At 41.2% G+C, this 72,089-nt stretch overlaps 1 protein-coding gene across 1 annotated transcript; it reads left to right on the forward strand.

The window, feature by feature from the left end:
- The first annotated feature begins 21,886 nt into the window (after positions 1-21,886).
- LOC138875695 (uncharacterized) lies at positions 21,887-46,419 on the forward strand. Its single transcript, XM_070154557.1, has 2 exons — positions 21,887-21,988; positions 45,847-46,419. Exons 1-2 carry the CDS (start codon positions 21,887-21,889, stop codon positions 46,417-46,419), a joined length of 675 nt encoding a protein of 224 aa, XP_070010658.1.
- The last annotated feature ends 25,670 nt before the right edge of the window (positions 46,420-72,089 follow it).

The following is a 72,089-nucleotide window of genomic DNA, read 5'->3' on the forward strand; positions in this document are numbered from 1 at the left end:
ACTGACTTCTCTCAAATCATGCCATCACATATGCAGCTCTAACAGGATTTCCTCGCGGACGGTGAAACGTTCATTTTCAATTGTGCATATCCTGCACATTTATTTAAGGTGATTGATTAAAGACTGTGATTTACATTGGCTCAAGAGAAAAAACACCCTTTTCACAAAATTTAAAATAAAACATTCTTGCAAAATATAGCCCTCCAACACCTCAAAATAATAATAAAAAACAATTTTTATGGCTGTTTTTGTTAATCAACCAAGATTTTGAAAAAGGACCCTAAGTGGCTATTCTTGCAAAAACAGCCTTCCGGCGCCTTTTTGGGGCATTTTTGGCTATTTTGGACAAAAATGACGCCACCTAATTTATTTATGACAAAACAGCGACACTTCACATTTTTTGGGTTATTTTTGCAAAAGTAGTTGGACCCGATAAGGGTTGCCTAAGTATCCCATATCCGGTGGGAATCAAACTTGCGTAGTTCGGCCAATTTTGACGCAACAACCTTTTTTTTCAGAAAATTTCGGCAGAGTTTCGAGGTATTTTGGACATCAGGTTTTTCCACAGGCGGGTAATTTCCTCTCTCTCACCTCAATTTGCTGTTCCTCAATTTTTCCTTTATTCTAGAAGCCTGTCAACATGCATTCCGAAACAAATAAATGCGCAAGTTGCAAGCAAAATGCATCAGGATGGTATTTTGATTTCAGGTGCACCTGTCCTAGATGGACCCAACCCCTGTGTTGAGTCCCCAAAGTCAAAATGCACGTGATGCAAACAAGCGCTCCTACTAGGGATCCGACATGATACTATGTTATACTAGGTTTAAAACCTGTGTTTAATTATTCTAGACCTGGCTTACCCGAGCGGACAACTTGAGCCAGGAGGGGGGGGGTGGCAGTGCCGGGAATACAGAAGCTTCACCGGCTTTGCAACTTGTCCGAACCTCGTTCTAAAATTGGAATGACACTAATAGAAAAGAATTCAGATGAAGTGCACACTTCCTAGATGATTTAGAAGACTCAGAGAGAGGAGGGTTTTGTAACAATTTATATACAGTTCAACAATATCAAAGCGGTAAAAAGCAACATTTAGCATATTAGGCTCATACACGCAAAAAGCAGATAATAAGTAAAGCCAACTATAACAATTATTCTAAGCTCGAATTCTTGAACCCTGAACCAGAGGTTCTGGGTTCTTTTCCCCAACAAAGTTGCCAGAGCTGTCACACCTCCTTTTTCCTACACCCGAAGAGGGTGTAAGGGAGTTTTTTCCTATTAAAGTGACAATCGAAACGGGATTATTATTTATTTTTCAGAGTAGCCACTTGGGATAATTTATGGCGTCCCAAGTCACCGATTTAAATCCCGAATCGAGGAAAGATTGACCGTGTTTTATAGTATGCGAACACAGAAATTCGGGTAAGGAATTCTGTTAACCCGGGAGAAGGTGTTAGGCATTCCCGGATTCTGTGGTTTTAGCACGGTCGCTCAACTGTTATTATTGGCCTATTATCTGATTTTAATACATGTTTTAGCCTATGGTATATTTTAATTATTAAGCCGCTTTTAATTATTCTTAGGAAGATTCAACGTTATTTAAAATATGTCTTGAACCACGCCACATGAAATGCACCCACGGTCCATGACACATTTTATCTAACATTGTTGAGATTTGGATTTGGGTCACATGAAATGCACATCTTAGTTTAAGGAAGTTAAATTAAATTACACGCCTAAAGCAACTACGCACTTTCAAGTTTGCGAGGGCTATGGAAAATTCAATTAATGGCACACCTCGATTATAATTTCAAAGGATGTTTGAACTACTCTTTCGAGGGCCATAAAATGTACGTTTGGCTAATATGGCACACCTCAACTAATTAATGAGTATAATTACTTGATTAAAAGACATAAGGGAATTTCTACTTATTTTAAGCCAATGTTTAAGCTAAACTTTAATAACCAATGAGCTAGTAATACACAAAACCAATGTTTGATTGTTTAAAGGCCTAGGCTGGCCATAAGCCCAACGACTGGCTCCCCATTGTTGCCTGCCCAGCACGGGAAACAACTGGGCTCAACATGAAGCCCAGATTGCTAATCTAATTGTTAAAGGGGAAATTGATGACAACTGGGCCAACGATGGCAGCCCAATTTCAATATTTAAAATTAATACTTGAAGTAAACTACATTGTTATGAAGATTTAGAGTTTGAACAAACACCAACGACCTTGAGCAAATGCAAAGCACATTCTTGATGCTAACATACATGATGAAATGAAGTTACAATTCTTGATTATTAACAGCTCATATGCAGGTTGTTTCATCATTTAAAGTCACCAATTCGAATTTCCAGCAAGAAAAAAACAATCTAAAGTTTCAGAAAGACTTCATTTATTAACAATGGACTTGGAACTGCCTAACTCTAGACCTTGAAAAGAAAGCAAACACAGGCTGATTTCACCTAAACATAATAAGACATTTTCCTGTATTGCAACATAGCACACTTTATGCTCAAAGAACAACCAATCTTCTGCATCTTAAAGTCAGAACTACTACTAATCAACATTGAAACTAAAACACTTAGTGGCTTCATAGAGTATTACAACCATTCGAATCGGCTATCAAAATACAATAACATGCACTTAATTTGTTGAAACGCCTAAACCAACATCTAGAAGAGGTAAATAACCACAAGTTAATTAACAAGTCTCACATGTCTAACTTTTGAACACAATCTCACATTAAAACCAACAGTACTAAAAGCATGGTTAAATATATCTAACAACACTCTTATTAGCCAATAACTCAAACCATACTAGACCAAATTACTCATCCACTTTACAAATGCTTTAATAATAACAACTTAATGAATACATATCCAGTTAACAAGACTACATGAATACAAAACCAAATAATCAAAAATAGACTGCCATAAAACATGGTATCATCAACATTCTCATTCCCATTTCAACATGTCATTTGAGGTCGAATGAGTACCTAGTTAAAGCAAAGATAAACAAAGAGCTTTTAGAATCAGCTTAAAGCAACACCAAGCTAACAAGTATAGCAACAGAGATCAGTAGTAAAACCAAATCAAATAGCGTACAAAAATCCAGCAATTTCAGCTCTTTAAACCATTTTTACCTAGATAAAACAAGAGTTCTTTGAAGCTTTTTAAATTCCAGTTAAAACTCAAGATTAGGGAGCAGATTCAGATCCAATTCCCACCCCAAAAGATGAAGAAATTTCAATGTATTTTCAGAATAACTTCTCTCAACCATTTTTGCTTTTTAGTATTTTTTGGAGTGTTCAAAGCTGCTTGGAAATAAAGGGAAAGCGATCATACATAGGCATGCCTAAGGCAGCCCTAGTATAGCTAACCAATTCCCTCTCTACCCCTCTTTCTTGGTTGTTTTTACCTTTTTAACCTTTTAAAAAAATATCTGAAACCATCAGCTCTCATCTTATCCTCTAGAACCTTCTACGCTAACAGAAAATGATTCCCTCAAACCTCAAATCCCTAAATTGACCCTTGACACCCCTGTATTTACCCTCAGGCAACCAAAATTGGGTCAAGTTATCCTAAGACCCAGCCCAAACCCATGGGTCTGTATATTACAGGCCAAACTTAAAACTTCAGATCATCAATCAAAGAGCATTGAAGCTCAAATGACCCGGGTTGTTCAGGTCAAGCGAAAGAAAAATGCAGGGAGGGAAAAGAAACGAGTCTAGCGAACTCAAATGATTAAACCAAAAAGAAAAAAAAAATTTAATCAATTTGGCAATATTTCGAACCTTATAAATCAAACCCGGGTAAAACCAAACAAATGAATCAAGCAAAATAAGTAGCTAACAAACGACTTAAGAGTATTTAACCACAATTATATTCTCAATGAACCATTTTAACGAGAATTCAACTGAAATTAGAAAAAGAAATGACATAAAGAAGGAGAACATATACTGAAGCTAATAGAGATAAGCATCGTTTGGTCTTGCATGAGGCCGATGGGCTTCGAAACGAATCGAAGTCCATGCTAGTCACTTGTTCTCGAGGAGAAAAGTCGACTGGCATAAACTTCGAACCATTATCGGCCCAGAAATGCATAAACTCTTACAAGGGGAGCAAGATTAAGGTTCATGGAACTTTGGTCTTTGATTTGAGATTCGATGAGCTAGGCTATGATTCGAAGGTAACAGGCTAGAGATTTGGGATAAGGGGACGAATAGGGTTCCGGGGTGTTATTTTTGGGTGGATTAGAGTGGTGTAAGGCGGCGGCGCCGGTGGAGGGTCTTAGGGCGGCGTCTCTAGGATTCTTGGGGTGAGAAACGAGAGGGATTGAGGAGTGTTTGATTGCAGGTTGTTTTGGACAGTATTATACGGGTTTAATGAAGCCTTCCTAGCCGTTGGATGATGGAAGATGAAGGGCCAAGATCAATTTGACATAGCTGAACTCAAAACGACGTAGTATCACCCCCATACTATGTCGTTTCAAAGGTCTTTAATGACTAATAACTTGGACCAGGTATGGGGGTAATTGGGCATGGAGCTAAACGGATCTTGGGGACTGGGTTGACATATTGGCCCAAAATCAAAGCAGCCTTTTTTATTTTAATTTCCTTTCTTTTTTCAATTTTCAATTGTTTTCTTTTCTTTATTTTTTCTCAAATTAATTTAAATTCTAAATTAACTCTTAAACTAAATTAAGTTATCAAATTAAGCTAATTACTCAACATAGTATTTTTGATAATTAATTAAATCCTAAATTACAAGAAAAACTATAAGATTCAAAATTAAAAGTTAAATTTGCAAAATGAGTTATTTTTTGTGATTTTTCTCTATTTTTTATCAAACAAATTAATTTACTAATTAATCTAAAATGTAGAATTATGTCCTAAATGCAAATGCAATGTATTTTGTATATTCATGGATTAAGCAAAATTAAACATGCACAAACAAATGCAAACAATTAACAAAATGCTACAAAAATCTACGAAATTGCAAATAATGGGAAAATTTCTTTTTCTTGAATTTATGGGAGTAATTCACATAGGGCAAAAATCGCGTGCTCACACCTGCAATATGGCCCTATTGATTTTAGGCAAGCTCGGGGGCTTTCATGCTCCTCGTTGATGTGACCTTTAATGTAAACTGGCGTTAGAGCTCTTATGCTTTGTTCAACTATTTTGGGTTTAGTCTCCGAGTCGGATTTCCACTCGATCCTATTCGACCCTCGAGCTTTCGCGTTTGTATAGGCGGGCGACAATGGCTCTTACGCCTTGCCCTTGGGCATTTGCATTTTAACTATTTTGGGTTCAGTCTCCGAGTCGGGCTCCGACTCGAGCTCAATCGACCCTCAAGTTTGACGTCTGTTGACAATGGCTCTTATGTCTTGGGTCGAAGCGACCTTTTATGTGTGTGGCCCTGAGGCTTGTGGACCTGGAAATGATGGCTCTTACGCTGTGCCCTTAAGCATGTATAGTTAACTATTTTAGATCCAGTCTCCGAATTGGGTTACGACTCGAGCTTACTTTAATCCTCAAGTTTTCAATTTTTAAGCTGGCGACAATGACTTTTACGCTTTTTGTCATTGCAACCTTTTAGTGTGTGGCCCTGAGGCTCGTTTGGCTGGCGACAATGGCTCTTACGCTTTTTCCCGTGGGCATATGTAGGCTTTGTTTTTCCCTCATTAAGGTCTTTTCTGAAATAATTTTGCCTGACCCGTCGTTGGTTCGGGAAGAACCTCGATTTCAAGTCATTAGCAGCGATGTTCGAGTACCTCGAAAGGTTTGGCTCGTAGGTTGAGTAGATCGAAGCCTTGTGATTTGGAGCTGACATGGTCGAAGCTCGTTGCCTGTTGAGGGTAGCCTATTTTAACCGGTTCTTTTTGAAGTAGATTCGAAGTAATGGCCTGTGATTTTGTTAGTGACAGTCAGGCGTCCCCTAGTCGTGTTAATTTGGCTGGTGCAGCCGTTTTGACCGTAGTCATATATGTTTGGCCGGAGCCATTTTTTATACCGAGTGTGATAGTTTAGGCGTTTACACTGAGGGTATGCCCTTTCGGGAGTCTTACAAATGCAACACATAACCTAAACTTCGGGATTGGGTTTTACGCCTATAGTAAGGTCTTACAAAATTTGCATGCCTGCTGAGGTCTTACAGTTTTTTCATGCCTGTTGAGGTTTTACAATTTTTCACGCCTGTTGAGGTCTTACAGTTGTTTCATGTCTGTTGAGGTCTTACAGTTTTTTGTCGTTATGTAAAATAGATCTGGCTAGACCGAGTTTTCCCGCTCGGGGTCTTGCGGCCTCGGGTTTTCTAATGAATGGCGATTGACGACAGTCTCCCAGTAATCGAGTTTGCTTAGGCTCGAAGGCCATTACTCGTGAGCTCGGAGTTGCCTCGTTGGGGCCTCATGAGCACGGAGTTTCGACCTTGAGGTCGTGTGGGTTCCAAATTGCCGATGCTTAGTCTCCGAGTATTTTGGGAAGTACTCGGTGGAGGGATCCTTGCCATGAGCATGCTGAATTTTCTTTTGGAGTACGAGATTCTTTTGTCGAAATGTATTCTTTGATTGCTTGGCGTAAATACATGTCGTTGTGTTGCCATAAGCCCGGCTTATGCGGATATGGTTCGTTCGACCGTTTGGCCCGGTACATCATTTCCTATTGGAACCCCGTTAGTTGTTTCTGTTGGTACCCAATTTTTCCCCTATATATTTTTTCAATATGTAAAATTACTTCAAAATGGCATATATATGCATATGTGAGCATATCCACGTGTTTTATTATCTTTCCATAATTTTTAAAGGTTTTTAAATCAATTTATTTCCCTCTTTTATCCAAAATTATTATTTTGGTAATTCATTTTTTGGAATTTTATATTTATGCTAGAATATAGATAAGGTAATTTTTGCATATTTTTATAAATTTATTCAGTATTTTTTAAGCTAAATTGCACGCAATTGCAATATTAGCCTCTTTTAAGATTTAATCGCGTTTATATTCATAAAATCAAGTCCTATTTTTTTTTAAAATTGTTAATTATATATTATAAATCATTTGAGTGCTTTTAATTTGTTTTCAGAAATTAATTTACTATTTTTTATAAAATGAATAGGAAAAAATGGCTATTTAAAATCTAGCTAGATTGGCTTACAATTTCAGCCTAAATTGAGCCCCAAATCAGACCCAATTTCCTATCCCAATTGCAACTCAAACCCGACCCTAACCCAATTTAAACGATCCAACCCGAATTCCCCCATCTAACCCCTTTAATCTTAGTCGTTGATCATTTAGATCAACGACCACTATCCGCCCTTCCATAATTAAACCCAAAAGACCCTTTACCCTACTTCGTTCTTCACCAAACACCGCCCTTGAATCCTTATTCTCTCTCAACTCTCTCTAAAACCTCTCATGAACCCTAGCCGCCACCATCTAACCCGACCCTGCCTAATTCATGGCCTCCCATGGTCATTCGAGACATGTATCAGCCTCCTATGGCTTCTGGGTGTTTGTTTCTGTGGTTTCATGGCCAGGCCTCGAAGGGATCAGGTCCAGTCCTTGCTCGGATTCAGTTCAGGGCCTTTCTCTGTACATCCATGACCTTTCTCCGGCCATTCATGGCCTTTCAAGGCAGATCCTTGACTTTCCTAGTTAGATCGGAAACTTTCAAAGTCTTTCTCATCTTTTCTGGGTTTTTCCAAACCCTAATCTTTAAGATCTTTCAACTTTCTTTCAGATCTACTTTAGATCTTTACTTCATATGAGTTTCTTAAGTGTTTTCTCGAACGTTCTTCAACTTTTCTTTAAAAATGACTCTTCATTTTCTCCGATTAGGGTTTCTCTTAACCTCTCTTTTAAAAATCTCTTCTCTAATTCTTGATGTTTTTTATAATTTTACTATGTTAAAACTACTTGTTATGCTTTCTTTCTACTTGAGTCAGCATGTTAAAACCCTAGTTCCCTTTTTGTCTCATCCGAGTTCTGAAAGTGCATGTTTAAATAGGTACTTGTTCGATTAAGTTCTTCGTTCTTACTTGACTTATTTGATTCTGATTTTTACCATCTTTTAAACTCAATTATTGTGGAAAACCCTAAGTCTTTTGGTTTGAGACTGCTTGTTTGAATGTATACTTAACTCGATTAAAGGTTCCTTGTTTCAGACTCTCTTTTCTTTTTTGTGACTTATCTAATTCTGAGTTTCACTATCTTTTTAACTCGACTATTGTTGAAACCCTAACTTCTCAAAAGGTTTCCTCACTTGTTACTGTGAGACCTTTACTTGTTTTGACTCTCTTCTTCACTTCGGCTATACGTGTGAGCCCTGACTATCTAACTTTGTTCACTACTGAATCCTATGCTTATTTCTGCTACTATTGTACGTTGTTTGTTTTGCCAATGTGCTTGGCCTCGCATGTCTGATGCTTCTGTTCACTCTATTTATATACTAAAGTGCAGAATCATGTTTCTTCCTTGATTGATCTTGGTCTTGTGACTGATTGCAAAAGCTTTTCTTTTATGACCCTTAATTTCACTCGCCTGTTTAAAATTAATTGATTCCTTTCCCTTTACTATGATATTTACCTTGCTGAATCCTTTCCCAAAATAAGCATATTTTTATACTTAGACTTGATTGTTTACTGCATGCTTTTACTACCACTTTTATGGCAATAATTAATCTGTTTCCAAACTGATTTTCCTTCTTTAATTAGACCTGCTGCTACCCATTAAACAGTGATTCCTTAATTAAAGGGAGTCACTTGTTGTAATTGATTCTGACTTGTGATTGTTTCCATGTTTGTGTTAAGACTTTACTTATTACCTTATTCTTCACCTGTTTTCAAAACTATAAATACCCACCCTCTTTTCTTTCAAAGACACGAACAATTTGAGTTCAATAACACACACTTCACTCAAAACTCTCTCTTTTCTCTATTGCTACTTGTGCTACTGCATTGTCTAGCCGGCTAAAAGTCAAGGCTAGGCTGTGGAAATTTTCTTATTTTTTCTTCCTTCACTTTGCCTCTTTATTGGTATGTCCTAGTTAATTTTCAAGCATCAACAACAACATGTTTCTATAATTGTTCCAACTTCTCTCATGTTTGTCTACTTCTACTTATGTTTTTGCAATCAAGTTACATTACTAGCATGTGAAATATGTTCCCTGCCCCCTTTTTAAATTAATTCTCTCCTATGTGTATGAAGCCCAAACCCCACATCTCTTCTATGTGTTTGTGTTCTCTGGCTGGTTTGTGGGCATGCCAGCATCATCTATTGCTATGCATGACCAAACCTCACTCTTTATGGGGATTATATGCTTAATGCAATGTATTCCCAAAACCCCTGATCCCTTTGTGTAACTGCTGATTCTGTGTAGTTTGAGTTTTACTACAACTGTGTTCAAATCCCCTTTACCATTTACTATTTTTAAATTGATCTCTTTCAACACTGTTCTGCACTTCCTCTATATTCTTAGAACATAGTTTTTGTCTCTCTTGTGTGAGCCTTGCCTTGGGACCCTTGAGCTCCCCCTGAACTTGGACACATAAGGGCTGGCCCTTCCACACTGCACTGATCTCTGTCTGGTTATGCAACCTAGGTGTAAGCACTGCCCGGGGTCCCTTGAGACCCTTAGGAAACTTTGACACACCTAGATCTGAGAAAGGCTGTGAACATCCTTGGCATTTGAGGTGGTTTATTCCATAACTCAGAGAGGAAGTCAGAATCAGACTTCCTATGGTTGTAACTTCTTATTTTATCACTTTTTCTGATGTAATTCAGTCATTTTATTCTGATATAATTTGTAACAAATATTGGGGTTGGTTAGTGAAAAGGTATGGATAACTATGCATGTTTAGCTATTAGAAGGGTAGAGAACATGCCTATAGGATCTATTCTATTTTAATTCAAGTTTTGCATGCTTTACTTTCATGCACTTAGATAACATGCATATAGGATCTATTTTAATAAATTCTGCACGTTTTAATTCCACACTTAGACACTATGCCTATAGGATCTAAATGGCTATAATCAGACGTCATGTCTACAAGGTTAAAATTAGCTTTGAAATTAGATGTCATGTCTATAAGATTAAAATCAATATTTTTATAGAAATCATGCCTATAGGAATTTCGCTTTAATCAAATAAATCTTGCTTACTTCACTACATGCTCAATTAGATACCACCATGCCTATAAGACCAAAATCATCTTTTAATACGTAGATACCATGTCTATAGGAATTAAAATCAGGAATAATAGAGATCATGTCTATAGGATCTGAGACCATTTTAGTTTAATTAAAATCAGTTCGACTCGTACTGAGTCAATTTAAACAAACTAGTTCTTTTATTAATACGGTTTAGAAAGCATTCATATAGGGTCCAAATCGCCTGTTTGAAATTAACCACTATTTTACTGCATTCCTAATTAGTAATAGACATCATGCTCATAAGGCCTCATCAATACACACTTAGGTAAGCCCTAGGTGATAACGATAAAATTGAATTTGCCTTTGCTTAATTAGCAACTGCTACAACCAGCAGGTAGTCCTGATTCGGACTTCTTATCTGAGTTATGTAATAAATTGGTCTGCTTCAACAATTAAAACCCTTTGCCTTATTACCTTTCAATTCTGACCCTAGATGTGCTTAAGTCATGTTATTTATGTGCTTTATTTGAGCAGGTATATATGAGTCTCTTAATTGTTTATATGCTTCCCCTAATATGCAGTCCTACGTGTTTTGTATGTTGCCTTAGCTTTTTTTTAACTTTAAAACCCAAGAGTCAACCTAAAATCCTTCCCTCTTATAGGAATAATGGTCCAAAATTCCTCCTGGACTGATAGGAATGGGATGGGGAATAGCATGCAATAGGGGTCGAGACCAATCCACGCTTTAATACCTTAACGGGGTGGGAAGGGTAGATATGGATATGATGACCGGTGCGCTAATACCACGTGTATTCCCTCTTCTGAGGAGTTTCATACTGGGTATCGCATTGATGTGATCCATATTATGAATAAACCTAGGACCCCCTCCCTTTTATACTCTCAAGTATTTGTAGAATTGTAACTCCTTTTCAAATTCGCCTTTTAATAATTGCTTTCAAGCTCTTATATGCTAATTGTACAATAATTCACAAAACTATCTGGCCGGGCACACTAGTGGATCCTGAGGGGTGCCTAACACCTTCCCCTTAGGATAACTTCAAGCCCTTACCCTATCTCTGGTTATCAAACAAACATAGAAATGAACATGTGTGCGGTGAAATCTGGGGGACCGATTTCCCCTTGACATAATGCTTCGAAAAGTGACCCCGGAAACACAGGATCTCGGGTCAGTCGCTTCCCTCAAAATGTGTCGATGCCCTGACAAGAATAACATCGGCTGAAGCCCCGACGAACGCAGGAATGCCCCCAAGGAATGCACCTGGGGTCGATCAAATCTACTCAAGCGGCTCGACATCAGCCCACATGCTATGTAATGCTAACATGGTGTCACATCTCATTCTCTTTTGTCATACTACACATCTTGTACTTAGTTTGTGCGTCCCCTTCCTATAAAAGGGGGGTCACCAACATCTTGTAGAGTAGCTCCAATCATCCTACTCAAGGGCAATAATATCTTCTCTCTTCCTCTCTTCTCTAATTTGCTTATTCCCCTTGGCTCAAAGACATTTATCTTTGGTCATTCATCTTGTTTATCACTTGGTACTAGCTCGAGGCCATCTCCGTATTCATCGCCTCTTAACTTGTTTTCATTGCATAACTTAATATCGGCAGAAAGAGCCTTGTCTAATTATATCTTTAACTGTTATCCCATCCCCGCCTATCCCCGATAGTTCGAGATCGATACTAACGCCTACCCCGAGGTCCCATCGACCATCTCTGCATCCGGGCAGTAGCCCCCTCCTTCGGTTTGGTTACTACCTCTTTTTACCCCGTATTTCATCGTTAAACTTAGCATTCTTAGACTTAACTGCTCTAACAACTAGCTCGAGAATAGATCACGTATTTTTAGAATCCCATTTACAAATTTAATTGTTGTTACCATTTTCACGGTAAACAGAACCCTATAGGTGTCCTAATGCACCTTAAATCATTAGGTGGCAGCTCTTCAAATGCAAAACCCAGTTCCCAAAAGGAATGAGTTGTCATATACCCAAAATGTCATAAACCCAATTTTCCAATGCAAAGAGGGAAAAAGGGAGCTCAACAGCATGGCGACTCTGCTGGGGATATTAGGCTTTTACCACTTCAGATTGTTCTTGTGAATTTGTACCCTCCCTTATGTGCAATTACTTGTTTAACTCCTTTAAGCATTTACTTTTTTTCAAAAAGCAAAACTGACATATCTTCTTCATTTCTTTCCTTTATTTCCGCTTTAAATTACGAAATTGTTGTATTTTTATCGCTTCCTTAACATGCAAATAAATTCCAATGTGCTTTTAATTATTGCATCATCATTCTCAACATCATACTGCACTCGCTCCAAACAAATACCATAGCAACTCTTATAATGAGTGGTTGCGCTCTTCCTATATCACTACCCCTAAATTCGAAAAGGCATATTTGCGGTAAAATCAGTCGATCAGCGGTGCAGTCGAAAGTTCCGTGCCTTCCCCCTTGAGTTGTCCGCTCAAGGGTACCAATCTAAAGCCCCATAGAAACCTTACTCTGTTCATATTGTGCATGCATCATGGTCAAACCTAGCCGGGTCAGTTATGTTGTCCACATAATGATCCTTTAAGATAGCCTTGTCCAAATGGGCATCACCACGTTCTGTGCATTTATTTGTAGAACTAAATGCTTCATGGTAACTGTTCGTATTAAATAGTCGAGTCTGGTGGGGGTAAGGGCCTAACCTTATTTGTCTTGCAGAAATATGAGGCATGAAGTCCCTAGATTCAGCATGGTCACAAACATCCACCCAAGACTGCTAATCCGGTGGAACGATCTTCACTCTAGTGATCAAACTCTCGTCAGAAAGTATCTGGAAAACCTACCTTCCCTCCTGGAGATCCAACCTAACAACGAGATCACATAAGCTACCACGCTGTTTTGGGATTGTGAAAGGGCTATGTTCCACTTTGGGGATATTGAAATGACACCCTTGCTAGAGGCGATAGGAGGATTGGCCCGTCTAGTGTGGGAAACTCTGGGTCTGCCGATGCCTAAGAACCGCAAAGGCAGGGGTTTCCTCAAAATGATGGGTTTGAAGAAAAATCCAGAATTGACATGTCTGGAGGAATCCTATATCCCTTTTGACTACTTGTATGAAAGGTACAGTCACAACAAATCATATCATACCTACCCTGATAAATTTGCCATCACATCCATCGTAGGGTTTTCGTCTTCATGTTTTGTTTCCTGGGCCTGATTGTATTCCTAATGAAGAAAGCAAGAATCCATGCCATACTGGCTATGGTAACTAAGACCCTAATGGAGGGGATTGGTGGGCAACCATTCAGCATCGTGCCCATGATCATTGCAGATATATATCGAGCCTTAGAGAAGTGTCAACGAGGAGAAAAACACTTTGAAAGTTGCAATTTATTACTTGAACTCTGGCTCGTGGAGCATCCCCAAAAGGGAGAATATCGATAAGAGATTCAGCGAAGGATTGGGATGATAACGTTGCTTTCCATCATCCAAAGCGAATGAATTACATCCCCAATATGTTCGCTCAGCCGGAGGATGTCATAGGATGGGTTGAGATATTTGATAATCTAACTGAGGAACGGGTCCAATGGATGTTCGAGTGGTTTCCGACCGAGAATTCATCGCCCAATCCAGAGATGCACCTTTCCTTATACTAATCGGTCTGAGAGGAGCATACCCTTACATCCCTCTCCAAGTTATGAGACAAGCAGGTAGGAAGCATGTTATACCAAGTGTCGACAAGATGAGTCATTTTCGGGCTGACTTCCAGAATGATGATAGTCCTTACAAGGTCCAAGCTCAGCATATGTGGCACTGCAAGATCATAATGGGGAGAGATACTATCGAGCCATCCAGGTATCATGCTGGTTGCACTCCTTTTTACTCAGGTTGTTTTGAAGACAATCATGATGGTCTGGGCCAGCCAGGGTTTGCTCAAGGTCACAGGATTATAGATGGAAGGGACGAGGCACAAGTCAAATACAACCAACTGCGCAAAAGGATTCGAGAATGCGAAAGCGAGCACCACGAGATACAAGAGTACAACCAGAAGCTGATTGAGGAATGGAAGGACATGGCTGTCAGTGCTAACAAACGACTAGGATACTTGGAGAGAGGCATAGTGGAATTGGAGAGAAAGTTTCTCAAAAGGGACGAAGACTATTAAAATGTTGAAGGAAGCGAAGGCGGACACCTAGCCAAGCATACCTGTTGTTGTGACTTCGCGAGTTGGGGAAGCTATTCGACGGAGCCAAGGATACCAAATCTAGGGAAGGTCATTTAGGGACCAAGTAGATAGGAGTTTATGTTTTCGCTTTATAAATTGTAATAAGGCCAACTACCATTAGTGACTTTTTATTTCCTGTTTATTTAGTGTCAATTTGGGATTCGTCTACTTTTTATCAATGAAATGAGGCATTTAGCATTCTATGTTCTCCAAAACAATTTGTCGCTAGGCCTACCTCGGGCACAAAGAGGTCCCCAAATTAGGACACGATTTACATTCCCGCACTATGTGTTTAATTATTGCAATACCTTTTTATGATCCTCACTAACTTGGTTACCATTTTATTTTATTCTTTGTTTTTGTTTTTATTATTCCCCTCCCCAAAGGCTAGTTCGTGCACTCTGGCAACATCATCCTATTCCACGATATCCAGGGGACCTCCACCCACTCCTCCTCTTAGTCCTGTCAAAAACAAGAAGAAACAAAAGATGGAAAATTTGAACAACGTCAGAAAGGACAATTCAACTGAATGGGTAGAGGCCACCAATGGACATGGTACTTAGGAAAATGTATCCCAACTTGAACTGAAACTGCTAAAATTCCAAGAAGAGCTCGATCAGGTTCGGAATCAAGCAAGCCTGTCATTTTCCCTCAGCACCCCAAATATATATTTCCCCAATACTCAAAACCCTACACCCCCTCAAAACATCATAAAGCAACAGAATCATCCTGCTCCTTACCATCACACTGTTCTACCAAAGACCCAATGCGACAGCTACCATACCCCAAACAACACTCTACTACTCATCCTAAAACCCCAAAACTCCACAAACAACAACTTTCACACCCACCATAACACCCCTATCTATGTGGAGACCATGCCACACTCCACCCAACCTATTTCGAGCACACTTGAGTCTGATGAAAAGGATCTGCTTATCAGAAACCTGGCTGAAGAGCTTAAGAAATTAACTAGCTGGATCCAGGGCATTGAGGGAAGCAAAGGAATCGAAGGGCTGAACTATGAAGATCTTTGCATACAGCCCGATGTCGAACTGCCCGAGGGGTACAAACCTCCGAAGTTTGAAATGTTTGATGGTATAGGTGATCCAAGGGTCCATTTGAGGACATACTATGACAAGTTGGTTGGAGTAGGGAAAGACAAGAGAATCCGCATGAAACTGTTCATGAGGAGTTTTAAAGGAGATGCATTGTCCTGGTACATCAGCCAAGATCCAAGGAAGTGGTCAAGTAGGGTAAGCATGGCGTCCGACCTTATGGATAGGTTCAGGTTTAACACATAGAATGTGTCGGATGTGTTCTATATTTAGAATCTAAAGAAAAAGCCTATAGAAATGTTTCGTAAGTATGCTACACGCTGGAGGTCTGAAGCTGCTAAGGTCAAACCTGCCTTAGAGGAGGAACAAATGAACAAATTCTTTGTCCGAGCCTAAGACCCACAATACTATGAATGACTAATGATGATTGAAAGCCACAAATTATCCGACATTATCAAACTGTGTGGAAGAATTGAAAAGGCTATCAAAAGTGATATGGTTACAAACATCGAGGCCTTGCAAGCTACAAATAAGGCCTTACAGTTCGGTTGTATGTCCAAAAAAGGGGCATGGGGGCCATAGTGATTGCACAAAGGACCAAATCCCCTATTAAATACCAAACTTACCCAACACCTCCACTCACATATCATCCCGCCCCGAACTACCAAGCCCCCTCACCCTCCTATCAAGCTCCACCACCCACTTATCAATCACCTCCACTTCCCACATATTAATTTACTTCTCCTAGATATTCCCAACCCGCTCATGTCTACCAAACCTACAACGTTCAACCATCCCACTATCAATCACCTCTTGCATGCCAAAACATCCCTACACCATGACCTAATTTTGATCGCAGACCTCCAAAACAATATACGGCCATTGCTGAACCCATTGAGCAATTGTATGAGAGACTCAAAGCTACTGGTTATGTCACCCCCATCCCTGCTGCAACCCCTGAGAACCCTTCTCAATGGATTAACCCAAACAAATCCTACACATACCACTCCGGCATGAAAGGGCACACCATCGATGAATGTCGTTCCTTGAAAGACAAGATCAAGACTTTAATTGATAACAAGATTATTGTGGCAATGAAACCCGCTCCAAATGTCCGTAACAACCCCCTGCCAGACAATAAGGGTGGAGGTATCCACATGATTGAAATAGTGGATGATTGGGATCCCGAAGGATCAATTGGGTTGATCGCAGAAGGTGATGACCCAAAGAAGCCAATAGTTACTCTCAATCCAATCATAGTCCAGACTCAACCATCTGAGGATGCTGAGGTGAACTTGTTTGTATCACTTGAATTTGAACCAACATCGTCCGCTAAGACACCAGCACCAATTTAGGTCGAATTCGTGTCTCCGGCAAATACACCCACACTGTTTGATGTTGCAGTTTCACCACCCAAGGCACATGCTCCGTTCGGAGTAAGGATAGCCACGCCGATCCCAGTGGCAATGTCGACCATGACACCATTCCATACAAAGGTTGTACCCTAGGATTATACAGCTGAGGCGAGGAGGAAAGGCAAGGTCAGGTTCGAAGAGACTGTTGCAGAACAGGGTATGACAAGAACTGGTAGAGTCTATACCCCTGAACATCTAGCTGAGTCAAGCAAGCAGACCTCCAACCGGCCACCCATCATTGAAACAGGTCCAGACAACCTTTGGAGAAAGATACAGGCCAAGGAATACTCGGTCATCGACCAGTTGAACAAAACACCAGCGCAAATATCCATTCTTGCTTTGCTACAAAATTCTGAGGCACACAAGAATGCTCTGCTAAAGGTGCTGAGTGAAGCATACGTACCAAGCAACATCACTGGCGGGGAAATAGCTAACATGGTAGGACAAGTGCTGGAGAGCCACAAGATCACCTTTCATGAGGACGAGCTACCACCTGAAGGTTTGGGGCACAACAAGACTCTGCACATCACCGTGCAATGCGAGGACTATTTTATCACCACAATCCTAATCGATGAAGGTTCCAATCTAAACATTTGTCCATAGGTAACACTCAAGAAGTTGGGTAAATGACTGCATGAGATAAAGGATGGGGCAATCAATGTGAAAGCCTTTGATGGTTCTCAGAGGGCCACCATTGGCAAGTTTGTTCTATGCTTGCAAATGGGACCGACATTGTTCGATGTCGATTTCTAGGTGATAGACGTGCCAGCATCTGACAACCTCCTATTGGGACGGCCATGGATTTATGCTACTAGGGCTGTTGCATCAACACTACATCAGGCAGTAAAATTCGAATGGAATCACCAAGAGGTGATCATTCACGACGACGGTAGCAACCCTATATACAGTCGCCAGACCATTCCGGTAATCAAAAGAAGAAGGAAGCTAGGTGGAGAGACTTAACCATCACATCGAACGGGTAAATGTTGTTAACAAAGACAAATTGTGGGATAACAAGATTGAGAGTATACTAAATTGGAGTGGGTACGAACCTGGCAAGGGGCTCGGCAAGAACTTCCAAGGAATCTCTAAGCCCATAAAACTCAAGAAGCATGGCACTACTTTCGGTCTGGATTATGATTATACCTGGGAGGAGTTCAACAATTGGTCACCACCATGGCACGGTCCTTACTATCCACTGGAGTTGCCAATACCGCGTTTGGAGCAGACTTTCCAACAGGCCGACATTGTTTATAGGTCAGATGAAGAAGAAGCACTAGCAGCGATGAAGAACTTTTTCCTAGAAGATAATGACATGGACTGTTGTGTTGTTCTCGAGGAGGAGGGGAGGAAGGCCCTTCCATACAGGCTGTGAGCAGAGGGGCACGCCTCAATGACTAGACTATCAGGACAACCAGAGCCCGACGAGCCTCGGGGTAGCAAGGCTAAAATAAGCATCATGCACCGTTTTATTTACTAAATGATTTTCTTTTCGCATTTTTCAATTCCTGCAATAAGATCTCCAATGTTCAAAACAGATATGTAATTTATCAAAGCATTTTGACTTTTCTTATGAATAAACACTCATTGTTATTTTTCTCTCATTACTTTACTTATACATCATTACTATTACTTATCTTGATGAACCGATGACTGTGACATGCAATGAGACAACGCAACAAACGGACATTGATTCAGAGAAAGATGACATAGCAGATGAGATTGTCAAAGAAGTTGAGAACTTTGAGAACATACCTATGTCCAACCTGGACGAGACAAAAATTGTTAACTTGGAAGACGCGGAAAATGTCAAGGAAACACGAATCAACATTCACTTATCGCCATCACAAAATAAGGAATACACAGAATTTCTAAAGGAATATGAGGACATATTTGCTTGGTCGTATGATGACATGACTGGTCTAAGTACGTCTATTGTGGCTCATAAACTGCCAACCGATCCAACGTGCCCACCGGTAAAGCAAAAGCTTAGAAAGTTCAAGCTTGATATGAGTTTGAAAATCAAGGAAGAAGTCACCAAGCAGGTCAAAACTAAGGTTCTCAGGGTAGTAGAAACCCGACATGGTTAGCCAACATTGTGCCAGTGCCAAAGAAGGATGGGAAGGTCAGAGTCTGCATCGACTACCGGGATCTCAACCGGGCCAGTCCGAAAGACAACTTCCCTTTGCCGAACATACACATCCTAATTGACAATTGCGCCAAGTATGAGCTGCAATCATTTGTAAATTGTTTCGCTGGTTATCATCAAATCTGGATGGATGAAGAAGATGCTGAGAAATGGATTTCATTACGTCGTGGGGAATGTACTGTTATGAGATGATGTCGTTCGGCCTGAAGAATGCAGGGGCCACCTACATGAGGGCCATGACTACCATTTTCCATGATATGATACATAAGGAGATTGAGGTATATGTATATGATTTCATCATCAAGTTCAAGAAGGCCACTGATCACATGCAAGATTTGAGGAAGTTCATCAATAGATTGCAAAGGTACAACCTAAAACTGAATCCCGTGAAATGCGCATTTGGGGTACCTACTGGAAAATTGCTTGTATTTATTGTGTGTCTCTGAGGAATAGAACTAGATCCATCAAAATTCAAAGCTATTCAAGAATTTCCACCGCCAAAGAACAAGAAGGATATGATGAGTTTCTTGGGAAGACTTAACTACATCAGCTGGTTCATAGCACAGTCTACAGTTATCTGTGAGCCAATCTTTAAGATATTGAAGAATGACGCCACCACCAAATGGACCGATGAATGCCAAAAGGCCTTCGATAGAATCAAGGAGTACCTGTCAACACCACCAGTCTTGGTCCCACCCGAGCCAATCAAACCCTTATTACTCTACCTTGTAGTATTGGATGGAGCTTTTGGTTGCGTTCTAGGGAAGCATGACGAAATAGGGAGGAAACAGCAGGCCATCTATTACCTCAATAAGAAGTTCACCCCATACGAGGCCCGGTATTCTCTGTTGGAATGCACCTGTTGTGCTTTGACCTGGGTAAGTCAGAAGCTGAGGCATTACTTCTGTACCTATACTACATATATGTTGGCCCAAGAACGGGTGAAGTTTTGAAGAATGATAAATGAACTCAGTCATGGACTAGGTCCATCATGTGAAGCACAGTCATGATCAACCTATGAATATGAGATGCACGTGAAGGAGATAAGTCCCGCTGATCAAGCAACAATATCTGCTGATCTGATCGAAAAGGTTGCATATTGGATAAGCGGAGAAAGTCTCCTTATATGAAGAAAACACAATCCGGATAAAGAGAGTGTTAGAGTTTGATATTGTCAAGGACTCAACTACGATAGAAGATGAGAAATTGACTCCTAATCAAACTCTGATTACTAACCTATTAAATGACAGTGATTGATCTCTTTTACAGGGATTGCACAAACGTAGAAGTTAAACTAAATTGAAAGCAAAAGAGCAAGGCGATTTTGGAAGCAATTTATGTGAGATTTTAGTGTGCACTCCTAAAGTTACTTGAACGAGCTAGAAGAACCAGTTATATTATGTTTTTTCTTATTCTAGTTGAATTGTAGTAGGTGGTTTAAAGTTGTACCTTTCGAGCTTTCATAGAAGCAATTGTATTAGGTATTTTGAGAGTTCAAGATATAGGCTAACTTGAAGTTGTCGCAATAGTTAGAGGCTGGGTGCAACAACGACATTACAGGTAATCCTTAGGTTTACAAAGAGTTTTGTAAATGTTGCTTTGGCTCAGTGATTTAGTGAAGTGTTGGGAAAAATCCTACTGAGTAGTTTTTCAGCTTTTGAGCTGGGTGTTTTTCACATAAAAATCTCTGTGCTCTTTATTTTATGTACTTTTAATTCCGCAAACAGTATTAGTTAGAACACCTAGAAGAATCTGGTCCTTCTAGATCGAAAATTTGGCACCACACAAATCACCCCCCCCTCTTGTGTGGTATTGACGCTTAAAACATCAATTGGTATCAGAGCAGGTTATCCTTGAAGAGGCTAACGCCTTAGGAAAAGATCAACATGAGTGCACCACTTGGGAACTAGGAAGGACAATCCACTGCTAGGCCTCCATTTTTCAGTGGTCAGTACTATTCTTAATGGAAGAACAGGATGAGGGATCACATCATAGTAGAAGACTATGAGCTCTGGGACATAGTCACTGATGGTCCTCTAGCAACTACAAAGAAGAATTCTAAAGGAGTGGATGTGCCTAAGACAAAGGCTGACTGCACTACTGACGACCTGAAGAAGTGGGAGAAAAATGCCATGGCCAAGAAATGGCTTGTGTGTGGACTAGGTCCAGATGAGTATAGTAGAATTCAAAGCTGTACTACTGCTAAGGAAATCTGGGACACTCTGCAAGTGGCTCATGAAGGAACATCTCAAGTGAAGAGGTCCAGAGGAACACTGTTGTACTCCCAGTATGAGAACTTCACCATGAAGGAAGGAGAAACCATCCAAGAGATGTATACAAGGTTCACCACACTGACAAATGAACTTAAATCTCTTGGAAGGATTATTCTCGAAGAGACAAAGTTGAGAAGATTTTGACCAATGTTCTGCCAGTCTCTTGGAAAAGCAAAATCACTGCTATTCAGGAATCAAAGAACATTGCTACCCTCAAGCTGGATGAACTAATAGGAAACCTTACTGCCTATGAACTCAGAAGGCAGACCATGAAAATGGATGCACCCAAGAAGGAAAAAAGTATGGCTCTCAGAATTGTTGAAGGTTCAGATCTGGAAGATGATGAAATGGCTATGATCACTAGAAATTTCAAAAATTACTTGATGAGAGGAAAGGATTCTTCAAGAGGTACAACCTTCAACAAACCAAGAGCTCTTGAAAAATAGACCAATGAGGGCTGCTACAAGTGTCGCAAGACTGATCACATGATCAAGAACTGCCCTCAATGGGAAATTGAGTGGAAGAAGGAAAGGGCTGAATGAAGGAGCAGGAAGAAGGAACAGGTTCAACCAAAAAGGAACAAAGGATCAACAAAGGCTATGGTTGCTGCCTGGGGAGAAACATCAGATGAGGAATCGGAAGATGAAGCCGAAGATGAACAAGTTCTTATGGCCATAGGAGAATTAGATGATGAACAAGAGGTAAGTATTCTTCATCTCAAAGACAAGATTAAATTCCTGTCTAAAGAAAGGTTGTCTGAGTTATTGCAGGATTTCATTGATGAGTTTGAGATAATTAACAATGAAAAGGAAGAGCTGTCTAGGGAATGTATGATCCTAAAAGCCAAATGCAAAAAATCTAGAGTTTAGGGCTAGTGAGAGTGAGAGTGAAAATACTTAGTTGAACAACTAGGTTCTTGAACTTGACACTAGTGTCCTAGAACTTAGGTCTGATAACATAAAACTGAAACTAGGAACAGGAAAGAAGATAGCTGATCACACTTGTCACGCCTCCTTTTCACCTACACCCGTAAGGGCGTAAATGAGTTTTTCCATTTAAAGAACAATCAGAACGAGATTCAATTATTAATTATTCAGAGTCGCCACTTGGGAGATTAATGGTGTCCCAAGTCACCGGTTGAATCCCAAACCGAGGATATTTATGACTCTGTTAACAGTCCGTGAACCAGAAATCCGAGTAAGGAATTCTATTAACCCGGGAGAAGGTGTTAGGCAATCCCGGGCTCCGTGGTTCTAGCACGGTCCCTTAACTGTTGTATTTGATTTTTATCTCATTTTAATACCTGTTAGCTTATGTGCCTTTTATTTAATTTTGAACCTCTTTTTATCATTATTTATTTTTTTAAAAGAATTGCAACGTCGTGAAAATACGTTTCGAACCACGTCGCAATCAATGCACTCGTGGTTGTCAACACATTTCGACTTCGTCGAGATTTGGATTTGGGTCGCATCAATGCGCACCCGAGTTTAAGAAGGTACTTTAATTAAAATCGCGCCTAAAGATTCTAGCGTAATATTATTTTGGGAAAGACCGCGAAGTTCGCTAAAAGGCCATCCCCAAATTCTAATCATTTTTAATAACTAATTATTGAAGGCCTACAATTATTTTGATTCGGTGAGGCTCGTCTCAACATTTATTTAAGGTCAATCCTAAGATGACTATGGTTTTCCTTTTTGTTTCATCTCTAAACGATAAAAATCCTACTTATTTAATATTGTGGAGATCGGGCTTCAAATTCAAGTTTGGGCCCAAACAAAAGGGAGTACCCTTTAGCTTGGACCCACTACCTAACTCAAAGCCCACAGCTACCCCTTTAATTATAACGAATCAACTGCCATTTCACCTTTGGGCCTGAATGCCTTTAATTGCCCAACATTGGCCCAGTCCTTTAGTTCCAATTTACGTGAATCAAAATCAAATCAATGTTAACAAAGCAACGAAAATAGAGAATCTGATGATTATTTTGAACTTGAATGACGGTATACTTTAAACAGTTGTGCAATTTGATAAACGATTTACTACTCAACACTGGTTGCGAACCTAATTTCGTAATCATTCCCACATTAGCCAAAAATCCACCCTATTCTAGTTACCTACTGATTTCGATATTATTTACATGAAACTAAACATGCTTCATGAAATGACTAGGATCATTTTTGACTTAAAAAAAATCCAACACTACAGGTTAAAATGCAAACAATCACTAATTACCAATTCCTGTTAATTACAGATCTGTGAAGGTTCCATCACAAGAAATCAAATCCAATTTACATGGATTATCCTATCACCGTGACAGGAAGCTACATTCACTCAGTACTTTACAGATAAAACTTCACATGAAGAAAATTTATAGTCCATAAAGTACAGTTAATATCATATAACACAGTCCAATTCCAATCACGCTTAACTATACTAAACAATTAACTAAATCATATTAAATCATACACAGAAATACTTAAACATAACAGAAGAAGATTTATAACAGAAACTGCAGCTTCATTTCCCATCAGGAGAATTACATTGAGACAGACTTGAGGTATGTACCTGGATAAGGAAAATATGAGAAGAAAAGAAATCAGCTACTTTGAACAGCAACAGCAACACAACTCAGCAGTATAGCATCACAGAACAGGCTAGGAAATGATTTTGAAAAACCAGAAATACAAGCAGACTCAACAGATCAATTCAACACACACTTGAAATTCACTCCTAGCCCTCACAGCTGAACCTAGACGCCTCTGCAATCCTGCTGGACCTAAAACCCAACTGAAATCCAAAACTAGTAATGAAACAGTAAAACTGTTTTTGATTTCTTCATTTTTTGATGTTTTATTTTTTTGAGTACTGGAATTGAAATGCTAACTGAAATTGAAAGCAGGGAGGAGAGCTTTTGGGCTGAAAGTTCAAGTCCCCTTCCTCAAGGCACTTGATGCCCTTTTATAGGTGATACAAGAAGGTTAATCAGATTTTGGGTTTTCTTTTTAGTCCCTCCCCTATTGTTAGTTTAGTCCTCTTATTTCTAACTTGTTACTCAAGTAAGCACCCCTATTGTGCTGAAATGTGCACTAAAATCCTATTCTAGAAGGCCCTAGGGTATTTTTCTACCCATGCAATACCTATACTGCCCTTTCATTACTTTGAAATTACTATTCCTATCAGAATTACTCTTTTCCATGCCCAAACTAACCTTGAAAGCTTCTCAAAGTTATTGATTCTACCCACATTCTCGACAGCTATAACCAATCCCCTAAATTACTCCAAAACTAACTAAGACTGATTAAATAGAACTCAGAAATTAACTAATCGAACTAACCAATCCCAATTGCTCAATCACACCAACTCAATCAAACTAGTAAAAACCAGAGACCAGGATCAATCAAAGCAGAGCTTAAGCTACTGATCAACATTAAATGAAATTAACTAACTCTTAACTAATAAGCTCACAATCGACCATTCAAACAACAAATTCAGAACTGAAAGAAATTGATAGAACTATACTAATACACAAAAAATAAATCGTAAAATTAACGGAACACTTATTGAAATCAAGATTGTAACTAAAACTTCAACCATGCAAGTAAAAAGAAGCAGGAAAACTCACTGAAGCACGAGAAACTCCGGCCAGTCATTGACGTCCGAATCCTTTCCGATTTTTGACACGCAACATCCCTAACCATGTGTTCTTACAAGAGAACACATGGTTAAGGATATTACGGTTCGAAATCATAAAGATTTTGGTTAGGGAAGACCAGGGATTGTGTGGTGTGATTTTGGGCTGGTTTGGATAAACTTGCGATCTGACCGGAAACTTCAATCGAAGATTCGACGAGCTCTGGCAACATTCGAGGGAAACAAATAATGGGAGTGGAAAGAGGAGTTCATGGGGGATCTATGGTGTTAATCTGGGTTTGAACGGTGTAAGTGGCGTTCACCGCCGGCGAGGGATTTTGGGGCGGCGCGGATTAGGGTTCATGAAGATGAGAGGTAGGGTGAGGAAGGTGAGAGACCGGGGTGGGGTGGGGGGGGGTAATGTTCGGACATATATGTATTAAGGTGTGAGGCTTCCTGGCCGTTGGATCATGGGACCTCGACGGCTTGGATTAATCGAAGCCAAACGACGTCGTTTTGAATCTAACGCCTTGGACCGGAGGGTTCTGGGCTGCTTGGGCGTGATTGGGCTGGGATCCGTTTGGGATGGGGGAGTTAAGAACGAAATTGGCCCAGATTTTTGGGTCTTTTTAAGACCACATATTCCACTCTTATTTTCTTTTCTCTTTTATTTCCTTTTTCTCATTTTAAATTTTTTTTATAATTTTTATAAAGATGTAAAACTAACATGAAATCCTGATTGTTTCAAAACAAAGACTAATTAATTCCCTAAAATTGTTTAAAAACTATTTCATGACAAATTCCCAATAAAAATCATTAAAATGCAAAAGTGAACTAATTTTGTGATTTTCATGTTTTGTTCTAAACAAATTAAACCTTAATTGATACTAAAAATATAAAACTAAAACCTAAATGCAAAAATGCATATTTTTGTATTTTATAAAAATTAACATGCGCAAATAGAATGCAACAATTATCAGAAAATGACGCCGAAATGCACAAAAATTGTAGAAATAAAGAAAACTTATTTTGTTTGGGATCTTGGGAATAATCATATATGGGGGCAAAAATCACGTACTCACAGCTGCCCCTCTTTGCTCGGAAACACGAAAGGTTTTCGGGCAAAGATAAGTGAGCAAATACGAGCGATTTTTTGCCCGTTCAAATATTCCGTTATGAAGCGTTTTGAAAAGTTTGACCGCATCCTGCTTCAGATGTTGCCTATATATCCTGGGCTAAACAGGAATCAGGTCAATGTAGTTCCGGAATGTCTGGTAGCTGGGACTACCAGGAACTGTGATTTCACTGCGCTTGCTGCTGTTACTGCTTGCTGACCTCCCTTATTACACCACGTCAAAGATAAAAGAAGCTAAACTAACTATGCTCTATGAATTACAAAAATCCTATCTAAATTCTTCAAACTTGCTCTTGTACTTCCTTGCTGCCTTGTTGTCTTGTGTTTCCTTGTTGCCTCATTGTCTTGTGCTTTATCGATAAAATTACCTGTTGCTATTCCCCTGGTGAATTGAGATGTTATTCCCTCTCTCCAAACTGCTGAACTTAAATAAACTCGAACTTGAATGTATTCCTCTGTTATCCAGGCGGGCTCCTGACTGCTGAACTTAAAATTGAAACTACTCCTCTATTATCCAGGCGGGCTCCTGACTTCGACTGCTTAAAATATTTAACACCTCCATTCTCCAGGCGGGCTCCTGACTTCGAATACACCAAGAAATTGAATGAAAACTAAAATCTGAATTGTGTGACCTCTGTTCTTCAGGTGGGCTCCTGATTGCTAAAATTAAATCGTATATCTCTATTCTCCAAGCGGACTCCTGAGTGCTAAAATTAAATTGTATGTCTCTATTCTCCAGGCGGACTCCTGATTTCTGAATTTTGAATTCTGTACCTCTGTTCTTCAGGCGGGTTCCTGACTTCGAAATAAACAAAGAGATTGATGGGAAGCTAAAAACTTGAATTGTATCACCTTCGTTCTTCAGGCGAGCTCCTGATTGCTAAAATTAAATCGTATGTCTCTATTCTCCAAGCGGACTCCTGATTGCTAAAATTAAATTGTATGTCTCTATTCTCCAGGCGGACTCCTGCTTGCTAAAATTAAATTGTATGTCTCTATTCTCCAGGCGGACTCCTGATTTCTGAATTTTGAATTTTGTACCTCTGTTCTTCAGGCGAGTTCCTGACTTCAAAATAAACAAAGAGATTGATGGGAAGTTAAAATCTTGAATTGTATCAGCTCCGTTCTTTAGGCGGGACCCTGATTGCTTAAAATTTGCATGGTATGTCTCTATTCTCCAGGCGGACTCCTGATTTCTGAATTTGAATGTATTCCCCTGTTATCCAGGCGGGCTCCTGACTGCTCCAAACAATTATGAACCTAAGGTGTTACTTCTTACTGTACCAAGGTATCTTACCCGGGTATATGAATTACATCCTATTTTCCAGGAAGGTCCTGACAACTTGCATTTATTCTAATCATGCAAACTTTGCAACCAAATTATATTCCCCTATGCTATTCAGGATTATCTTGTATTTAATCAAACCGCACTTTGCGATCAAACCTGATTACTACTTGTTTTTCCTTCTTGGAGAATTCCTCCTCAACGGCTAACTTTCTTCCCCTGTTTCAATCAAAGAAAATTTTGTCAGTTTAAAACGGTGGTTAATTGATGGCATTCTTGCTGAAAAGTCCTTCCACTGCCTTGCTTTGTGTTGACTGCCTTCCATGCATTGACCCTGAACCGCTTGACTTTCTGGCCAACTTTTAAATTTCCCAACATCTGGCGACCTAAACGTTTTACACCCATGCTGTTATTCACTTTCTGACCTTTTGTTTGAGATTTTGCCTTTCCCACGACATTCCCCAATCATTTCACCGATGAAACTTTCGTTAATTCCCTATATTCCACTTGACATCAAGTTGTTTTTGACATGTTCTGACCACGTTGTGCTTTACAATTCTGGAAGCTGGTAGTGAGCTTTGAAGTCCTTTCTGCTTGTGTTGACCAAAACTAGTACTGAAACATCTCGGCTAGATAAAACCCTCAAAAGAAAATGAAATGTGATGATTATTGAGTTAAGGATAAGAAGAATCCAAAACCAGATGGCTGTTTTAAAAAGAGAAGGCAAAGAAACTTATCTGAGCGAGACAGCTGGTAGCAATGGTTATGACATGCATTTTGGATTAATCGGCCCAATCTGTCCAAATAACCAGCTCTCAATTGCCATACTTTGTTGCCCAGAACATCCATCAATTGTTTGAATTACCCAGACCTTACCCTTGCTTTCTTGCGGTACCTCGAAACATTTTTCCACCCACAGACCTCTTGCCATTTAACCATCTTTCAACTCACTTTCGCCTCAAGGTGCCCGCGAGGGTTTTCACCAATAAGACTCTCTCATTTATTTTCTCTCAGCTCCCATTGCCTTACGGTGCCCGTGAGGGTTTTCACCCATAATACTCTCTCATTTTTATCTTTTGTTCTTCTTGCTTTAACCAGAGTGTTGCCACTGCCACGAATTACCGTTACCCGCTTGACTTGGCATTTCCTAATAATTGATCAGAAGGTCTTTCTTTGGACCATAATATAGGCTTTTGGATTGGGTTAGAAATAAATGTATGAAAGGCTCAAAACAATTCAAATGGGTTCAAATTACAACTTTCGGAATCCAACTTTCACAACAATCACAACTTCTACCCCAGTTTCTTGCTTGGGGATTTTTGGATTTCTATTTTGGTATGACTGAACCTCGGAGTAAGGCTGCCTACGTACACTTTCGGGATCAAGTCAAACGTAGTTCACTGTATCATAATTAACTTTCGTTGTTGTATTTTTCTTTCTTTCCTTTTCTTTCTCTTTCTTTTCTTTCCTTTTCTTTCTTTTCCTTTTCCTTTGTTTTTCTCTTCTTTCTCTTCTTTTGCTTTTCTTTCTTTTCCTTTTCCTTTGTTTTTCTCTTCTTTATTTTATGTTCGGCACCTGTGTTCCTTGATAGTGCCCTTGATTCCGAAAGAGGGGTATGAAAAATAAGTAAGGCTCAAAGGGGATAACAAGGGATAAGAGTGTTTGGATAGCAGGACAAAACGCCTTCATCATTTCAATCTTTAAGATATGCCAAATACAAACAGATACATTCAGAAATAAAGAAATCATACATAATATCTCTTGACCGCATCTGAATTGATGGCCATTTCTATACATTTTCCTTCCACATCTGTCAAATACAATGCTCCGTTAGACAACACTCTGGTTACTACAAATGATCCCTGCCAGTTTGGAGCAAACTTTCCTTTTGCTTCAGCCCAATGAGGCAAAATCCGCCTCAGCACTAACTGTCCTACTTCGAATTTCCTTGGAAGCACTTTCTTGTTGTATGCTCTTGCCATTCTTCGTTGGTATAGTTGGCCACGACACACTGATACCAATCTCTTCTCGTCAATCAAACTCAACTGCTCAAGACAGCTTTTCACCCATTCATCATCATCGATCTTAGCCTCCGCAATGATTCGCAGAGACGGGATTTCCACCTCTGCGGGTATTACTGCCTCGGTGCCATATACCAATGAATAAGGAGTCGCCCCCATCGAAGTACGAACGGTGGTGCGATATCCTAACAATGCAAAAGGTAATTTCTCATGCCACTGTCTAGATCCTTCAACCATCTTCCGGAGTATTTTCTTTATATTCTTATTGGCTGCTTCAACCGCACCATTTGCCTTGGGACGGTATGGAGTGGAATGCCTATGGGTAATCTTAAACTGCTCACATGTCTCATTCATTAAATGACTATTAAGATTAGCCCCATTATCCGTGATGATTACCTTTGGAATCCCAAACCGACAGATGATATTTGAAGGCACGAAGTCGACTACAGCTTTCTTAGTCACAGACTTGAACGTCTTAGCTTCCACCTATTTGGTAAAATAGTCTATAGCTACCAAAATAAACCTGTGCCCATTTGACGCTACTGGATCAATTGGCCCAATAACATCAATGCCCCACGCCAAAAAAGGCCATGGCGCGGACATCGTATGTAGTTCTGATGGTGGAGAGTGAATCAAATCTCCATGAACTTGGCACTGATGGCACTTACGCACAAAACTGATACAATCCCGCTCCATTGTGAGCCAATAATAACCTGCTCGGAGAATCTTTTTTGCTAGAACGTACCCGCTCATATGCGATCCACAAACTCCGGAATGTACCTCAGTCATGATAGATGTGGCCTGTCTTGCATCCATGCATCTCAACAACCCGAAGTCTGGAGTTCTTTTGTACAACACCCCTCCACTAAAGAAAAACCCGCTTGCCAATCGCCGAATTGTTCTTTTCTGATCATCGGTGGCCTGTATCAGATATACTCCCGCCCTAATGTACTCTTTGATATCATGGAACCACGGCTCGCCGTCAATTTCCTCTTCTATCACATTACAGTAAGTATGCTGATCACGGACCTGAATCTGCAATTGATCAACATAAGCCTTATTTGGATGATGCAACATCGACGCCAAAGTAGCCAAAGCATCGGGAACGTCATTATGAATCCTTGGAATGTGCCTGAATTCTATGGCCTAAAAACGTTGACAAAGCTCATGCAGACACTTCCGATACGGTATAAGCTTCAAGTCCCGTGTTTCCCATTCTCCTTGAATCTGGTATACCAGTAGGTCCGAGTCACCCATGACCAAGACTTCCCCTACACCCATATCCACAACTAATCTCAATCCCAATATACACGCCTCATATTCTGCCACGTTGTTCGTATAGTAGAAACGAAGACGAGCTGTAACAGGGTAATGCTGACCTGTTTCAGAAATAAGTACCGCTCCTATTCCCACGCCTTTCATATTTGAGGCCCCATCAAAGAAAAGTTTCCATCCTGGCTTCTCATCTTGTTCCAATTCAACAATGTGCATCAACTCTTCATCAGGGAAATAAGTTTTCAAAGGTTCATAATCTTCATCGACGGGGTTCTCAGCCAAAGGATCGGCTAGTGCCTGTGCTTTCATTGCAGTCCGTGTTACATAGATAATGTCGAACTCTATAAGCAGGATCTGCCACTTTGCAAGCCTCCCTGTGGGCATGGGTTTTTGAAAAATATACTTCAACGGGTCCAAGCGAGATTTAAGGTAAGTAGTGTAAGATGACAAATAATGTTTCAACTTCTGTGTCACCCAAGTTAGGACGCAACATGTCCTTTCCAGATGAGTATACTTAACCTCGTAAGATGTGAACTTCTTACGGAGATAGTAGATAGCCTGCTCCTTTCAGCCCGTAACATCGTGCTGCCCCAGTACCCACCCGAATGAACTATCCAAAACTGTCAGATATAGAATCAAAGGCCTCAATGGTTCTGGCGGGACTAACATGGGTGGGTTCGACAAATACCCCTTTATCTTATCAAAAGACTCCTGACATTCATCAGTCCATTTGACCGCGACGTCTTTCTTCAACAATTTGAAAATTGGCTCACAAGTTGCCGTGAGCTGAGCAATGAACCTGCTGATATAGTTCAATCTTCCCAACAAACTCATCACCTCGGTTTTGTTTCTCGGAGGTGGCAATTCCTGAATAGCTTTGATCTTCGACGGGTCTAATTCAATACCCTACCGGTTGACTATAAACCCCAACGACTTCCCAGATGGCACCACAAAAGCACACTTTGTAGGATTGAGCTTAAGATTGTACCTGCGAAGCCTTTGAAAGAACTTTCTCAAATCTCTGACATGGTCGGATTGCTGTCTAGATTTCACGATCACATCATCCACGTATACCTCGATTTCCTTATGTATCATATCATGGAATATGGTCGTCATGGCCCTCATATAAGTTTCCCCAGCATTTTTCAAACCAAACGGCATGACCCGAAAACAATACATTCCCCACGGCGTGATGAATGCCATCTTTTCTGCATCTTTCTCGTCCATTAGAATCTGATGATAACCCGCGTGACAATCCACAAAAGAGCCAATATCATGTTTGGCATAATTGTCGATCAGTATATGGATGTTGGGCAGTGGGAAATTATCTTTCGGACTTGCCTTGTTAAGATCTCGATAATCGACACATACCCTGGTTTTGCCATCTTTTTTCGGCACATGCACGACATTAGCTAACCAAGTGGGGTATCGTGTAACTTGAATGACCTTTACCTCAAACTGCTTGGTAATCTCTTCTTTGATTTTCACACTTATGTCCGTTTTGAAATTTCTCAGCTTCTGCTTGACAGGGAGGAGTGCCGGATCAGTGGGTAATTTATGAACCACCAAAATTGGTGCTTAGACCTGGCATATCATCATATGACTATGCAAAAACATCTTTGTACTCATGCAACACTTTAATTATCTCCTCCTAGAGTTGCGGCTCCAGATGAACACTTACTTTAGTTTCCCGCACATTGTCTTGGCCCCCTAGATTAACTGCTTCTGTGTCATTTAGGTTTGGTTTGGGTTTTTCTTCAAAATGACTTAATTTTTTACTAATTTCCTCATAAGCTTCATCGTTGTTACAATCCACCCCATCATCACACTCGATTTCTTGTATTATTACTTCCGAACTAGATTGGCTTTTAAAACTGGGCCGAAGATTCCTCATGCATGTCATAGCATTGATATCAGCATAAAAAGAACTGTACAAAAGAAAAGAAAAATGGAAACAAAATTAGGAATGAAGAAAATTGGATTTCATTGAATGTAAAGATAACAAGGTTTTAACTCATCCAAACGGACGGAACATACCAACTGGATTACAAACCCTGGAATAATCCAGGTGACAAAAGGAAAACAAAACCCACTACCACGACTCCCTCCGAATTGGAAGAGGAGTAGCTTCCCAATTGTTGATGTTAGCATGTGGTCCGATGTACTATATGTCTGCTCCGCTTGACCCTTCCCCGGCCTCAACCATGTTCACTTCAGCAAATACTCTCTCGAACACCTTATCCAAGTTCCCCTCTGCCCCAATCAGTGAACCTGACACCTTTGCCAATGACTGTTTCTTGCTACCCGGCCTGCGAAGGACCTGGACAAGCGTGGAATTGGTTTGGTAAGAACCCAAGCTTTAATTTTCAATTTACGGGCCCTTCTAACATCTGACGCTGTTGGTTTGAACCCCAATCCGAAGGTGTCCAGATTTTTGGGCAGAGAAACGGGTTGAATAATGCCCTGAAGTTCAGCCCCCAGACCTTTTCCTAGCACGAACCCGTTACTCAGCATTTCGGATACTACCATGATGGTCGCAGCGGCCACCCTGGGACATGGAATGATTTTACCCTCGGGCACTCTTCTCACCGGGACCGTGTCGAAGACCTGATAAACCCATGGTCCCTTATCATCTTCAGTTTCTATAAAGGGCACAATGGCATCATTCATGGCGCATGTGGGATCTTCCCCGTATAACACAATTTCTTGTCTGTCCCACTCGAACTTGACCATTTGGTGCAGCGCGGAAGGCACGACTTTGGCCGCGTGGATCCATGGTCGACCCAACAAAAGATTGTAAGATACTGCAGCATCCAACACCTGAAATTCCATAGTGAACTCAACTGGGCCAATAGTCAATTCGAGTACAATATCCCCTACTGTGTTTGTTCCCCCTCCGTCGAACCCTCGAACACAAATGCTATTTTTACGGATTCTATCATCATCAATCTTCAACTTTTTCAATGTAGACAACGTGCAAATATTAGCACTCAACCCGTTATCGATCAGTGCCCGAGTAACCATTGAACCTTCACACTTGACCGTTAAATAGAGAGCTTTATTGTGTTCTGTGCCTTCCACAGGCAATTCATCATCAGAAAATGCTACCCTGTTCACTTCAAAGATCTTGTTGGCAATTGTCTCCAGATGGTTCACTGAAATTTTGTCGGGCACATGAGCTTCATTCAATTTCTTCATCAAAGCTCGGCAATGCTCGTCAGAATGAATCAATAACGACAACAACGAGATTTGGGCCAGTGTTTTTCTCAGTTGTTCAATAATGGAATAATCTTGCACTTTCATCTTTTTCAGAAACTCTTCTGCCTCTTCTTCTGTCACAGCTTTTTTGATTAGCACTGGGCTGTCTTTAGTGCCCTTAGCCTTTCTCAACTCTTCGGGGGCAAAACAACGTCCTGACCGAGTTAGTCCTTGTGCTTCACAACTCTCTTCCTCAATTTCCTTTACTTTGTATGTCACCACTACCTTGTCATATTTCCACGGTACGACTTTGCTATCAACCATGGGTAACTGGACTACTGGTTTTATGACAACTGGTTCTACGTAGGCCTCTTTCACAACCACCACGGGTGCAGATGATGACCCTGGTACCCCTAACTTGACTAGCTCTGGCTTTTTTGCAGCAACAAATGGTCCCTTTCCCATTACCAACACTAGCCTATCTTTTATTGCTTGTAACTGAACCACTGGTCTTGCGCTCACTATCTTTTCTTTGGCTTCCGTAGAATGAATCACCATAACCACCTGCGAGGGTTTTTTAGGCTCTGTCCCCTTATGTATCAGTTCGATCATATTGGCTTCATAATGCGCTGGTAACGGATTTTGATTGATGCTTGGGGCCTCTGGAGCCTGTACTTCAATACGGTGATTATCAATGAGCTCTTGTATCGCATTTTTCAATTTCCAACATTTTTCAGTATCATGCCCCGACATCCCTGAGCAATACTCGCAGCTAACAGAATAGTCCAGGTTTCAGGGAAGGGGGTTTGGTGCTTTGGATTCAATTGGGGTCAACATTCCCAACTGTTTCAATCTATGGAAAAGAGCAATGTAAGATTCTCCCAGCGGAGTAAATGTTTTTCTGTTTGGGGCCTTCTCACTTCTAAAAGCTTGGTTTGGGCGGAAGCTGGTTCCTGGTCTGTTTGCCCTGGGAGGTGGATAGGTGTTTTGTGGGGGTGGATGCGTGTTTTGGGGATTTGGTGCACGTCATTGCGAGTGCACCGGAGGCTGAGTGTAGGTCTGGGCATGGTGGATAGAAAAGTGTGGTTCTGGTGGTGGATAGTAGTGTTGCGGTGGGCCATATGGGGTATATTGGTAGTTTGGGTGGTGGGGTCTGGGTCGGTTGTAGTAGAGTGGAGGGTTATTGGGCCTGGACCAAGCACTAGCTTCAACCGTAGCAACTTCTTCCTTCTTCTTCTTTCCAAGCACACCACCAGTACCGCTTTGGATGGCCTGGGTGGTTGCTTTCAATGCCGAGTAGCTCAAGATCTTATTAGATTTCAATCCCTCTTCAATCATGGCTCCCATCTTTACCACTTCATTCAACGACTTTCCGACATATGTCACCAGATGACCAAAATAGGTAGGCTCCCATGTTTGTAAGAAGTAATCTACCATCTCACTCTCGCTCATTGGAGGATCAACCCTTGCTGCTTATTCCCTCCAGCGGAAACCAAACTCTCTAAAACTTTCCCCAGGCTTCTTTTCCAATTTCAACAATGACAGACGGTCGGGGACTATCTCAAGGTTATATTGAAAATGGCCAATGAATGCCTGTGCCAAATAATCCCATGTATACCATCGGCCGGGGTCCTGTCTCGTGTACCATTCCAGCGCGGACCCGCTCAGGCTTTGACTTAAATATGCTATCAACAATTCATCCTTTCCCCCAGCACCTCTCATTTTGCTACAAAAGCCACGCAGATGGGCTACTGGGTCACCATGGCCCTCATACAAGTCAAACTTCAGCATTTTAAACCCCGCAGGCAATTGAATATCAGGGAAAGGGCACAAATCTTTATATGCGACGCTGACTTGGTTACCTAGACCATGCATGTTCCTGAAGGATTGCTCCATGCTTTTGACTTTACGAATCACTTCCTCCTGTTCTGTATTCTTAACCGGTTTCTCAACCTCTCCCGGGATTTCAAAATGGGGAGAATAGATATATGGCTCAGACGCTTTGAAAGTGGGTTGGGGGGGGGGGTAATATTGGGTGTCGTGAGCTTGGAATAGCGGCTCACTGGACGATCTATGTAATGGGGCTAGGGGAGGTGCCACAAAGATTGGAACCATGGGTGGGGGAGGGTTCTGTTTGGGGGGTGGAGCTGGGGGAGCGTATGAAGTGGTACCATAACCCTGGGCATGATAGGGGAAGGATGAAGATGCGTGGGGAGTGGTGGGCTCCTGAGCTTGAGCCAGGGGTGGGATGTAAGATGGATTAGCGGGATACAGTGGTGCCGGATGTCCCTGAGACCATGCCCGATGCATTTCAACCATTTGTGCTTTTAATTTCCTCATCTCTTCTTTCATAGCACCCACATCTGTTACCTCAACTTCATTTGAAGGGTCTACGATGCTGATTTCCGAGTCCTGCCCTGTCATTTTTACTTTATCTTTCGACCGGGTGTTGTACGGGTGAGTTGCCAGAATTGCCAATCAACTAACCACCTGCCTGAACTCACACATTTAGACAACCACTTTGTTAGCGATTAAGTTTTAACAGATTTGACAACCGCACGTTGGCATGAATGCACTTATATAGTTAATCATTTCTATTATGCATTTGCTCGATTACATGCGTCATCCCGACACTTCGCCCCTTCTTTCTAATTTCCTCACCTCATCCCTCTCTTGTGCTCTTCCCTTTCTTTTATTTCTTTCTTTTATGTGTTCCCGCTCATTTCTCTTTTTGTTTTTCTGCACTTTTCTTTCTCTCTTTCTTTGGTTTTTCTTTTCTTTTTTTTTTCTTTTTTTTTCTTACGATTATGGTTGAATCCTATGGTGATTGCCTACGTATCGTGACCCCGCATGAATCAGACCAAGCGTAGTTCATGAAAATAAATGCAAAAATAAAGGGTGGAAACAAGAATTTTTTGAAATTTTCAATTTTCATTACTAAAACAAACTATTACAAACTCAACACTTTTCGGAATGAAACTAACAGACGCAAATTAAAAGCAAATACAGACTCTAAAACTGCAAACCGACTTGACTTGGAAAGATAACGGGCATACGAAAGACTGACTCAAAATGGTAGAAAATTACAGACATGGACTATACATATTCTAGTGCTTCAAACTTAGGTGCCCGCGGGGCGTCGTTCGGCCTCGCCGCGGGCCTAGGATCCAAATCCCTTTCAAGCTGCTCTAATTCATTCATGGTTTGTTTCACATAGATCATTACCGCTAAGACCAAAGTAGTATAGTTCATGTCTTCACAAACCCGACATCTCCTGAAAATGGCATGAGCAATGGCTCTAATCCTGTCTTTTGTTTGCTTCTTTTCTATAAGCAAGCGTCTTATCTGATCGCTGCACGTCTTTAAAGCTCGAGAGTCCTGCAGGTGTTGATCTTGCAACTGCTGCACTTCTACCTCCATTTGGGCCAACAAGTCGTAACAGTGTCCACTTTCAATTTCAAAATCTCTAGCCTGCCTAACCGCTTTACCCTCAAGGGCAACCACTTTTCTCTTTAAATTGGCAACAATTTTCTCATGGTCCCTTTTGAACTGATTCAAGTACTAGCGACGCTCCTCTGTTCTTGTAGCCCACTGTGCTTTAAGCTCTGCCATGATATTCTCAGATTTTTCTAATTCATCCCGCCATTCCCTGACTTTGTTTTCCAATCTTTTTACCAATTGCTCATCAGATCGGCTCCTCAGTTGCTTATCGACGGTTATCTTCAATTGCCGGATTTGGGCCCTAAGTGCTTCATTTTCTCGAGCCAGTCTATTCTTTTCACCTTGATCTGCGCCAACCTGTACACTGTTCTCGAATTTCAGACTCTCAACTTGCTGCTTCAGTTTACCAATCTCAACTCGATAGCCTTCTTCCTTTTCTAACCAGTCCCACTGCTCTTGGGACGACTTGGCGAAATCTTCGAGATGAGGTCTTTTAGCCGGTCTCCCACATGCCATGTCACCTCTGAACCAATCATGATACCCTGGGGCAACTTCCCCTTTAACCCTATCAGACACACAAGTGTTTGCCATCAAATGTTGACACTCACTCCAGATTTGGCGAACCTCTTCCTCGGGGAACCGACCGTCAGAACTAATTTCGACCACTTGGGTACTCAGATCTTCATCTGTCGGTACTACTTGATACCTCCCGAGTTGCCTCAGAACCCGATATGGTGCATAGGGCTGGATGCTTTTGAGTCCCATCAATAAAAAATACGGTCGGGCTGCTGGCATATATAAGACTTCTTCGACAGGCAACCATCGAAGCACCCACTGTATCTGGCTGGCATTGAGGTTCCGACATAATGATGTCCAGGCCGTGACTCATTCAGGTAGACTAGCCCCTTTGATTCTTGTGTAAAATTCTCCTATACAAGTTTTCTCAACCGAACCATAACTCAAAAGCTGAGAGCGAGAGCATAAATGCTCAGTCATCCACATTTGTAACAACAAGTTACATCCCTCAAAAAATTTGCCCCCAGCTTTGCACGCAGTGAGAGCCCGAAAGATGTCAGCCACGATCATAGGTGCTAAAGTGCTTTTCCCCATGGTTTGCAAGGTACTGACGACCCCTGCTACTTTCAAATCAATATTACCATCTTTCCTTGGGAATATTATGAGGCCCAAAAAAGCTATCATAAATGCCACCCGTCTGTGTCCCTCCCATTTTTGTCGGTTACTTCTACTGCATAGTTTAAAGTCTGGATTATTGAACCCGCCCATGTGGCCATATCTATCATATATGAAGCGAAAACTGCAGAAACCCTTTACAAAATCTGGATGATGAACTGTTCGGGGTATTTTCAAGGAATCCAAGAACTGGTGTATGGTAATGGCCCTAGGAGCAATCAAGTATTTGAACCTCAATAGAGCTTGATCACTTCCAATATACCCCGCTATTTCTTCCAATGTTGGGGTGAGCTCAAAGTCTGAGAAATGAAATACATTATGTGCCGAATCCCAATAGGCTACCAATGCCCTGATAATATCCCCCGAGGCTGAATGTTTCATAAATCCGGAAGGTCTTTCAAATATTTTTTCACTTCGTCTTGCCCCTCTTTGCCTAAATCATTCCACCATAATTGCAGCTCAAAAGGGATTTTGGTCATTATTGAAAAGGGCTCATTTATCATCGTGCTCATCCTGCACATTTATTAAAGCGTTTAAGCAAAAAGAAAAACTTTTATTCGACTCAAAATAAAAACTATCTATATTTTCCGACTAAAAAAATAAAACTATTCATATTCTTCAGATTTTTTTTTTAAAATGAAGGACTCGACTTTCAAACGAGGCCTTTCGATACTTCGGGAACAAAGATTTTAAGGCTGCAAGATTCATCCAAGATGGCCGTTTTTGCAAAGTCAACCTTCCGGCGTTCCGTTTGGGAGCATTTGGCTATTTTTGACAGAAACGGCATCACCTGGTTTATTTATGACAAAAATTAAAATTTTGATATTTTTTGGCTATTTTTGCAAAGGGGCGGTTAGACCCGATGAGGATTGCCTACGTATCTAACGCCCTGTGAGAATCAAACCATGCGTAGTTCGGGCAAATTAACCGAACTATTTTTAAAAACAAAACCCTTTTTCATTTTCAATTTTTCAACGAACAATAAACAACCTATTTTCCAAACTAAGAATAAAAGACTCTTTTTTCTCAACGAACATTTTCCAAAAATAAAAGACTGATCCTTTTTTTCCTTTTGCTTTTAGTAAAACAGATTATTAGAAATAAAGCATTTTCCTTTTCATTTTCTCAAAATTTCGGCAGAGTTTCGACAGTGTTTGGGCATTGGGTTTTTAACTCCCTAACTGTTATCTCTCTCTTCCTTTTTCTCTTTTTTTCTTTTTCTTTTTTTTTCTTTTTTTTTTCCAATTTTCCAACATTTTCGGGATCCAGAAACCGGTCAACATGCAAGTTTGGGACAAATAAATGCACAGCACAAGAGAATGCATTAAGATGGTCTTTTCATTTCAGGTTGCTAGTCCTAGACGGACCCAACCCCTGTGTTGAGTCCCCTAAGTCAAATGCAGCGTGATGCAAATAACCGTTCCTACTAGGGATTCGACATGAAGTCATGTTATTCTATGTTTAAATCCAGAGTCAGTGTTCTAGAGTGTGTACCCGAGTGGACAACTCAAGTCGAGGAGGGGGCAACTTACCGGGAACCAAAAGGCCATCCGGCTTCGTAACTTGTCCGGCCTCTTTCTTATTTCAAGGTATGACACTAACAGAATAGGGAGTCTCAACCAGTAAGCACATCCCTGGAGGTGAAGAGAGAAGGGTGTCGGCACAGTTTATATACAATTCAGATAATATCAAAGCGGTGACATTTAGCACATTCAGCACAAAACATGTAGGAAAATCAGATACAATCAAATACAACAATTTATCTAAGCTCGAATTCTGAACCCTGAACCAGAGATTCTGGGTTCGATCCCCAGCAGAGTCACCAGAGCTGTCACACCTCCTTTTCACCTACTTCCGTAAGGGCGTAAAGGAGTTTTTCCATTTAAAGGACAATCGGAACGAGATTCAATTATTAATTATTCAGATTCGCCACTTGGGAGATTAATGGTGTCCCAAGTCACCGGTTGAATCCCGAACCGAGGATATTTATGACTCTGTTAACAGTCCGCGAACCAGAAATCCGAGTAAGGAATTCTTTTAACCCGGGAGAAAGTGTTAGGCATTCACGGGCTCCGTGGTTCTAGCACGGTCGCTTAACTGTTGTATTTGATTTTTATCTGATTTTAATACCTGTTAGCTTATGTGCCTTTTATTTAATTTTGAACCGCTTTTTATCATTATTTTTTTTTAAAAGAATTGCAACGTCGTGAAAACACATTTCGAACCACGTCGCAATCAATGCACCCGTGGTTGTCAACACATTTCGACTTCGTCGAGATTTGGATTTGGGTCGCATCAATGCGCACCCGAGTTTAAGAAGGTACTTTAATTAAAATCGCGCCTAAAGATTCTAACGTAATATTATTTTGGGGAAGACCGCGGAGTTCGCTAAATGGTCATCCCCAAATTCTAATCATTTTTAATAACCAATTATTGAAGGCCCGCAATTATTTTGATTCGGTGAGGCTCGTCTCAACATTTATTTAAGGTCAATCCTAAGATGACTATGGTTTTCCTTTTTGTTTCATCTCTAAACGATAAAAATCCTACTTATTTAATATTGTGGAGATCGGGCTTCAAATTCAAGTTTGGGCCCAAACAAAAGGGAGTACCCTTTAGCTTGGACCCACTACCTAACTCAAAGCCCACAGCTACCCCTTTAATTATAACGAATCAACTGCCATTTCACCTTTGGGCCTGAATGCCTTTAATTGCCCAATATTGGCCCAGTCCTTTAGTTCCAATTTACGTGAATCAAAATCCAATCAATGTTAACAAAGCAACGAAAATAGAGAATCTGATGATTATTTTGAACTTGAATGACGGTATACTTTAAACAGTTGTGCAATTTGATAAACGATTTACTACTCAACACTGGTTGCGAACCTAATTTCGTAATCATTCCCACATTAGCCAAAAATCCACCCTATTCTAGTTACCTATTGATTTCGATATTATTTACACGAAACTAAACATGCTTCATGAAATGACTAGGATCATTTTTGACTTAAAAAAATCCAACACTGCAGGTTAAAATGCAAACAATCACTAATTACCAATTCCTGTTAATTACAGATCTGTGAAGGTTCCATCACAAGAAATCAAATCCAATTTACATGGATTATCCTATCACCCTGACAGGAAGCTAAATTCACTCAGTACTCTACAGATAAAACTTCACATGAAGAAAATTTATAGTCCATAAAATACAGTTAATATCATATAACACAGTCCAATTCCAATCACGCTTAACTATACTAAACAATTAACTAAATCATATTAAATCATACACAGAAATACTTAAACATAACAGAAAAAAGATTTATAACAGAAATTGCAGCTTCATTTCCCATCAGGAGAATTACATTGAGACAGACTTGAGGTATGTACCTGGATAAGGAAAATATGAGAAGAAAAGAAATCAACTACTTTGAACAGCAACAACAACACAACTCAGCAGTATAGCGTCACAGAACATGTTAGGAAATGATTTTGAAAAACCAGAAATACAAGCAGACTCAACAGATCAATTCAACACACACTTGAAATGAACTCCTAGCCCTCACAGCTGAACCTAGACGCCTCTGCAATCCTGCTGGACCTAAAACCCAACTGAAATCCAAAACTAGTAATGAAACAGTAAAACTGTTTTTGATTTCTTCATTTTTTGATGTTTTATTTTTTTGAGTACTGGAATTGAAATGCTAACTGAAATTGAAAGCAGGGAGGAGAGCTTTTGGGCTGAAAGTTCAAGTCCCTTTCCTCAAGGCACTTGATGCCCTTTTATAGGTGATACAAGAGGGTTAATCAGATTTTGGGTTTTCTTTTTAGTCCCTCCCCTATTGTCAGTTTAGTCCTCTTATTTCTAACTTGTTACTCAAGTAAGCACCCCAATTGTGCTAAAATGTGCACTAAAATCCTATTCTAGAAGGCCCTAGGGTATTCTTCTACCCATGCAATACCTATACTGCCCTTTCATTACTTTGAAATTACTATTCCTATCAGAATTACCCGTTTCCTTGCCCAAACTAACCCTGAAAGCTTCTCAAAGTTACTGATTCTACCCACATTCTCGACAGTTATAACCAATCCCCTAAATTACTCCATAACTAACTAAGATTGATTAATTAGAACTCAGAAATTAACTAATCGAACTAACCAATCCCAATTGCTCAATCACACCAACTCAATCAAACTAGTAAAAACCAGAGACCAGGATCAATCAAAGCAGAGCTTAAGCTACTGATCAACATTAAATGAAATTAACTAACTCTTAACCAATAAGCTCACAATCGACCATTCAAACAACAAATTCAGAACTAAAAGAAATTGACAGAACTATACTAATACACAAAAAATAAATGGTAAAATTAACGCAACACTTATTGAAATCAAGACTGTAACTAAAACTTCAACCATGCAAGTAAAAAGAAGCAGGAAAACTCACTGAAGCACGAGAAACGTCGGCCAGTCATTGACGTCCGAATCATTTCCGATTTTTGACATGCAACATCCCTAACCATGTGTTCTTACAAGAGAACACATGGTTAAGGATATTACGGTTCGAAATCATAAAGATTTTGGTTTAGGGTTTTGGCCAGAAATTCTTAGATCTGAAATTTGAGCCGCTTCACAGAGATTTGAAGGAAAATAATCATGGATTTGGGTTGAGGGAAGACCGGGGATTGTGTGGTGTGATTTTGGGCTGGTTTGGATAAACCTGCGATCTGACCGGAAACTTCTATCGAAGATTCGACGAGCTCCGGCAACATTCGAGGGAAACAAATAATGGGAGTGGAAAGAGGAGTTCATGGGGGATCTATGGTGTTAATCTGGGTTTGAACGGTGTAAGTGGCGTTCACCGCCGGCGAGGGATTTAGGGGCGGCGCGGATTAGGGTTCATGAAGATGAGAGGTAGGGTGAGGAAGGTGAGAGACCGAGGTGGGGGGGGGTAATGTTCGGACATATATGTATTAAGGTGTGAGGCTTCCTGGCCGTTGGATCATGGGACCTCGACGGCTTGGATTAATCGAAGCCAAACGACATCGTTTTGAATCTAACGCCTTGGACCGGAGGGTTCTGGGCTGCTTGGGCGTGATTGGGCTGGGATCCGTTTGGGCTGGGGGAGTTAAGAACGAAATTGGCCTAGATTTTTGGGTCTTTTTAAGACCACATATTCCACTCTTATTTTCTTTTCTCTTTTATTTCCTTTTTCTCATTTTAAAATTTTTTTTCTAATTTTTATAAAGATGTAAAACTAACATGAAATCCTGATTGTTTCAAAACAAAGACTAATTAATTCCTAAAATTGTTTAAAAACTATTTCATGACAAATTCCCAATAAAAATCATTAAAATGCAAAAATGCACTAATTTGTGATTTTCATGTTTTGTTCTAAACAAATTAAACCTTAATTGATACTAAAAATATAAAACTAAAACCTAAATGCAAAAATGCATATTTTTGTATTTTATAAAAATTAACATGCGCAAATAGAATGCAACAATTATCAGAAAATGACGCCGAAATGCACAAAAATTGTAGAAATAAAGAAAACTTATTTTGTTTGGGATTTTGGGAATAATCATATATGGGGGCAAAAATCACGTGCTCACAACACTCATCTCACACTAGAAGAAAACTTAGGAAAAATGAAGGATGAGCTATACAGGAAAGATGAGCAGATAAGAGTATTAAAAGAAGATCTAGGGAAGGTAAAACATGAACTAGACATAACTTGCAAATGGAACAAGGCTTTTGATGCACTCTTCTAGCTATACGAACATCACAGTAGCAACAAAAGAGGACTTGGTTATGGAACTCAAGCACGTAAGTGGGATCCTGAAAGAAAGTACCTCACTCTTCCTGAAAACAAAATTTGCACACATTGTGGCAAGACTGGCCATTACAAAAATGAATGAATGCAAAAGAAAAGGCTAGCCAAAAGAACAAAACCTTTGTTCAATAAAAAAATAGGTTGCCTGGGTGGGCTAGAAGGAATCTGATTTATCCCTTTGCCCATAGAAAGGGACCCAAACTAGTTTGGGTTCCTAAGACTAACCCCTGATTTTTTTTTGCTGGTCCAAGTGAAGGAAAGCAGCCAAATATGGTACATGGATAGTGGCTGCTCAAAACATATAACTGGAAGTAAGAACCAGTTCCTTTCACTTAAGGACTTAAAGGGAGGCAATGTCTCCTTTGGAAATGGGAAGAAAGGTGAGATCATTGGGGTTGGAAAGGTAGGTAAGACAGACTCTCACTCTATTGAGAATGTCTACTTGATAGATGGCATGAAATACAGCCTTATCAGTGTGTCACAACTATGTGACAGAGATAACCTTGTAGCATTCACCTCTACTAAATGCTTTGTGATTAATCTTACCACTGACAAGATTGTTTTGAAATGAAAAAGAGTTAACAATATTTACATTGTAGATTTGTCCACTCTCTCAGAAAATGAACTAACCTGCCTACGTGCTGGATAATGATCCCCTCCTGTGGCACAAAAGACTTTGTCATGCCAGTTTGAATCAGCTAAACAAATTGGTCTTTAAGGACTTGGTGATAGGGTTACCTAACATAAAGTTCAAGGAAGACAAAGTTTGTGAGGCTTGTGCAAGAGGGAAGCAGGTAAGATCATCCTTCAAAAGCAAGAAAATGGTAAGTACAACCAAGTCGTTGGAACTGGTCCATATGGATCTATGTGGTCCAATGAGAACCATGAGCAGAAGTGGAAAGAAGTATGTAATGGTACTTGTTGATGACTATTCTAGATTTACTTGGGTACTGTTTCTAACATCTAAAGATGAAGCATTTGACGTGTTTACTGCCTTTGTTCAAAAAACTCAAAAACAATTAGGAAATCAACATGCATCAATTAGGTCTGATCACGGAACTGAATTTAAGAATGCTAAGTTTGCTGAATTTTGTGGTGAAAATGGTATAGATCATAACTTCTTTGCCCATAGGACACCTCAACAAAATTGAGTAGTTGAAAGAAAGAATAGGACTCTTGAAGACATAACTAGGACTATGCTTCTTTCTAGTAAATTGCCCCATAGCTTCTGGGCAGAGGCTGTAAACACTGCATGTTACATTATCAAAAGATGCATGACTAGACCTCTTATAGAGAAGACTCCCTATGAGTTAGTTAAAGGGAGAAAACCAAATATATCCCATCTTAGTGCATTTGGTTGCAAGTGCTTTGTGCACAATAATGGAAAAGACTTCCTAGGTAAGTTTGATCCCAGAAGTGATGAGGGAGTATTCTTGGGATATTCTTCACATAGCAAAGCATATAAAGTGTTCAATAAAAGAACTTTGTGTGTAGAAGAAAGTGTACATGTAGTATTTGATGAAACTAATATTCTTTCTGAGATACAGGAACACGAAGATGAAGCCATTGGATTGGTAAAGGATCTGACTGAAGCCTCAGCACAAGTCAAAACGGCACCAAAAGAAGGAACAGGTGATGGAACAGGTTCTTCCATCCAAGGCAACCTGACAGGAGGAACTAATCAAGGAGGAATTAAAATAAATCCCCTAAAAGAACATGTTCATGACACTGTTCCTCAGCAACAGAACATGGGAGAAATATCCAGTAGAAACCAATTGGTTGTGAAACCTCACAAGTATCAAAGTTCTCATACTATAGAGAACATTATTACTGATCCAACATCTGGAGTTAAAACTAGACCCCAATTAAAGAATTTGTGTGCTTTTGATGCCTTTTTATTTTTTATAAAGCCTAAAAATGTTGTTGAGGATTTGCAGGATGCAGATTGGGTGATTGCAATTCAAGATGAACTCAATCAGTTTGAGAGAAGTCAAGTTTGGCATCTAGTTCATAGACCCAAGGATATATCAGTCATTGGTACAAAGTGGGTCTTCAGAAACAAACTCTATGAAGATGGAACAGCTACAAGAAACAAAGCAAGACTGGTGGTCCAAGGTTAAAGCCAAGAGGAGGGCATAGACTATGATGAGACCTTTGCTACAGTTGCAAGACTGGAGGCAATCAGACTCCTCATAGCCTTTGCAGCACACATGGAATTCACTCTTCATCAAATGGATGTCAAAAGTGCCTTCCTGAATGGCTACCTAAAAGAAGAAGCGTTTGTGAAACAACCTCCAGGGTTTGAGAGCAAGGAATGTCCTGAGCATGTGTACGACTTAGACAAGGCTCTCTATGGACTAAAGCATGCCCCAAGAGCATTGTATGAATGATTGTCCAAATTCCTGCTGGAGCATGGTTACAAAAGAGGTAAAATTGATAGTACCTTATTCTTAAGGGAAAAGGGTAAGGATCTCCTTGTTGTACAAATATATGTTGATGATATAATCTTTGGGGCCACTACTGATAAGCTAAGTAAGGACTTTGCAAAATTAATGGGGAGTGAGTTTGAAATGAGCATGATGGGTGAGCTTAACTTCTTCTTAGGCTTATAGATCAAACAAAGTCCAAATGGAACCATGATCCATCAGCAGAAGTATGCAAAGGAGCTAATCAAAAAGTTTAAAATGGAAGAATCTAAAGAAATAGACACACCAATTGCAACTGCCACTAAATTAGATGTTGATGAATCTGGTTCATCAGTTGATCAAAAGTTGTATATGGTTATGATTGGTTCACTCTTGTATCTTACTGCTAGTAGACCTGACATTGTTTTCAGTGTAGGGCTTTGTGCTCGCTTTCAGGCAAATCCTAAAGAGTCTTACCTGACTGATGTCAAAAGGATACTAAGATACTTAAAAGGCACCACTGATATGTGTCTTTGGTATCCCAAATGTAGCAATTTCAATTTAGTAGGATATGTTGATGCTAATTATGCAGGTTTTATACTGGATAGGAAGAGCACATCAGGTATGGCACACTTCCTTGGTTCATGTCTTCTGTCATGGGATACTAAAAAGCAAAATTTCGTGGCCTTGTCAACTGCTGAAGCTGAATATGTTGTTGTTGCTTCTTGTTGTGCTCAATTGCTATGGATCAAACAACAACTGGTAGATTTTGGTATAGAAGTAGGTTGCATTCCTATATTCTGTGATAGCACTAGTGCTATAAGTATGACAAAGAACCCTGTTCATCATAAAAGGACTAAGCATATAGATGTTAGGCACCATTTCTTAAGAGACAACTATGAGAAAGGTCTGATCTCCAAATTCCATGCTACTGATAATCAAATTGTTGACATCTTCACTAAAGTACTGAGTAGAGAAAACTTTGAGAGGAACAGGTTGGAATTAGGGATGATTAAGATCATGTAATAGGTCCAGCTCATAAAAAACAAAAAAATTGAAAAAAGTATTTTTTTGGCTAGGAATTCTAACTTTGTGTAAATATCTAGATTAATTCTTACTCAGTCTCATACTTTAATTAGTATACTCCTATGACATGTGTATTTATGACTCACTGATCTCTTACAAAGTTTTTTCTATTATGGCATTTGAGGCATGTTCAAGAGAATTCTAAATGAAGAACCTGGTTCATCAATATGAGTTCATATGAAAGCTCAGGTATGATTTCAATACTTTGCACAATTAGAAATATTAACAATTCAATCATGAGCAGAAGTCTTATACTTTCGAAATTCCTAGAAAATACTATCCGTTGAAGCATTGAACCAGTTTCGTCCATTTAGAACTCTAAAATCGTGATTTTTGCCTAATATCCTGGGAAGCCAAATCATCATTAAAAATTTGGAATTACAGGTTGATTAGACTTCTATTTGACCCCTGAAAAATTGTCGTTACTGAATTAATATCTAATTAGCTTTAAAGAAACACCACATCTCTAATCTTCTTCATTATTCTAAAACCGTCAAAAATTCTCTTCTTCAACTCTAATTGCTCTCTTCTCCAAAATTCCCAAATTAGCTCAAGAAATGAACAAAGATGTCTAACCCACAAGATCATCATGGTTCTCCTCAACCACCATCACCCTCAAATTCATCCTTATCTACTCCTCCTACTGAATCCCAAAACCTAGGTTTCGAAGGCAGAAAATGTTGGCTCGAAAAACTGTATCATCTAGGGCTCTGAGAAAGGTTTTAAATGAAAGGTTGAAAGCTAGATAAGTGAAATATAGCCCAGCTCCAAATTTTGATTCTAGTTCTGAGTCTGAATCCTTTCAATCTACGACTGAGGGGGAAGGACATGGGTCTTCTGACTCTGAGAAGACTCAAGAATTCCCTACTGAGGTAAGTTCATCTGTTGTTGAACACTTTGAAACTAGGTTTGTTCTAGTTGGACCCATTAGGGATGTTAAGTTGGCTGAGACGAGTAGGAGTGGAGGTAAAAAGAAGTCTAAAAAAGAAAAAGAGAGAGAGGGTGCATTTGGTGAAGAGATGGGAAACGAGAAGGAGCAGTTCTTGCTATATGCGGGGTTGCACAAGAGAGGTTTGAAGAGAGTGGCATGAAGTCAAGGGGAAGTGGGTCTGGGGAGGCTGCTGAGGGGTTGGTTCATCTGAGCAAAAAGAGAGATGAACCCATTTCATCTACTGAATAGACCCTAGCTAATCTACTAAGAAAGATTAGGACAAGTTATGACCCAAAGAAATACAAAGCTACCACACCAAAAGACCCAAATGTTCCCAAGCCATCCAAGAAAAGAAAAACTTCATCCCCAAAACTTACTGCCTCTTCAATGCCTAAGGGAAGAGCCACAAGAAGCAGGGTAAAATAAAGTGGAGCTGACTTACAAAAGGCTCTAGAAGAAAGTAATAAAAGGAAAATGGAGAAGGGAAAGGGAAAGGTTGCAGAATCCTCTAAGGTTGTAGAGGAAGAGGAGATGGAACTGGTTCATCAAGAAAGGGGTACAACAGTGGAGGTTCCTACACCCAAACATAAAAAGTCCAAGACTTCTTCTAAGAAGTCTTCTTCTGTACCTATGTCTGTTGCACCCTCACTAGCCAAGAGGACAAGATCTGCGGTGAAAGCTAAACAAGAAAAAGTTTCAGATGATGAAGAGTGGAGTGGAGAAGCAAAATAAGAGGAATCTGAGAAGGAACAAGACATGTTTGTCGTCTTTGGCAGGAGAAATTTTTTGAAAGGTAGATTGTTGAAGTACCTGGTGGAACCAGGGATGATGAGGTTGGTTGGCCTTTTAACTGCTCAAGGTTGGAAGGACATGTTTCTTCAAATGGATGGGAGACTAGTCAGAAATGAACTAATTGAGTTCATAGCTAATGTTGATGTTAAGGATGGGGTTGTCAGTAGCTTGGTGAAGGGAGTCCCAGTGCAATTTGATGCTGCGAAACTGGGAGAAATTCTAGATATACCCTCTGAAGGGTTTGATGACTACAGGCAAAGGTGTCCATGACTAGACTCCCTACCTACTACTTTTTAGATCACTAAGAGGTTCTGTGATTCAGAGGATGTGAATGAAGCCAAGGCTGTGCAGAAAAGTGAGATGGGGGCTGAGCACAAGGTTGTGTTTGAGTTTGTCAACAAGTGCCTACTGCCCAGACAAGAGAGAAGACATACTGCAAATTACATGGACCTAGTTCTTATGGAGTCCTTGAGAGAGGAAAGTAGATCAACTAGCCTGCTCTAATTGTAAAATTGCTAGACAGGGTCATCAATGGCTCCAAGTCACATGCTACTCCATATGGCTTCATACTGACCACTGTTCTTGACAGGCTGAACGTGCCTTTGAAGAAATAGGAAATGGAATCAAGCAAGTAACATTTTGGCATTAAGACTCTTCTGGCTTGTGACTATCCAGTCAATGCCATCCCATTTGAACCTGGTTTATCTCTGAAGACACCCATCAACATCAAGGTTAGGACTTTGGTTCAGGAATGTGGAACTAAGGATGCTGAAATTGCTAGGCTCAAGGCTCGTGTGGCTTAATTGGAAACTGAGAGGGATGGCCTTAGAACTGAGCTAGCAAAAGAAAAAGAGAAGAGTGATGGAATCCTTCAGAATATGCTGAACCTTCTCAAAACTCAATCCTCTAGTTCCTCCAAGCCTTAGGTCTCATAGCACTTGTCTTCTGAACCTGTCTAGTAACCCCAGTGAACCCTAGTGACCCGGATTTGGGATTTTTCTGTTTCTTTGCTCATGTTTTGAATGTTTTTCTTTCTTTTGGTGGACTATTAATGGCAACATATCATGATCAATGACAACAATTGTTTTCTCTTGTTCTATAATGATTCTGACCTTAATAGTTTAAATATGTTTGTTGATTATTGATAATTGCACCATGTTTTCACTTGCAGTTGCCCCAGTGGCCATGAGTACTTATTAAAATCTGGAATTCACACTGTGTATGCAACTTATCGATGATGCCAAAAAGAGAAAGAGATATTGTGCTTTACCCACTATTCTGAATAAGTGATATTTATAACGTAATTAACCTGGTCCTTGATGAGAAGTAAATTTTCTAAGTCTAGTGTTGATGGTTAAGCTGAGTTCTTACAGGTCTTTTAATCAGTAAAAAACACAGAGTTTGTGTCACGCCCCAAAAACCGAGGGGCGTGACCGGCGCTCGACCGGGTAGCCCCCAGCCAAGCGGACCTGGGTGCCTTTCCTATTCCACGTGATACCCTGCATTTCCATTACCCATTAACCAAGTGAAATAGCCATTTATAAATTTAAATACATTCTTACGAGATTTACATAACATACATAGTTACTTAGCGTGGTTTACAAGTTATACTACCCAAAATACATAAGTACATAACCCACGTTTCCTGTCTTCGGGGCCTCTAAATACAACTGAAGAATAATACGAAAATGCCGGAAACAAAGCACCGGCTATACCTTACACAAATACCAAAATAAGACTCCGGGAAGAAAAGCGGCATGAGCCACGCAGGGCCCCGAGAGGAAAGGGGCTCACCAATTCAACTGACGGGAGGTGAAGGAGTGCTACTGTCGGTGGGTTGGAGTACCTGTTATGGAACCACCTACAATCATAACACGTATGTAGCACCCCCAACAAAAGGGACGTTAGTACATTTGAATTGTACTGGTATGTATAAACAAACTTTACCTCAAGTAAAATCAAGAAATACACAGATAACAAACAGTAATAGAATCAACAATCAAATGCACATGAAAGGAACAACTAAAGCCAAACAACTCCACAATCTCTCCTTTTCCCTTTTCAACATTATTCATCACATCAATGGTTTCACAACTTTCACATATTTTTATTTCAATAGTGATTTCGATCACTTTTCCACCCTTATTACTTCAGCCAACCTTATTACCTCGGCCACCCTTATCACCACAACCCATACCTTATTACTTTGTGTTGCGGCGCGCAACCCGATCCCACCGGACAATCATATTTCACACAACAACAACAACAAAAACAATTCACAAGGAGTGTTCATAAACATCAATACCAATTCCAACATATACAATAACCCGTACACAATTCAAGTCACAACAATAATTGCCCACAATAAGTCACGTTTGATATTGCCACAATTGTTTCAATTGTATCAATTATGATTTCTTTCCATCGTTTGTTCCACAGCTCTTACCACGTAACACATTCATACCCACACGCACTTGTGTTATTGCCATTTTACTCACACCACTATAACGGAAAACTTAACCAACAACGTTCAAGGCACATTAATCACAAGAATTTCACAAATTGTCCACATAGGTAACACATACCAATTACTCGCACACCAACAAGGTGACTTTACAAAGGTTAAAGTTAGCCATACATACCTGGAGTCAAATTCCCTTTTTAACTTCTACTTTCAATTCACCAACAGCCTAGTACCGTCAATCTAGTTCACAAGTTAGCACATATAACTTAGAATTGAAGTTCACAAACTCAGCCCGACCTTACTTAGGTTTCCATCCCCTCTTTTGCAAATATTAGTTCTACCCAATTTCTCTTACTAGATTCTAGGTTTTAAAGGACATGCATGTGTATTTCAACTTCCATTTTCAAGAATCAACGCATGAGAATCCCCATTTTGGTTTAAATGTGAAAACAAATGAAAAAGGGTTGGGGATTTTACCTGCAAGAATGGAGATGAAGACAATTACTTGAAATTTCCCGGCCTGGATGACTTTGAAAAATCAATTTGATGTAGATAAGACTTTCTCTCTCAATAATTCTCTCTTCACTCTCTCTAGTTTTGTTCAGAAAATAGGTTAAAATAAGGGGTTGGGGTGTTTTATTGAAGAAGGGGTCGGGTTTAAAATTTAGAAAAATAGGAGCGCAGGTTAGGTATGCGATCGCACTTTGCGATCGCAGAGTGGAAATGCGGTCCGCAGAATGGACCACAAAAGTTCCCCCAAAACCTGTACACACTGCCTGGGTATGCGGCAAAAATGCGGTCCGCATACCCGCTCCGCGGTCGGAGGATTGTCAAAAGGATTGTCAAAATGCGGTCCGCACACACTGCCTGGGTATGATAGCCTACTAGGAGGATTTTCAACCTATCAATTGGGACCTGCGGGAATGAAACGCAGCGTCCCTAGGCAAAAGGGACGTCAGTATGAATAAAGTACCGATTATGTTAGGCAGGAAAGCATAAACAAGAACAATAATGTAAAGAGAGAGATAGAGGAGATACAACCTGTAACATCTGAGTGCCTCTAGGGGCTATGATATGAAATGCATAATACATATATATACATATAATTTTTAAAAACGTGCACCTCTGTGGGCATCATCATCATCATAACGTACCCGGCCTCAAAGAGGACTCGGTAAAAGCGTACCCGACCATCATAAGGTTCGGTAGAATCGTACCCGGCCATGTGGAGCTCGGTAAAACCCAACTGATCAATGGTTGCACAATATGTGCCGTACCCGGTGTAAGCACGTGATTTTTGCTTCACGGACAGTCACTCCAAAAGAAATAGTAACAAAGGACCTCGCTGTACAATTTTCAAGTTTCCGTAACATGTGCTGTTAGTCATGTGTGGTTCTGTCCATTTTGTCCATTTTTACATTATTAAACAAAATACAAAATGTGTATGTCCTGGTAATTAGACCATAATTCATTCAGTAAAAGAAAAATTCACAAAAATATTCTAGGGTACGATTTAACCTATTTAAATATTTTGATAATTATGTTTGTTTGAATTTCATTTTTTCTTAGTTTTAAAATTAGAAAAAAAAAAGGAAAAAGAAAAAAAAAAGAAGAAAAAAAGAGGGATTGAAAATCGGGTTAGGCCCAGGAAATAAAACAAAAAGATGGGCCCAAACCAGCACAAGTCCGGTCCAGACCAGGCCTGCCCAGGCACCTCCTGAAACGACGTCGTTTCAGGGACGGTTAATCTGGGCCGTTCATTTCCATTGATCCGATGGCCCTTATTAGCCCTCATGACCCGACCCATTCCCGTTTTTGACCGACCCCTTGATTAACCAAACGGCACCGTATGGTCTAGCCTACCCAATCCTGGCCATCAATTTTAATCAATCCAACGGCCAGGATTGAATCAGCCTCCCCGTATATAAGCCTCCTATCACACCCCACGCCCCCTATTCTAACCCCCCCCACTCATCGTCTTCATCCAAACACTGAAGCCCCCCAAACCCTAGCAGCCGCCCTAGCTTCCCTTTCACCAGAACCCGGCGGCACGAACGCCGGTGACCGCCTCCTGAACACCCTAGGACCACCTCACTGTCCTGAACACAAATCCACTAACCACGAGCCTCGAATCACTTCCGTTCGTCTCGAATCTTCATTTGAAGATTTGAGTCGAACCTGGATCTATGCCAAACCATCCCATCTTCATACCAGACACTCCCCTGACTTTCCTCGTGACCAAACCAAGCTTGGTTTGGTCCGAATCTACCCACAACTCCCTAAAAATCAGATCTGGAAATCCAGACTTTAGAACACATGCACCTGGGGAATCCGGCCGGTTTGGACATGGGTTTGAGGTCTAATAGACCTTAATCAAGGTGTTCTCATGTGAGAACACCCTGATTAAAGTTTGTTCGGCCTCAAAAGGTCGAAGATGAATCAGATTTGGGTCTGTTTGATTTAAACATTTTCGGTAAGTTTTCCTTTCTTTTGTGTTAATTTTGATTAAGTGGTCAGCATGTTTCGTTGTGTTTGTTTGTTATTTTTGTTATTTTTCATCCGGATTTCTTTCTTCTCTGTAAAGACCTTTTTATTTGGTCGATTGTGTTCTGTGTATGATTCTGAATGTACTCTGTGATAAACATGATCGTCGATTAGTTTAATCGTCAGATAAGTTAACTCATATAGGCCCCCAGTAATTGAACAAAAATTGTCTGATGCCCTTTAGGTCCCTAAATGTATTGTTTATGTGAGCGATTGATTATTACCGGCTATAATTAGTATAGTCGACTCGATAAATGTCGTCGATTAGTTTTCTATAACTAATAAACCGAATGAGCTAATAATGTTGCATGACTAATTGAGCTTTGCCACTGACTGTATGCCCCAGCATTGTTTGAAATGGTTTGTTTGCACTGTAAAACTGACTGAAAAGGTTCAGCCCAGGCAGTCTTGAGTTCGAACTTTCATCAGTTCAAAAAATGCCCTGATGCTGCAATAGGCAGGGGCAGTAATAATCAAGGTTGACAGGGGTATTCTGGGGTGTTAAAAAGAACAGAAGTAATTAGTTTAAGTGAGCTGACAAATGGGGTACTAAATTAGGATTAAACTAATGCCAATGGGGGGACAAGACATAAGAGTATGGGGCTTAAAATGAATAAATAAAACAAGCCCATAACTCTTGATTAAACAAAGCCAGGCGTGGGGAACCAATGGCTGGCATCAAGAGATGCTCAAGCATGGGTTTAACAGAGTATGGGCAGGCTGCAAGTTGCAGCAAAAAGGCAGCTTAACTGCACTGGTTCATTTGGCTTATAAATAAGCCATTTGAGAACTTAAAAGAGGGCTGGAGTTTTGAGTCTTAGGCTGGACTTTTAGTCTTCAGAAAAAGAGAAAACAAAAGGTTGGAATTTTTAGTCTTAAGGCTGGAATCTTTAAGTCTTAAGAAAGAGTGGTGAGTTAAAAGAAAAGATTGAAAACATAAGAGAGGCTCGAGTAAGACATTGTAACCAAACACTGCCTGAAAGTGGTATAAGAATGCATTTTGGTCAATCTGTCTTGGCCAAGTTCTGTTGCTTGCATTGACTGAGTTGTTTGTGGTTGATTAAACTGGTGGTTTTACTGCATTTGAACCCTCAGTTACTGCTGCTATTTCTTTACTCTTTCCTGAGATTACTGGCTTGGCACTCGACTACTTGCTAGTCCTTGTATTCTGGGAGATCATTGTTGGTTGTTCGCGGACTGTGGAAAACACTTGGTTTAGTTGGTTGATTGCTGTGTTGTTGCTGTGTGTCTGCCGCTGCTGTATTCACTGCATATTGCCTAGCTGATCATTCCTTTCTTCTTTGTCCTCCTTACCAGGTACACAATCGATACCACTAATGTAACTGAGAGTTTGAACATGAATGCAAAAGAGAGGACCTGCAGATTGTTTTTATATACACGTGGACTGTTGTGTTAAATGTCATGTAGTATATAGTAGTTACATTTTCGTTTGGATAATAGAAGTAGCCTACATGCTTAGTGTATCAATGTAGGTTAATGAATGCTAGTCATGTATGTGTGCTGTTAGGTGAAAAACATTCCCAGTGTAATAAGTTGTATTTTTAGACTTAGTCTGAGGGTGTAATATATTCTCTAATGTAAGCCAAATAGGAAAACTATCCACTTTAGTTAAATTTCTTTCTCCTTTTGCCAGATTGTCCCATATAAATTGATAAACTCATTTCACAGAACAAAGAATCAGTTCTAGGCCTCAATCTCATGAAGGCCGAGCCCAAATCGAAACAAATCAGTTAGGCCCATATCGAAAAACAGGGGCCCAAGTCTGGCCATCTCGCATGAGCTAGGTTTGGGCCCATAATTGTCGACTAGTTGTCCATAATCGCAGTCACGTTTTATTATTCTGTAAAAGCATTTTAAATCCTGTTATAAGTAAGCTCGCAATCATGTAATCGATTAGGGCTATTTACTGCTTTCAATTAGTAGAGACAAACACCACAAGAAACGTAGTTGCTATAGGATATCCTTTTAAAATAAGGACGAGACGAGCCTCGATGAAAATAAACAAAACGCGCAGGTGCGGGGCCCTCGTTAAATGTATATTATTGAAGCATTTAGTTTCCAGGACGGGTTGCTTAGCAAATCTCACAACCCTCCTAAAATAACAACACGTTAGTCTTTTTAGGATACGCTTTAATAAACCTTACCTTCTTAAACTCGGGTGCACATTTATGTGACCCAAATCCAAATCTCGACGGATTCGAAATGTATTTCTAATCACGGGTACATTGATTGTGACGTGATCCGAGAGGCATATCCATGACGTCGCGAATTCCTTTTAAAAGTAGAACGAGACGAGCCTCGTCAAATAAAATAGACTCAGCTGCGGGGCCCTCTAACTGTATATACATTACAACACTTAGAATTCGGGACATGCCGTTTAGCAAATTTTACGGCCTTCCCCAAAACAACCATACGTTAGTTGTTTTAGGCGCGTCTTAAATAATTTATTTTTCTTAATTCGGGTGCACATTTATGTGACCCAAATCCAAATCTCAACCGAGTCAAGGTATGTCAATAATCACGGGTGCATTGATGTAACGTGGTTCGAGATATGTTTTCACGACGTTGCAAGTCCTATAAAAATAACAGTGAATGATAAAAGCGGTTTAAAAGATAAAATTGGCACATAAGTTCATGCTTGTATAAAATCAGATAATCAAGCCGAATATAACAATTGAGCGACCGTGCTAGAACCACGGAACTCGGGAATGCCTAACACCTTCTCCCGGGCTAACAGAATTCCTTATCCGGATTTCTGGTACGCAGACTGTAATATAGAGTCATTCTTTTCCTCGATTCGGGATTAAAATTGGTGACTTGGGACACCTTAAATCTCCCAAGTGGCGACTCTGAAATAAATAAACCAATCCCGTTTCGATTGTCCTTTAATTGGAAAAAACTCCCTTGCGCCTCTCGGGTGCGGAAAAAGGAGGTGTGACAGCTCTGGCGACTCTGCTGGGGATTTTATACCCAGAACCACTGGTTCAGGGTTAAGAATTCGAGCTTAGAATAATTGTTATTATTTGGCTTTATTTATTATCTGATTATTACATGTTCTGAGCCTAATGTGCTAAATGCTGCTTTTACCGCTTTGATATTATTTGAACTGTATATAAACTGTGCCGAAACCTTTCTCTTCTTACCTCCGGGGATGTGCTCACTGGTTGAGACTCCCTATTCTGTTAGTGTCATACCCTAAATAAAAAGAGGCTCGGAAAGTTTCTAAGCCGGCTGGCCTTTTGGTTCCCGGAAAGGAGCTCCTTCCTCAGCTCGAGTTGTCCGCTCGGGTACACTGTCTAGAACACCGACCCAGGTTTTGAACATAGAATAACGTGACTTCATGCCGGATCCCTAGTAGGAACGCTTATTTGCATCATGTTGCATATGACTTAGGGGACTCAACACAGGGGTTGGGTCCGTCTAGGACTAGCAACCTGATATGAAAAGACCATTCTGATGCATCCTATCGTTTTCCGTGCATTTATTTGTCTCATGCCCGCATGCTGACCGGTTTGAATATTTGGAATATTGTGAAAAAAGGGAAATAAAGGTTAGGAGTTGATTGTTTATTGTTGAAAAAAAGAAGAAAAAACAAATGCTGTCAAAACTCTGCCAAATATTTTTTTTTTTAAAAAAAAAAAAAAAAGTCGTTGTTCTATAGAGTTTGTCTTGTCATAAAAATTAAAAAAAAAAAAAGAGATCTTATTTTTAAAATGGTTTTTTTTTATAATAATCAAAAGGGAGTCTTATGTTGTCTTTACTTTTATTATTTGTTGCAAATATATGTATATATATGAAAAATTCAAAGTTTTTCTTTACTTCAAGATGTATATATATCTTTATTTGTGACAAAAGTATTTGTCTTGCTGAAGGTCTAGAAAAGTCCTTTCTGGCTCCCAGTTTTCGAAACAAAATCCAAAATATTTTCCGTTATTGACATCTTTAGAAAGTTTTTATATATATACGAAAATTCAAAATTCACAAAAATCGCATATATTTTTGTTTTTATCAGGATAAGTGTCGTTTGTTAAAATCTTATTAATAAATGTGCAGAATGAGCACGATTCCGAATGAACCCTTTTCAATCATGAATAAAATTCCCCTCCAATTGCGGCTCTGGTGGAATGATTTGGGCAAAGAAGGGCATGACGAAATCAAGAAGTATCTGAAAGGCCTCACGAGTTTGTTGGATATCAGGCCACGAGGAGATATCATAAGGGCACTAGTCCCCCACTGGGATCCTGCGCACAATGTCTTCCGTTTCTCAGATTTTGAACTTACCCCAACTTTAGAAGAAATAGCAGGGTATATCGGCAGCACTGAGACTCCTTTGAGGCACAAATATCTGATTGCTCCAAGAGCTGTAGCAGTACACCGGTTCCTGGACTCCTTAAAGATAGTCAGAACAATTCATAACCCTGACTTGGCAAAAGGTTTTTGCAGCATGAGTTTCATATATCAAAGATATGGTCACATAGGAGGATTCGACAAGCCAGAAAACCAGTTGTGCAGCAAAGGTAATCGCCAGAAGTGGGAAGAACATAGACGAATTGCTTTCATGATAACTTTCTTAGGACTACTAGTATTCCCAAGAAAAGATGGGAATATTGACATAAAGATAGCAGGGGTCGTCAGTACGTTGCTCACACAGAGTGATAGTACGTTGGCGCCCATGATAGTATCTGATATATTCCGGGCACTCACTTCTTGCAAAGCCGGAGGAAGCTTTTTCGAGGGTTGCAATTTGTTGTTGCAAATGTGGATGATCGAACACCTATGTCACCGAGCCCAGTTTCTGAGCCATGGATCCGCTGGAAAGACCTGCATAGAGGAGTTCTATACCAGAGTTGATGAAACCTACCTACCAGAAGGAGTTATAGCATGGACCTCATATTTCCATACCCTCAACGCCAGTCAAATACAGTGGGCGCTAGGGTGGCTACCGATCGACGAAGTCATATACATGCCAGCAGCCAGGCCCCATTTTCTCTTAATGGGACTTAAAAGTATTCAACCATACGCGCCGCATCGGGTTTTAAGGCAACTTGGGAGGTATCAGATAGTGCCGAAAGACGAGGATCTGAGCATCCAGGTAATCGAGATCAGTCCCGACGGCCAGTTTCCTGAAGCAAGGGTTCGTCAAATTTGGAGCCAATGTCAATACTTAGAAGCAAATACTTGTGTAATGAATCGGGCAAAAGGGGAAGTTTCGCCCGGGTATCAGGCCTGGTACAAAGGGGAGACATCATCTGGAAGACCGACCAAAAGACCTCACCTGCAAGAATTTGCCAAATCTTCACAAGAACAGTGGGGCTGGTTGGCCAAAGAGCAGGAATATCTTGTCAAAGCAGGCAAACTGAAGCAACAAGTTCAGGATATGAAGTTTGAGTGCCAATTACAGTCTGCTGCCCACAAGGGAGAAAAGAACAAGTTAATCAGAGAAGGCGAGATCCTCAAAGCTCAGATCCGGAGAATGAAAAAAGAGGCTAATAGCCAGCTAGGAAGCCGGGCAGATAAAAGATTGATAGCAGGGTTAAAAGATCAGGTTGCGGAATGCCAGGAAGATTTGGAAAAAGCCAGGGCCAGCACAGCAAAATTGCGAACCAAGTGGGCAAAGGGTGCGATGGCTCGGAGGCAGCGCCTGCAACAAGTCATAAGGGAGTATGAACTGAGCATCGGGACATTAAGGGAAACGAATGCCTCTCTTCGAGAAAGGATCCTCAAGCAAACACGAAATGCCCAAGCCGACAGAAGGCAATGTTGCGATGCAATGACCAGAATGGAAAGGCAAATGGAGATGTTCCAGGATCAGCTTGCCAACAATGCGCAAACACTGGGATTGAAGAACCAACAGATAAGGCATTTGTTCACAGAAAGGGACAACATCCGGGGAAAGATCGACGAGATTGGGCATTACATCTACATGAGATGCCTGGCATGCGAGCAAAAGCCTCGAAAGACCCTCCTTGTTTCCATCATGGGTTGCGTCCACCGAATCATGAATGAGTTGAAAAACCTGCAGAGGGACCTCACACCAAGGGCCGCGGAAAGGCCGAATGATGCCTCGCGGGTCCCTAAGTTGGAAAATTAATCTTTGGTTGAGTCCTGTTTATTTGGCTTTGTCGTTTTTCCATATGTTATTTTCCTTTCTTTTAGTCAAAACGGGTTAAGAACTGTGGAGTCTGTACTATTGCTATTCCTTGCTTGATGTAATTTGTAATAGCAAAATTTTGAGAATGAATTTAATGATTTCACAAGAATTGTGTGTTTCTTTACTTTAAGGCAGAACTACGCCTGGTCTGATTCACGCGGGGACGTGATACGTAGGCAATCCCCATAAGATTCGACCGCTTTTAATAAATAAAAATAAAAATACAAAATAAAACACAGGGTTTCCCAAAGTACTTTAAAAAGGGATGAATGAGCAAACCGGGATGACGTATGTTGTTTGAGGCAAAGCATGTAGAAACGATTAACTGCCTAGGTGCATTGCATCCTCTATGTGTTATGATCAAATCTGTTAAGCTCTAACACTAACAAAGTTTGTTGTTGTCTGATACCAGACAGTTAGTTGTTAAAGAATTCTGGCAACACATTCATACCAAACCAGATCCAAAGGACCGGTAGCAACAAGCATGACTACTTCAGAGAATAGTAATGAGGAAGAAAGGCCGATGAGCCAGTTGCTAAAAGAGGCAATGGAAAAGATTGAAAGGATGGGACTAGAGATGCATGCAATGCAGCTAGCCCTAGCCAAAACACAAAAGAGTCCTGAAACACTGGGACACGTGCCGGAGTACCCTCACTCTGGCCCTTCCACAAGCCGCCCAAATCCCCTCTATCATCAAGAAAGAAGCCCTCATGATTCCCAAGCTCCACCACCCCATCAATCTCTCCCAACACCCAATATTCCCATTTTTGTGGGACCTGCATCAGCCCCTTTGCAGCGAACGACCAGTGAGCCATTGTTTCAGGCTCACGATACCCAATACTATCCCCCTGAGCCTACATTCCATGCACCCGAACCACAGGCTTACAACCCACATTTGGAAGTACCGGCAGAGGTTGAGAAGCCGGTTAAGGCCCCTGAACAGGATGAAGTGTTAAGAAAGTTCAAAAGCCTGGAGCAATCCTTCAGAAACTTGCACGGGCTGGGCAATCAAGTCAGCGTGGCATACAAAGATCTGTGCCCTTTCCCAGATGTCCAACTCCCGGCTGGGTTCAAGATGCCCAAGTTTGATTTATATGAAGGGCACGGTGATCCCATGGCACATTTGCGGGGATTCTGTAGCAAAATGAGAGGGGCAGGAGGCAAGGATGAGCTTTTGATAGCTTATTTCGGCCAAAGTCTGAGCGGATCTGCACTGGAATGGTATACCAGGCAGGATTTCAGCAGGTGGTACACGTGGGATGACCTGGCGCAGGCTTTTGCAGGTCATTTCCAGTACAATCTGGAGATAGTCCCTGACCGTCTCACGTTATTGAGAACTGGGAAGAAACCCGGGGAAAGTTTTCGCGAGTTCGGGTTCCGCTGGAGAGAACAAGCAGCTAGAGTCGATCCTCCCATGAGAGAGGGAGAGATGGTAGACTACTTTTTGCAGACATTGGATCCAACCTACTTTGGTCACTTGGTGACAACGGTTGGAAAATCTTTCAACGAGGTGGTCAAAATAGGGGTCATGATAGAAGAAGGTTTGAGGTCGGACAAGATCTTAAACTATTCGGCACTTAAGGCCACAACCCAGGCTATTCAAAGCGGCACGGGAGGTGCGCTAAGAAGAAAGAAAGAAGAGGTTGCCACGATCGAGGCAGGCAGTTGGCCCAGGGCTGGCAGGCCACACTACAACCAACCCAGGCCTCACAGGTCAAACTACCCATACAACCCACCACAAAATTTCTATCCACCTCGAGAACCACATTGTTCCGTACACCAAGCCCAGGTATACACTCAGCCTCCGGTTCGCCCACAATGGCGCGCACCGGCTCCCCAGAACATATATGCACCACCACAAAACACTTACCCTCCACCAAGGGCATATAGAAATCCTTCAGGGGCAGGTTTCCGGGGAAATCCAGATGCCAGAAATGACAGGTTGCGGAAGCAAAGAACCTTCACCGAACTGGGAGAAACCTACACCGCTGTGTTCCACAAGCTGCGGCAATTGGGTTTGGTTAGTCCCGTCCATACTCGGGAACCAAATCCCCCGCCTCAGAATTTGGATCGTTCAATCAGTTGTGAATACTGTTCAGGGATGCTCGGGCACGATACCGAGAAGTGTTGGAAGTTAAGGCATGCCATACAGGATCTTATTGACACCAATAAGATCGAGGTCCAGACACCGGAGGCTCCTAACATCAACCAAAACCCACTGCCAACGCACCACGAAACTCACATGATTGAGTTGGTGTGTGAGGGAGGAGAATTAAGAAAACCCTCACAAACAGTGATGATGATCCAAGCTGCCCCAAAAGAAGTCTTAACCGGTGGAGGAACAAAGGTACAGTCGCAGGGAGAAGGCGTCAAGCCGGTAGTAATATGGGGGAAGAACCCGTCCGTCATAACAAGCAAACCCGAGCCAAGCAAATTGGTAATACCAGGGATCCTGCCCACACCGGCAGTCATGTTGAAAGGGGTATGTAGAGAACGGGTGACCATAAAGCCGGTGGTCCAACTGCCTATGCTTGACAGCAGGGCTGTGCCCTGGAAATATGAAAAAGCAGTGGTGACGTACCAAGGAAAACAGGTGGAAGAAGTCAGTTGTGAAGCGCAAGGGCTGACTCGATCAGGTCGATGTTTTGCTCCGGTGGAGTTAAGAAAAACCAACCCAGTGGCAACCAAGAAGCCAGTGTCAGAAGAAGAGGCTGAAGACTTCCTGAGGAAGATGAAAGTACAAGACTATTCTGTGGTTGAGCAGCTGAGAAAAACACCTGCCCAGATCTCACTATTGTCATTACTCCTCCATTCCGAGGAACATCGTCGGGCCCTGTTAAAGATATTGAACGAGGCCCATGTACCCAGTGAGATTTCTGTAAACCACCTGGAAACCATTGCTAGCAAGATTTTCGAGGTGAACAGAGTGACATTCTCAGATGATGACCTGCCGGTGGAAGGTACGGAGCATAACAAAGCTCTATACCTAGCTGTCAAATGTGAAGACTCGGTGGTAACCCGAGTATTGGTGGATAACGGCTCAAGCGCCAATATTTGTCCATTATCCACCCTGGACCAGTTAAAGATTGACCGTGGAAGAATCCGGGAGAATAGCATCTGTGTCCGGGGGTTTGACGGAAACGGAACCGCCACTGTGGGGGATGTTGTACTTGAACTGACCATTGGTCCGGTCCTGTTTACCATGGAATTCCAGGTATTGGATGCCATGGTATCTTACAACTTGCTGTTAGGACGACCCTGGATTCATGCAGCTAAAGCGGTGCCTTCCACCCTACATCAGACAGTGAAGTTCGAGTGGGAAAGACAAGAGGTCGTGTTGCACGGCGAGGATACGACATGCACCATGGGCGGAACCATTGTGCCTTTCATAGAGACCACTGATGACAAGGGTCCTTGGGTCTACCAGATTCTCGATACAGGGTCGGCCAACAAAATCTCTGAAGGAGAAATCATCCCGCACCCTAGGGTAGCTGCCGCAACAGTCATGATGGTATCGGAGATGCTGGGTAACGGATTTGTGCCGGGAAAAGGCCTGGGAGTTGAACTTCAAGGGATAGTCCAACCTGTTTCCCTTCCTAAGAATCTGGAAACCTTCGGGTTGGGGTTCAAACCAACCGCAGCAGACAGGAAGGAGGCGCGAAGAATGAAGAAGAGGGTCTGGTTTCTGCCTAAACCAGTGCCACGCCTCTCAAGGTCTTTTGTTAAAGCAAGTGCCAAGGGGTCAGCGATCCCAAAGATTCGAGGACCTTTGATCGGTATAAATGAAGACCTCAATCAGAGTTTTGAAAGGCTATTTGCGGATGTCAGTATGGTGGAAGCTGGAGAGGGTTCCAGCAGAGCAGAGATACAATTCGTGGGGCCTAAGGCCAAGACCAACAATTGGACGGTTACTCCTCTTCCTGTCCGAGGGGAGTCTTGGTAGTAGGCTTTGATTAATGTTTTGTTTGTTTGTTTGTTTGATCGGATTATTCAAGGGTGTAATCCCAGTTTTACTTTCGTTTTGTAAAAGTGTGAACCCTTTTTATCCTGCAAATTTAATAAAGTTCTTTTCTTTTGTCCCATTTTAATTTCTTGTTTTGTTCTTTTTCTTTCTGAACAGTTCTCTTTTTACTGGTCCTAATGACATGGCATGCACAGCGGATCTTCGACCTAGTCTAATAAATCAATCTGAATCTGACTCAACAATGCAAGAGGTCGTTTGTGATAATGAATCCGAAGGTGACGAAGGGGAAGCCTTCGAAGAAATAAACCGAGAACTGTGCCAATTTGAAGAGAAACCCAAGCCTAACCTAAATGACACTGAGGCTGTGAACCTAGGAGACGCTGATAACATCCAAGAGACCAAAATTAGCATCCACATTGAGCCGAATGTCAAAGCAGAATTGATCGAAACTCTCAGGGAATTCAAAGATGTTTTTGCATGGTCATATGATGATATGCCTGGATTGAGCACCGATTTAGTGGTTCACAAATTGCCCACTGACCCGGCATACCCTCCGGTCAAGCAAAAACTAAGGAAATTTAAAACAGAAATGAGTGTAAAGATCAAAGAAGAAGTGATTAAGCAGTTGCAATCGAAGGTCATTCGGGTCACTCGATATCCCGAGTGGTTGGCCAATGTGGTACCAGTCCCAAAGAAGGATGGAAAAATCAGGGTGTGCGTCGACTACCGCAACCTCAACAAAGCAAGTCCCAAGGACAATTTCCCGTTACCCAACATTCATATCCTGATCGATAATTGCGCTGGGCGCGAGATCGGATCCTTTGTGGATTGCTATGCAGGTTATCATCAGATCCTAATGGATGAGGAGGATGCTGAGAAGACAGCATTTATTACGCCATGGGGAACCTACTGCTATCGGGTAATGCCGTTCGGGTTAAAGAACGCTGGGGCAACGTACATGCGAGCAATGACTGCTGTGTTTCATGACATGATACACAAAGAAATAGAGGTGTACGTCGATGATGTGATCATCAAATCTTGGCGTCAGGAGGACCATGTGGCAGACCTAAGGAGATTTTTCCAAAGACTCCGGAGGTATGATATCAAGCTTAACCCGGCCAAATGCGCATTCGGGGTTCCATCAGGAAAGTTGCTAGGATTCATCGTCAGTCGACGGGGGATTGAGTTAGACCCATCCAAAATTGAATCCATCCGAGACTTGCCACCGCCAAGGAACAAAACAGAGGTAATGAGTTTGCTGGGTAGACTCAATTACATCAGCAGGTTCATCGCTCAACTCACAGCAACTTGTGAGCCCATATTTCGGCTACTGAGAAAGGATGCTGCAGTAGGTTGGACGGCAGAGTGTCAGGAGGCTTTCGACCAAATCAAAGGGTATCTGTCTAATCCACCCGTATTGGTCCCGCCTAAGCCCGGGAAACCCCTAATCCTTTACCTGACGGTCTTGGAAAATTCATTTGGTTGTGTACTGGGGCAACATGATGACACAGGAAGGAAGGAGCAGGCCATCTTACTATCTTAGCAAGAAATTCACAGTGCATGAGGTCAAGTACACTCAACTCGAGAAAACATGCTGCGCCCTAACTTGGGTAGCTCAGAAGTTGAAGCACTACCTGTCTTCATATACTACTTATCTCATATCCCGCTTGGACCCATTGAAGTATATCTTTCAGAAACCTATGCCCACGGGAAGGTTGGCAAAGTGGCAAATTCTGCTCACAGAGTTTGATATCATCTACGTAACGAGGACGGCCATGAAAGCCCAGGCACTGGCAGACCATTTGGCAGAGAATCCCGTTGACGAAAAATACGAGCCCTTAAGAACGTATTTTCCTGACGAAGAGGTGATGCACACGACTGATTTGGAATTACCTGAGGAACCGGGTTGGAAGCTTTTCTTCGATGGAGCTGCAAACGCAAAAGGGGTTGGAATAGGAGCAGTACTCATTTCTGAAACAGGGCGCCATTATCCTGTCACGGCTCAACTACGCTTCTATTGCACCAACAATATGGCCGAGTATGAGGCTTGCATTTTGGGTCTGCGCCTGGCTGCCGACATGGATGTCCAAGACGTCTTGGTCTTGGGAGACTCGGACCTCTTGGTACATCAAATTCAGGGTGAATGGGAAACACGAGATCTAAAGCTCATACCATACCGACAATGCTTGCATGATCTGAGCAAGCAATTTCGATCGGTGAAGTTCAAACACATCCCGAGAGTTCACAATGAGGTTGCAGATGCCTTAGCCACCTTAGCATCAATGCTGCACCACCCTGACAAAATGTATGTTGATCCTCTGCATATCCAAGTCCGTGATCAGCACGCCTACTGCAATACCATAGAAGAAGAAGCAGATGGCGAACCCTGGTTTCATGATATCAAGGAATACCTCAGGATGGGGATATATCCAGAACATGCCTCTGGGGACCAAAAAAGAGCCCTTCGGCGTTTGTCGAATGGTTTCTTCCTCAGTGGAGGAGTATTGTACAAAAGAACCCCGGATTTGGGATTGTTGAGATGCATAGATGCCGGGCAGGCAACGACGGTTATGGCGGAAGTACATGCCGGAGTTTGTGGGCCACACATGAGCAGATATGTATTGGCGAGAAAGATCCTTCGAACAGGGTGTTATTGGCTCACCATGGAACGCGACTGTATCACTTTTGTGAGGAAATGCCATCAGTGCCAGATACACGGAGATTTGATTCATTCTCCGCCAACAGAGTTACATACGATGTCAGCACCTTGGCCGTTTGTGGCCTGGGGCATGGATGTCATTGGGCCCATCGAGCCAGCAGCGTCCAACGGTCACAGGTTCATTCTAGTGACCATTGATTACTTCACCAAATGGGTTGAGGCTAAAACCTTCAAGTCGGTAACCAAGAAGGCAGTGGTGGACTTTGTTCACTCCCATATCATCTGCAGATTTGGGATCCCAAAAGTGATCATCACGGATAACGGTGCGAATCTTAATAGCAGCCTGATGAAAGAGGTATGCCAACAATTCAAGATTACACACCGCAATTCCACCCCATATCGTCCTAAGGCAAATGGAGCAGTCGAAGCAGCCAATAAGAATATCAAGAAGATACTGCGAAAAATGGTGGAAGGGTCCAGACAGTGGCACGAGAAATTGCCCTTTGCTTTGTTGGGTTACCGCACTACCGTCCGGACTTCCATAGGCACAACTCCTTATTTGTTGGTGTATGGGACTGAGGCCGTGATACCAGCGGAGGTCGAAATTCCGTCCCTCCGAATTGTCGCTGAAGCCGGGATTGATGATGATGAATGGGTCAAAGCTCGATTGGAACAGTTGAGCCTGATAGATGAGAAAAGATTGGCAGCAGTGTGCCATGGTCAGCTGTACCAGAAGAGAATGGCAAGAGCGTATAATAAAAAGGTGCGCCCCAGGAAGTTTGAAGTAGGGCAGCAGGTATTGAAGAAGATCCTCCCACATCAGGTCGAGGCAAAAGGCAAATTCGCCCCAAATTGGCAAGGGCCTTATATCGTGACCAGAGTCTTGGCCAATGGTGCTTTGTGTTTGACAGATGTCGAAGGTAGATGTGTCGACATGGCTATCAATTCAGATGCAGTCAAGAGATATTATGCGTAATTTCTTTAAATTATGGCAATTTTGGTTTATTTGTTTGTATTTGGCATTTGTTGAATAATGAGATGACGGAGGCAATTCTTTCTTCTATCCAAACACTTTTAACCCTCGCTTCCCCCTTTGAGCCTTAAGCAAATTCTTTCAATACCCCTCTTTTGGAATCACTAATGGGAAAGATACGAAAAAAAAGAAAAGAAAAGAAAGGAAAAGAAAAGAAAAAGAAAAAGAAAAGGAAAAGAAAATGAAAAGAAAGAAAAGATCAAGGAATATAAAACCGTGGGAACTACGTTTGACCTGATTCCTCAAAGAGGATACGTAGGCGCCTCACGGCTCGGTCATAGTATGCATCATAATAAATATAGGATGCATAATGTACATAGTGTGCATAATAGACACAGCGTGCGTAACGCACGTAGCACAACATAAGAGTAAAAAATAAATAAATTCCCCAAGCAAGAAAACTGGGGCAGAGGTTATGTTTTAAGTTCCAACAAAGGTTTGATTCCAAAAGTTGTAGCACATCACCCTTCAAGTTGTTTTCATTTTATAGCCTTTCTTCAATCCCACACCAAAACCAACATCGACATCCAAAAGACCTCCCGATCAATGTTCGAGAGATGCCAAATCCGGCAAATAAGGCCGAGAATAATACACTGATCCCCAGCAAAGAAAAGGATCGTAAGACTGGGAATGAGTTGATAGTCAAAAGAATCCCCGGAAGAGAGGGTCGTATCTACAACACACCGGATTCTCGAAAGAAATAAAATGAGAGAGTCTTATCGGTGAAAACCTTCACAGGCACCGAGAGGCGATGTAAGATGAGGGATGTGAAATGAGAGAGTCTTATTGGTGAAAACCCTCACAGGCACCATAAGGCGCCGGGAGATGAGAGAAAAGAGAGAGTCTCATTAGTGAAAACCCCTCGAAGGGCACTATGAGGCGACAAGATAGAGCAGCAAAAGCTACCACATTCGCAACAAGATGAACATCCATTTATCATCCCCAGCAAGTCAGACCGTCGGACAAATCGATTGATACAAATAGACTGGGTCGGGAATCTATGGTGCACGTCATGATCATGGGGACCAGTTGTGTCCTCCAGATAAGTTCTTTGGATTGTCTCCTCCCACAAAATATTGGTTCAGAAAGTTTTTCTTTTTTTCCATATCTTTATTTCTTTTCCTAAAATGTGTCTTGAAAGGATTTTTCAAAGCTTACTACCAGGAACCAAAGGGGAATTCATCCAGTGCAGGATAATACAAACAGTCTTAAAGGCCGGTCCCGGGCAATGCAGTGATTGTGCCCGGAAATTTTGGAAGAAGTAAGCTCCAAAAGGGAGTGGTTTCAGGAGTTAGAAGCAGACTCCCACATCATGTGTTTAAAGAGAAAGAAGAAAAGGGGATAAATTGAAAACCAATCCCCAGCAGGCTAGAGACCCCCAACAGGCAACTTTGCCCGCCAACCAATTATGGGGACAAAGAGCAAGAAAAGGGGAAGAGAGAAAAATGGCTTGCCAGAAAGGCACCACCACGATTAAAACTGACTAAATCCTTTTGTCTGTTGCAGGAGATCAAAGAATTGATGATGGCAGCAAGATGCAACGCCATGGAAGTCACCAAAAACCGGGCAGAAAATTTTCTGCCGATTGTCGAAAATTTTCTGGAAGAACGGGAAAGCAATTTCAATACATTTAAGTTCTAGGTCGCCCACCAGTATAATGCGGGAATACTTTTAAGTTCTAGGTCGCCCACCAGTATAATGCGGGAATACTTTTAAGTTCTAGGTCGCCCACCAGTATAATGCGGGAATACATTTAAGTTCTAGGTCGCCCACCAGTATAATGCGGGAATACTTTTAAGTTCTAGGTCGCCCACCAGTATAATGCGGGAATACTTTTAAGTTCTAGGTCACCCACCAGTATAATGCGGGAATACTTTTAAGTTCTAGGTCGCCCACCAGTATAATGCGGGAATACTTTTAAGTTCTAGGTCACCCACCAGTATAATGCGGGAATACTTTTAGCTCTAGATTTTGGAATCAGTCACCCCACCTGAAGACGGAAGGGTTACAACAGAGATCCCCAAACGGGAAACAATAAAATCCCCAGCACCAAGAAGCAGACAACTGCAAAAGCAAGCGCACATTCAAAGGGAAGAAGGAACGCGTCTCAAAAGAAGTAGTTTGGGAACGTTGTAGCATGCCCAGTATAACAATTCTGATGAAAAGCCATACCACTGAAGAAACCATTGGAAGATCTAAAGAAGAAAGCCGTGTCCCCAGCAAATCAAGCAAAGTGATGAGAACTGACATTCAAAAAGGTGAAGGACCAGCATCATCTCCAAGTTCACAAAATAAAGGCGTCAGAGGAAAGCGTTAGCCGACAAGAAAGCAAGGCAGCAAGAACAAGTTGAAGATGGATGAGATTTCAGGATCCTCAGTTTAGCTTAGCTTCTTGTTTTCCTTTTAGAGCAATGTAATAGGGAGATCGGTTGAGCAGTAGCATCCTACAGCAGCATACAACAGCGCACAACAACAGCAAACACTACAGTCACACGGTAGTCCCAGCTACCAAAATTTCCCGAACTACATTGACCTGATTCCTGTTCAGCCCAGGATATGTAGGAAACCTCTGAAGCAAAGGTTCGGTCAAATCTTTTTCAAAAAATGCTTCACACGGAGTATTCGGACGGGCAAAAATCGCTCGCTTTATCTTTGCGCGAAAACCCTTCGTGTCTTCGTGCAAAGAGGGGCAGCTGTAAGCACGTGATTTTTGCTTCACGGACAATCGCTCCAAAAGAAATAGTAACAAAGGACCTCGCTGTACAATTTTCAATTTTCCGTAACGTGTGCTGCTAGTCATGTGTGGTTCTGTCCATTTTGTCCATTTTTACATTATTAAACAAAATACAAAATGTGTATGTCCTGGTAATTAGACCATAATTCATTCAGTAAAAGAAAAATTCACAAAAATATTCTAGGGTACGATTTAACCTATTTAAATATTTTGATAATTATGTTTGTTTGAATTTCATTTTTTCTTAGTTTTAAAATTAGAAAAAAAAAGGAAAAAGAAAAAAAAAAAAGAAAGGGAGAAAAGAATGAAGGAAGCGGTTTGGGCCAAGGAAATAAACCAAAAATAGGCCCAAACCAACGATCTGACCCGGTCCGAACCAGGCCTGCCCAGGCACCTCCTGAAACGACGTCGTTTCAGGGACGGTTAATCTGGGCCGTTCATTTCCATTGATCCGATGGCCCTTATTAGCCCTCATGACCCGACCCATTCCCGTTTTTGACCGACCCCTTGATTAACCAAACGGCACCGTATGGTCTAGCCTACCCAATCCTGGCCATCAATTTTAGTCAATCCAACGGCCAGGATTGAATCAGCCTCCCCGTATATAAGCCTCCTATCACACCCCACGCCCCCTATTCTAACCCCCCACTCATCGTCTTCATCCAAACACTGAAGCCCCCCAAACCCTAGCAGCCGCCCTAGCTTCCCTTTCACCAGAACCCGGCGGCACGAACGCCGGTGACCGCCTCCTGAACACCCTAGGACCACCTCACTGTCCTGAACACAAATCCACTAACCACGAGCCTCGAATCACTTCCGTTCGTCTCGAATCTTCATTTGAAGATTTGAGTCGAACCTGGATCTATGCCAAACCATCCCATCTTCATACCAGACACTCCCCTGACTTTCCTCGTGACCAAACCAAGCTTGGTTTGGTCCGAATCTACCCACAACTCCCTAAAAATCAGATCTGGAAATCCAGACTTTAGAACACATGCACCTGGGG

The sequence above is a fragment of the Nicotiana sylvestris genome, chromosome 8, assembly GCF_000393655.2.
Source record: "Nicotiana sylvestris chromosome 8, ASM39365v2, whole genome shotgun sequence".
Lineage (NCBI taxonomy): Eukaryota > Viridiplantae > Streptophyta > Magnoliopsida > Solanales > Solanaceae > Nicotiana > Nicotiana sylvestris.

Coding starts and splice junctions, on each gene's coding strand:
- LOC138875695 (XM_070154557.1), top strand. CDS start 21,887: ATGGTTGCTGCCTGGGGAGAAACATCAGATGAGGAATCGGAAGATGAA. Junction 21,989..45,846: donor AATTAGATGATGAACAAGAG/GTAAGTATTCTT, acceptor TCTGAGATACAG/GAACACGAAGATGAAGCCAT.